Source organism: Lygodium microphyllum, chromosome 6 (genome assembly GCF_053477565.2).
Source record: "Lygodium microphyllum isolate KBCC chromosome 6, Lygodium_microphyllum_v1.1.10, whole genome shotgun sequence".
In the NCBI taxonomy this organism is placed as follows: Eukaryota; Viridiplantae; Streptophyta; class Polypodiopsida; order Schizaeales; family Lygodiaceae; genus Lygodium; species Lygodium microphyllum.
The window spans coordinates 53572365-53644453 of record NC_141140.1 but is presented as its reverse complement, the minus strand read 5'-3'; the positions used below and the strand labels follow the sequence as shown (position 1 = coordinate 53644453).

At 40.7% G+C, this 72089-nt stretch overlaps 1 protein-coding gene across 1 annotated transcript; it reads right to left on the bottom strand.

The window, feature by feature from the left end:
* Positions 1 to 20892: 20892 nt before the first annotated feature.
* On the bottom strand, positions 20893 to 47954 carry LOC148034562 (excitatory amino acid transporter). The gene is made up of 3 exons (XM_087679509.1): positions 47788 to 47954; positions 47017 to 47154; positions 20893 to 21148 (listed from the first exon to the last, which is right to left on the bottom strand). The coding sequence occupies exons 1-3, from the start codon at positions 47873 to 47875 to the stop codon at positions 21123 to 21125; spliced, it is 252 nt and encodes an 83-aa protein (XP_087535635.1). The 5' UTR covers positions 47876 to 47954; the 3' UTR covers positions 20893 to 21122.
* Positions 47955 to 72089: the final 24135 nt, after the last annotated feature.

Below are 72089 nucleotides of genomic sequence, written 5' to 3'. Positions count from 1 at the left end.
GATAGGAACATCAACTATCAACTGAATCAAAAACTCTAAAAGCCCTTGTAAGAACCAATATACTATATTGAACTAGGGGGCACCTTATGTCCACTACCCACAAAGACTATATAATCTATCGATTCATGGGTATTATTATGTAGCTAATAGACTAAGAGGAGCAACACAATCTATGAGTGAGAAAGGCAGAGGATGTTGAGAATGAAAGGATAGATTTAAAAATTTACTTTTCTGTGTTTCATTCATAACCATAGTTCTGAGTATGTTGGCATGCTAAGCCAATGATACCATAACTAATATAAGCAATAAAGAGTTATAGTTATACTAGGACTCTATGATCTAAAGGAGGAAAAGTGAGTATAGGGATGCATTCCCTTGTCTAGGGAGGTGGAATTAGATTCTAGACTGCTCCTTGGGAGCCATAAAATTAGCACCTCATCCTTATACAATGGCCCCCTAATTAGTGGTCATAATGTATGTGGAATTCTCTCTCTCTCTCTCTCTCTCTCTCTCTCTCTCTCTCTCTCTCTCTCTCTCTCTCTCTCTCTCTCTCTCTCTCTCTCTCTCTCTCTCTCTCTCTCTCTCTCTCTCTCTCTCTCTCTCTCTCTCTCTCTCTCTCTCTCTCTCTCTCTCTCTCTCTCTCTCTCTCTCCCCCTCATATTCATCTATGGCTCCATTTCACATTAGACTTGGTTAGTCTCTTTTCACTTTGAAGGACTATTTCCTCTCTAAAATATGTTACAGTTTTGAAGTAATATGGTTGTGAATTTAGCAACTTCACCAATGCTTTGCATCATGTCTCACTGAGTATTTCTTTTTTCCTATCAAGAAAAAAATAGAGGATTCATAAGAGTGATTGAAATCTCCATGAACACTCAATGTTGTAAACATTTATCACCTTGTATGAGCACCGTTACACTGAGATGTCACTGAGAACATTTTTATGTTCATAGGAGATCTCAATTTAAGAAGATCCTTATGGCTTTCTCACACCCAAATATAGTTGTATTTAATAATAATAATCTAAATTTTTTTATAAATTGCATACATTATATTTTTTAAGCTTACTAGATTTCTGATTTTCTCTATAGATTGCATAGATTTTATCTTTACGCTTATAGATTCCATACAATTTATCATATAAGTTATTAGGTTTCGATTTTTCTTTATCATTTTTAGATATGTAAGACACTTTATGGAGGAGAAGTTATAAACTCTATCAAATCAATTGAAGATTATCAAATCATATATAGGAGCAACAAAATGTGATATTACAACATACTCAAAAAAAGTATATAAATTTGTTTTCTTCAAATAAAATTTTCTTCTCATTAAGAACATTGAACAGGTAAAACATGAAAGACATAAATTATCAAACAGATATATGTGTATATGTACCACTTTTTCTACTTTTATGTAGAAGTCTCTTTATCCCATGAGACCTCAGAAAATCACTAAACTCATTCGAGAGGTACTCTCCCTCTCCATCTGACCTCAAGCACTTTACTTTCAAGCATATATCTCTTTCAACTGCAGCCTTGAAGGTTCTAAAGTGCTCAAATGCTTCACTCTTTTCCTTCATAAAATATACCCACAGCTTTCTAGAACAATCATCAATGAATGTAACAAAGTATGAACTGCCTCCAAGAGATATATTTTGTGTATGTCCCCAAATATTTGTATGCACAACATCAAGGATATTTCTGCTTACATCTCTGTCATGTGAAAAGGGTTGTCTTGCCTGCTTATCAAACTGACATGCTTCGCATACCTTATGAAATTCTGCAATTCTAAATGTAGGCAAACCTGTAACCAACCCTTTGGACTGCATTAATTTCAGCCTTTGTACATTTGCATGTCCAATGCGTTTGTGCCAAATTTCAATATCTGCAACAACACATTTTCCTTTAGCATACATAGCAACATTCATAGTAGGAATTCCAGCATCCAGAGTAAACATACGTCCAACTGTACTTCCCTTTGCAACCAACTTGCACTTGTCATTGAAGTCTTCTACAAAGCAACCCTTTGCATTAAATCTAACTTGCAGCCCTTGCTCTACCATTTGACCAACTGACACCAAGTTCTTTGTAATAGATGGCACATGTAATACATCTGAAAGACTCTTTGTCTTACCATCATGCAAGGACAATGAAACTTTTTCAATATGTGAAATTGGGTGGCATGAATCATCACCCGTCTGCACATAACCTATATTTTGCAAGTCCTGCATCTCTTCAAACCATTCTGCATGGCTAGTCATATGATTGGATGCACCTAAATCAACATACCAAACATTATCATGTGTTCTCTTTCATGTAACAGCATTCAGCATATGCTGCATAACAAACAAACGTTCATTTTTGTCTTCATTCTGTCGTGAAGACGATGCATAGTTTCCTTGCTGCAACTTACTACTGCGAATATCATCTTTCTTAGCATAACATTGGGCTGCAATATGACCTGTGTTGCCACAGTAGTGACACACAATACCAGAGTTGTTAGAACCTTTGTTCTGCCATCCACCTCTTTCTCTAAAGCTCCCCTTGCCTCTAAAGTTACCACGACCTTCTGAAACCTACATATCGCCAAATTGTTGATTCAATCTGTTTTGCTGGTTGTCACTACCACGTCCTGTACCATGGCCTCTTGAAGAGGATCTGCCACGTCCCCTTCCTGAACTGGAGTAGAAAGCTTGAACCTGTTCACCATTTTTTTCAGATGTCTCACTCTGCATGTTGATCTCTTCAGTGATCATAAGGAAGACCAACTCATCGAAATCTAGAAATGGCTTTCCGACATATACGGAAGTTACAAAAGACTTCCAAGCCTTTTCATTGTTAAGCCCACCCAAGATAGATGACACCAAATCATCATCATCGGGCAAGCATCAATCGTTGCCAAGGCATCTGCAATGCTCCTTACCTTCAGTGCATACTCATTGATAGACATCTTCCCTTTTTTCAATGTATTCAACTCTTACTTGAGTTAAATCTTTCATGCCTTTGTATTTACGGAAAACATACTTTCAAGTACGGTCCAAGCTGCATATGAATTCTCTGTGTTTCTAATATGTCCCAGCATATTATTGTCAATTACTGCAGACAACCAATACATGACCTTTTTGTCTTTTGCATTCCATTCCTTCCGTGCCTTTGTCTCTTCTGCAGTTGGAGGATCACTCACCTTCGGCTCCCTTTTTTCACATGAAACAAACTCGTAGAGGCCTTTTCCAATAAGGAAGTTCGTGACACTGAACTTCCATGAAGGGTAGTTGTTCTTGTTGAGCTTCTCAATGATGGGGTTTCCACTATTCTCTGCCATTATCACAAAACTAATACTAAACAGCAAGCAAATCTTCTACAACCCTCGACCTGTAGTGCATATTAATACACTAGACAGCCTTTTTCATTGTCTACTTAACAATAAATACAATCTGCAACCAGTTTGCAGATAAACCTTGTGTTTATTCGTTGGTAAACACCTTTGAACTTACAGATCTAAAATCGGTAACCTGTGCACCTGTATACGGCAGACACAGCTGAAATTGCAAGATACCTCGAACTGCTATCTGCAACCTTGCGAGTCTAAAACGGGGCCTGAAATGACCTCGGATGGCCAAAATAGCAGCGAGAAAGCCCTAAGGGGCCGAACTGTAGAATAGACAGTGCTCTTCGCACACACCAAATCTCACTGCAATCTGAGATTTTTGCTCTGCCTGCTTCCGGTGCCTCCACAGGCATTGTCCAAGAGAAGAAGTAGAGAATGGAAGAGCTTCTTATCCGTTGCTTGCTTGCTCGAATCCTTGGCTCCTCTCCTTCGCTTTAGCCTTCAAAACCAGCCTCAATCAGTGGTGCAGCTCTGATACCATGTCACGAATCACGTGGTAGGGGGACTTGCTCAAGATGCTACGCCGAACACACACAGAATGCATAAGGAGAAGCTCACTCAAGAGACAAGAAGAGAGATGGAAGCCAAAATGTTCTCTTGCTGGTTTCTTCTTCTTCTTCCACACACTTTACAATGTACACAAATTATAGATAAGATACAACATAAAGGAAAGTGGCCTACTAAGTCAAACAATGCATAACCGACTACACTAGTCGACTGGCGCTATAACTATGCCAGTTGTAAATAGGTGTAACAACCTGAATATAATAAGTAATGAGTCAGTGGCCATGTGAGAGTCATAATGACTACCAACGTGCTAAGTGTAGACGTGTGGACCCATCTAACCAGGCGGTCCATCATTAATGTCCGCATGTGTTGAGCTTGTCATCTCAACACTGATAACCTCATCATTAAGCTAAAAATGTCTGTCAAAAGGACAAGGAAGATATCTGAGACTACGTCACCCATGGGCGAAGTCTCTTTAAGAGAATCCCAACAGAGTGACCTAGAGAACAAGAAATCTCCACTGTGTTCATAAGCAGATCTAAAGTGAAGAGCTTTGCAAGGCCTTGGTGAGCAACTCAAACCTGCAAAGGGACGTACTAGCTAGGGTCTTCGAAGAAGCCATACGAGTGGATGACTTGCTCAAGGAGAGAAGCTCAAGACCCACAAACCAAGACAACACTACCTCTAGAACCTCAAAAAGAGCTATGACAGTTAGCAAAAGATCTAGCCAGAGCACCCAAGACAAGGAAAAGAATGTTGATCAAAGCTAGGAATTGGTGGACCTGAAGCTAGAGTTGGCTAGGCTTCAAGAGATGATAAGAAGGCCCGCACAACCTCATGTGCAATGCATGCATTGCGGAGGAAACCGCCTTCTGACCAAGTACATGGATCCTAGATCCAAACCTTATGTCCATTGCAGTAGGTTTGGCCATGATGCAATGCATTGCCAATTACCAAGGTGATTGCCATACAATCAGCCTTACTACCTAGGGAATAGACTTCCACATTTTGGAAGGGGAGCTCCACTAGCTCTCGCAGCATCCAATGATTCAAAGCCAGTTGTCCCTAGGATGGACATCAATCCCACAGGGATATCTAGACCACCTGGACCCATCATGACCCATCCACTAAAGCGATGCTCCAATATATTATGTAGTAGAGGAGCCAAACGAGGATAAGCATATGTGAACCCTTACGTCTCGTATGACGAAGAGGATAATCCCATCTTGGTGATGGCATTGGATAGAGGAAGAGTGCTGGTGATGGCATTGGATAGAGAAAGAGGTAGATGTCTAGGAGGATAGAACCAAGAACCCAACAATTGCAGTCACCCACAACATATTTCATCTCAATGTCCCAAACGGGAGCAAGGCAATAGAGACAAGGCCGATTTGAGATGTCTTGAGTGTGGAATCATACACTTATACGCTGAGTGCCCTAGACGAAAACCTTCCATTAGTTCAGCAATCATGCCATCCATGCCATTGGGGCTATTCGGAGTTGAGACACTTGATGGTGAAGCCATGTCAATTCCGATGAATGCCATGACCCAAGAACATGCAAAGCAGAGGTCGGTATTTCATTACCCGAACCTAGCAACCTCGACGCATCTTCAATAGGGAAGTCATAAAAGAAGGAGAAAGAGGGTTGAGATGAAGATTACGCTTAAAATAGATAGTGCCACTACGTTACAAGGGGAAGCAAGTTACGGACGTAGAAGCAAAGACATCTGCTCCTAAGACAATAGAAAGAGAAGTGGCAATATTGGATAATATCACGTTCCACGCACCAATTAGAAGTGGTTGATAAGGTCAAGGAGTGGGAAGAGAAGCCCAAGTGCACCTAAAGAATGCGAAACCCATTATCGAAGATGAGCTCGATCCATGAGCTCTCTAGCGTGAGCACACCAGTCTCACCTACTCAGTTAAGATCAAGAGATGGCGGATCCGCACCCCACATAGCACCGCATAGACAGAGCCTAGATGCCACAGGTAGGCAAACTTTCCAAGATCATTGGCAAAAGAGCATAGAGCCTAACGAAAAACAGGTAGTTGCCAACCTGCTCACAATGTTGATATCGGCCCATGTGACTCTACCTTTGGGAGAACTACTCAAGTAGAATCCAACCTTATGGCAACTGCTGAAGAAGTGGGTAGAAAGACCAAGTAAGCTTGGAGCCACCAACCTACCCTCTACAACCACGTAGATACCTAGCTTGACCCTAAACTCAATGCCTAAGTCCTTACACGTAAATGCTTTCTAGGAAGGCACGAAAATGCATGCAATCCTACTTGTCATAGCATTAGGGGACGCCATAAGAAAAGTGATCATGTACACATGAGCAGGAGTCAGTGCACTTAGCCATGGAGTCTTGTAGGGTTGGGGTAACCCACTTGTGGAGACCACAAGGTTTAATGTCACACTAGCCAATGGAATGAAAGGCCATTTAGAGTACTGAAAGGCTGGCCCTTGAAGATAGTGAGGGTCTAGTTCTCAGTGAACTTCATAGTCATAAAGGGAGTAGACTATGACATCCGGCAAGGCCGAACCTGGATGTGAAATGCATGAGTGATAGAAGATTGGGTAACGGTCTCGTATTCTTAGGCAATAGATCAGAGGAGGCTATTAGAGTCAAGATGGATACAAGGAAGACCACGCCGGTTGACCTATATGCCATATTGGCTATCTTAAAAGGAAACTCATAGGTTAGGAATTCTTACAAGCCACTAACAAAGCATATCCCTTGCCCCGAGGACGAGTGGGATTGAATGCATGTACTAGCCACCATCGATCTACCACTCTCATATGAAGAGAAGGATTATAAACAGGCTGCCATGACAGCCCCAATGAGTCCCATAAAGCCCCAACATCTCAGCCTGCCACCATGAAGGGTAAGACCCTGCCATTAATACCACTTTGCATGATGGCTAAGAGCTCTAGCAATTAACCAACACCAATGTACCCACCACAAAAGCATCCAATGTTAAACTTTCTTGTAAACATAAGAGTAGCCACCATCACCAAGATAGAGGACGAGGAGGAGGAAGCAATAGCACCTACATACTTGTGCATATCGATCAATGGTCACATGACATGTGCCTTTGATGCACTCATTGACGAGGGAGTTGACTGTAATAACCTCACACACAATCATTCGATCCTCATTGGTCAGCCCCAAATGTAGCCTACTAATGCTAAACTCAACCCGTTTGGGGGACAGTCTTATTCGCTGCTCGAAAAGTGCAAAGTAGTGGTCTCTATTGAGACTAAAAGCCTACCAATGATCTTTTACGTGATGCCTGATACCAAAGCCGCTAGTAAGAAATTGGTTCAAGGACACACATTTAAGAAACAAGCACACTACAATGTGAACTATGACTCATAGCGCATTCACCTTGCCATTGGCAATGTTTGGATAGTAATGGCTTTCAACAAGGGTAGCGTGGCTCCATCGAAGCCTGTAGTGCCACTGATAGACAAAACCTAGTGCAAGGTCTAAGAGCGGGGTCACAACTTATCCCAACCCACCCCAACCAATAGGATGAAACCACCAGCACACCCCCCTAAAACTGCTAAACAACAGCTCAAATGGGTGCCCAAACGATAATCGCAATTGCCTAGAAACCAAACCGCAGGAATCCATAACCACAGAACCTCATGCCCTAGGCCTAGGAGACGAATCTAGCACTATAGAAGCAGATGAACGATCAAGCCGCGATGGGTTCCCAAGGAACTATTGTGCACTCAAGGCTACTACGAAGGCAACAACTAGATTTGGTTGTCCAAGACTACAAGCGGCACACATGCCCCTCAATCTAGACCCTCGAACCCACCTCCACAAAATGATGAGCCAGCCAAGAATGAGACACCCACTGACCCAAAAAGCACCAAACCTATAGAACCTCGACAAGTCTATCGACCAAAACCACAACCAACTGCCCCTAGACCCCAGCTCCAACCTGACACTCCCAATGTCCCAACTACTCCAGCTCCAAACAATGAGCCAACCAAGAATGAGACACCCACTAACCCAAAAAGCACCAAACCCATAGAACCTCAACGAGTCTATCAACCAAAACCACAACCAGCTACCCCTAGACACTTAGTCGACATCCTCGACCCTGACATTAGGCTACATGCAAAGACAATCCACACTATATTCTCCAGTCAAAGGTACAATGCCTTGATAAGTAGGATTGGAGTGCCACTGCTCGAGACCCTCGTGGCTAAGTGCATAATACTATTGAATCTTCAACTAATGAAATCAATTGGAATGGCTATGTGCATAAGACTAGTGAATCTTCAGCAAAAGCACTAGCCATAGGAGCCAAGGCAACAAGTAGGAAGTCTCCAGCTTTGATGCCAGGAGGCATATTCCACGGTGGATTCCGTGAGATTTTTCGGTGGATTCCGTAAAACTATATGTATTTTTTGGGGCTCGTACACAAGGCGGATTTCTTGTGCGAGAAGTTAACAGCGACGCCTATCCTTTTCAGGCGTCATGTTAATTTAATGTGCAGCTGGGTAATTCCATAGTGGGTGATTCCGCAAAATACATATTTAAATTAATGGACATTTATGAGTTTAGAGTGCACTCATATTAAATGCAGGTTAGGATAAAGTTCCAACCTATTTAATTATTTTGTAGCTGAAGACTGTCAGGTATTCACTATTGTTTGTTTATTTTATTTATAAACAATTGTGCATCCTTGATGTGTAGAGCAGGTAGCAGTGGCTTTGAGTAGCACTGGGCGTTAGCGTAAGTCCAAGCATAAATTTCATAATTATGATTAGTTATCTTAAGTATAATATTATATATTATATATTTATATGATATTGTATTATTAAAATTATTACTCTATTTATAAGTTATAAGTTTAAACTTCTTTAGTAATAATTAGATCATTGTCCTTTTAGTACTATTAATTTATTTATTTTTAATATAGATTATTTTAGAATATGAGATTTAAAATATGCTTTTATTGAAATAAGCTTTCATTATGGAATACCTTGCTATTTTCTTAATGTGGTTAAGTTTAGAAGGCTTTTCTAGCTTTCTTTATAAAAGCAACAGGATCCTGCGCAAAACGAGAGAACAAGGTGAAAACTAAGTTTTTTCGTTTCTCCCTTATTCGAAATCGGAATTCAAAGCTTCAAGAGTCGTTTTGGGAGTTTTAGTATACTCCGGACATGATGGTGATGTCAGAATGTCAGGATTCAGAGCACATAATTTTCTGCATCAAATGTAGCATGTTACAGGATACCTCTTGACTCTTAAAACTCTATATTTCAATTGATATTTGTACTTTCTTTGTAATTATATGTAATATATGAATGTAAATATCTATGTAAAACTATAATATATAATTAAGAATAGCAAACCATGGCTTTTGCCATAGGGAAGGTTGGACCCAATCGTGCGTTTTTATCTTATCTTTCTCAATCTATTGAGTTATTCAAATTCTCTTATGTATTATAATGTTGTTTGTATTTAATAGTTGAGATGTTTGATTTGTTAGATTTTTTCACTAAGTTTTATTATGTGTGACATAAAGTTGTTATGATTGAGATTTGATTTGCTAGATTTGCAACGTGTTCTGCTTCGCACCAAGCTTCCACAGCTCGAAGACAGCAAGGAAAAAGCCAGTAGGCAAGGCCTCCAACATAGGGTTTGGATGTGTACTCACCGCCATTATCCAAGAGACTATTGGAGACTTAGAAAGACAAGAAGTGTTGGAAGAAACCCTTGAGTGCTCATCGGCACATAGTGCGCATGTGCTGTCATCCATAAAGATGAGCACCCGAGTCTTCTTCTCCACTGGAAACTTGTGGATGATGAGGCTGCGAGAGTGCAGAAGGAAGAAGCAAAGCAAGCTACAAAAAAGAAGGAAGCTCTACTCCAAGTCTAGCGGCAACAAGAGACTTTGAGCGAGAGAACTATTAGTTGGGAACAAGAGGGCTCAATCCTATTGAGACAAGTTGAATATCCCAAGGAAGAAGAAGAAAACCACAGAAGAAGGAGACGAGGAATTAGAAGCCGCAAAGAAGGATTCGGAAGAGCTAGAAGATAAACGGAAAAGGAAAAAGGAAGAAGAGGAGCGACTAAGAAAGGTGGAAGAGGAGTCCAGTAGGGCAGAAGAGAAACGAAAAAGGAAGGAAATAGAGGATGAGGAAAGGCTGAAAAGAGAAGATGATAGGCAAATGGCCCTAGCCTTGCGGTTGTTTTGGTAGAGCAAGTATCCCGCCCCAAAGAGTTCACAAGAAGCCCATGTGATGAACTAGGCTCTAATGCTGCAGCAAAGGAAAGAGCTCAAGGGCCCATTGTGCTGGGCAAGGGAAAGGCCCCCATATACCCACCACCACATTGCCACACTAGCCACCACTCAGGAGACCTCAAAAGTGGGAGAGTGAACCAAAGAAACATGGTGGCGTGGGTGCAATACCTGCTAAATTCAATGAAGCAACTTGGCCCAGTGCCAAGTGGCGGAGTCCTAGTGATAGGGACAAAGAGACCTGCTACTATGGATACAGAATCTAGAAAATATCTAAAGAAGCCCAAGGTCAAAGCATCAACAACGTAAATGCCATTAGCCATACCAGCAACAATCAACTACGACCAATATGTGTAGGAGCTCCTAGGCCAACTCAAAAAGATGAAGGAAGACAGAAAGGCCACCATGGCAAAGTTAGAGATTGAGAAGGGTGCATTCACTGCCTACCAACTAGAGAAAACAAAGTAGATAACCATCTATCAGAAGTAGATGAATGATCTAAAGAAGGAACTGGAAGCAAGGAAGAAACTAGAGGTGCAGAAGGAAGAAAAGAGTGCAAAGGAACTCCAAGTGGAGAAGGTAGAGGGAGAAATGGGGCTAGAAATGGACTTCTCAAGCCTCATACAAGGGAAAAAGGACATGGAAGAGAAATTTGAATAACTAAAGAACCTCGGAGTGGAGCTCATCGAGGAGCTAAAAAGGGTGAAGACACAAAGCCCATGCAAAGTTCCATAAGGAGAGACGATAAAAGGAATGACTACTGAAGGAAGTGCAAGAGACTAGGGCACAGAAAGATGAGGAGTCAACCAAAAACCTACTAGAGACGGAAAACCGACCCCTTGGGACCCTCCAAGAGCAAGAATGATTGAAGAAGAGTTGAATCATCACAAACAAGACAAGGAGAAGATGTTGGCAATCTAGAAAGAACAAGAAGAAGTGGTAGCAATGCTATCACAGGAGTTGAGCTAGAGTCAAGAAAAGATGGAGGAGAAGGCCGAAACCTAAGAAGAGAGGAATCTTGGAAGTGTCAAAGGCCTAGCCGAATGCCTTGTCCTACATAAAGTGGGAGAATCATGGCAAAAGCGAGGTCCGAAGCAGTGGAGGCATGGCTAGAAGTCCAACAGCACGCCTTCCTGAACATAGAGCTTCAAGTGACTCAGGTTGGAGATGAGGACTCCATGGAAGAGCTAAAGAGAAAGCTCAAGATCTGAAGGAGAGCCATAAGGTGTGGGCTCCAAGAGCACACCCCTAGAACCCACACTAGCCCAAGATCAATGCAATAAAGGCAATTTCTAATGCAAGAAGGGCTCTCAATGGAAGAGTTAGAGCATCTTGGAATCGAAGAGCAAGAGCACGAAGAGCAGCCAACCACAGTGGCCCAAGAAAAACCACTAAGGGAAGAAGGGCCCAATTTTGAGCAACTTGATGATACTAAGGCACAGCCCAGTGAACAAATCCCGCCCCCACCTCCATTAACAGAAGCACAATGCCAAGAAGAAGAATATCCTACCACCTCAAAATGAATGATCGAGGTCAAAAGGAAATGCACGGAGTTGGCTGAATTCACGCAGAGGAAGTTTAATGCGAGACCACAAGAAGTGCCCAACGTCCAAATGTTACAAATTGAGGAACAATTGCCTAAAAATTGGGCATTGGAATTGAACCATTGAGAAAGTGGGAGAACAAGTGTTGGCCATTTGAATTTGAATTCTTCTACCCTTCTACCCTAATTCATGTTTCCCCCGTAGTTGGTTAAAGGAGCCAAACAGGTCTCAAAGATGCTAGAGAAGTGATGACTAGATGAGAGGGTTAAAAATTCCATGCTATGGAGAAGAGAGCCTACAAAGTACTTGGAGGATAAGATCATGGAAGAGCCAAGAAAAGTCAAAGGCTATGAATCCCAGCCTAAATGGTACCGAAAGATTTGGGACAACAATTTTGAGGCGTGGATGGCTTTTCGCAATACGCCGCCATATGAAAGGGATGATCCCACCTACATGGCTTAGCTGAGGTAGCATGGTGTGGATTTTGACAGGGAAAAGCATGGCAAGCACGACTTCCCTTTAATATACAATATCAATGCCACCAGTCCTAAGAATGCCCCAACCCCACTTTCCTTACCACTTGTAATTAACTCTGCCTCTTGCAAATCCTACTAAAACAAAAACCTACAACCCAAGAAGAGCACCTACCACCTCTCTATTTTGATATCAATGCAGGGGTACATAGCTATGCAATGACTTGCCTAATGTTAAGGGCCGCTCTCTTGCCAGCTTTTTGCATAAGCCTTTTGGAAGACATGACGACAGCACGTTCTCAAAGTGTAATCACCCTTTTCTATCTATTACTCCTCTCAGTGTAAGAATTAACAAAAAGGGCTACATGCAAAGTCATGCATTCCTTAGCAAATCTTGAAATCTAACTACTAAGAGCACCAAGATTATGTCTAGCATGCTCCCTCCCAATGTATCTCAAAAAGAAGGAAAAAGAAAAAGAAAAAAAAAAGAGAAAACAAAGAAAAGACCCACATGAAGCAAAAGGAAAGGAACAAAGAGCTTTCCCATGTAATATCAGAGTGCCACAAACACTGCACCTAGAGGTTCTCAAGTTATGTGCGTCTAGTTGTCTCGATCGCCTGGCTCCATGTGCCTAACCCCCTAGCCCTCCCTGTCCCTCCCACTTTACACTTAGGGCATATCAAGGACATGACACACCTAGGGAGTTTGCGCTCACAATTAAACCTATTACCCTAAGTTACACCCACATCACCTTCCCTTGTACACTAATTGGATCCTCAAGTGTGGAACAATACCACAGGCTTCCTTGACCCAACTCCCAGCTTCACCGGTATGGACACTCCGCATTGCACAATGAGGTAGGCACATCCCCAGGTAGTGCACTCCCTTCCTCTTTTTAGGTACAATAGACAATCCGTGACCAACCATGGACTTTGGAGGCCCCCATTACCCACTCAATCTATTCTCGACCTCCACAATCTCACATCCATTTTGCGATATTTCTTCTCCATGACCACCCTCCACAAAGCCCCATCATCGATCCACATGGTAACCCCTCAACCACTCGAGCCCTCAACAAGTGCCAGCAAGTGCCATGGGACTGGCACTCAGCTACTAGGAGGGGGATAATCTTAACCCCAATGTAAAGAAAATTAAAAAGATGCATGGAAAAGCAAAAAAAGACAGCCCGACTAAAGAAATAGGAGAAAAAAATGCCAAAAGTGCAAGGACAATCTTCAAAGTTCAAGACAAGTGTAAAAGAGGAAAGACACATTTTAAATGCTAACCTAAATGTTTGTAAGAAAGTGCCAAGCTCTCTCCTATGGAATTTGTAAATGTAGACGGGCATGGGAGATTAAGGCTTGTATAAAAGGCAAAAAGTAAATGAAGAAGCTCATTCTTGTGTATGGCCAAAACTAGCTCTCTTCTTCTCTTCTTCTTCTTATTCTTGCTTGTGCTTGTGCTTGAGAGAGGGAGAGTGAGGGAGTGAGTGAGTGTGTGAGGGTGAGGGACCATAGTGGAGAAGCTCTCCATCTTCTCCTCTCTTTTTCTTCTTCTCTTCTATTCTTCTCTCTTGTCTCACACGTGGCAATGGAGCTTGGAGCTTAAGGATCGAGCTTGCTTGGGCTTGCACCTTGGATCGTGGAGCTACCGGAGTGCCTGAGGGAGGAGGCAACTCGATCAAGCATGGAGGTAAGCTCACTACACTTGTATATGTGAGAGTGCATATGGCTATATGAGAGGTAACCATTGCACTTGGCTTGAAATACTTGAAGCAATAAGTGGTCTGTGGATCTAGGCAATTGAGCGAAAGCTCTCACATCTGTAAATAAGTATGCTTTAAAAGTGAAAATCATTGCACATACATTAGCAACTATTGATGCAATGCCCGATGATGATAATTTGGTTTCATCTACTTTGGATGATCTTCATAGTGAGAAGGCCTCGAAATCTATATTACTTCTATGTATGTACAAAAGCCATTTCGAGACTTTGATGAGTTGATCTCTCTCATGGTTACTAAAGAGATCAACATATAGGGTGAATCATCTAAAAGAAGTGGTGATCAGGTCTAAGATTCTTACTCAAGTTCAAGAAAGGAATGTGATAGATCCTATTTAAGAGGTCATAGTATGGGTCATACTGGTGGTAACCAGCTAAACTAGTTAAACCAACAATTTGGTAACATGTAGATTTTGGGAGGCCATGGTAAATCTAGAGGTAGAGGGATCTTTAGAGAAAGATGTGGATGGTGTAATAGAGGTTCTAGCAATTTTGGTACTTTTTACCATTGCTATGGAAGAACATATTATATTGTAGCCCATTGTTTTGATAAAAAGAATAGCATTTACAATACCAAGTTATAAGAAGGAAATTATGCAGTCTTTAAGACGAAATGATGATAAAAATGAGTATATGTTTATCATCAACATATAATGAATATTGTTACAAGAAAAAGGACATGTGATGATGTATGGTATGTTGATTTAGATACATCTAATCATAAGACTAGCCATGCTAAATGATTTAGAGAGATATAAGATTTACAAAGTAGAGAGGTAAAGGTGTGACTATAGACATTGAAATATGGCACAAATGTATTGGACATGTAAATTTGTAAAGACTAAAATTAATGTAGCCCAAAGGGTTGGTTATAGGTTTTCCTATATTCAGAGTTACAAAATTATATAATGTTTGTGAAGCATGTCAATTTGGAAAGCAGGCAAGGCAACCATTTTTGCATGATAAATATGTACGTAAGAATATACTTGATGTTATGTATAGAGATATTTGGGAATCTATCTAGAATATATCTCTTTGTGTCAGTAAGTATTTTGTTACATTTATTTATGATTGTTCTAGAAAACTTTAGATATATTTCATGAAGAAAAAGTGTGAAGTGTTTGAGTACTTTAACACTTTCAAGGCTGTTGTTGAAACAAAAATAGACTTGAAAGTTAAGTGCTTGAGATCAAATGGAGAGGAAAAATACATCTCTAATGAGTTCATTAACTTTTTCAAGGTGTTGTGGGATAAAGTGATAGATTAGATGCAGATATATCCCACAATAACATGGGATTGCAAAAAGGAAAAATAGACATATTACAAAAGTTACACAAGCATTGATTGTGGCTGAAAAGAGTATGCCCAAGCATTTTTTGCCTAAGGCTCTTCATATTTTCGTTTACATTATGAATAGGTCTCCCACAACTACAATTCATAGTATAACTCCTGAAGAACATTTTACAGGTAAAAAACTTAATGTATCACACTTGAAAGTGGTTGGTTGTCTTACATATGTTCATGTGCTTGATGAGTTAAGAAGGAAGTTGGATCCAAAGACTGAAAAATATATTTTCATTGAATATTCTACTGAGCAAAAAGGATATTGTTGTTGTGACCCTATCAGTGGTGAGTTCTAGGGAGATGAGCATGGATGTTATTTTTTTATGAGATGAGCAATTGGTATGCATCTAGTGGAGATGCATTAGATGATATTGATAATCATGATGGTCATGTGCATACAAAAAAGTACAAATTTAGTAGACTAGAGACATCTTTTGATAGTAGATCTACAATTAGTCCTTGGCTTGGGAGACTGAGGAGTAGCCCCACATCTTCAAGCACATCTACTAGTGTTATAGGTAATTACAAAGGTAAGAAGAAAGTGTCAAATGGTAATAATGCATTTACCAATTATACAGTTTTTTATGGAGACTCTAATGGCTCAAAGAGCTTAGATGATGAGCTTGGTATTCCTTTAGTCAGGGCACTAGGTGTACAAAGAGCACATGGTAATGTAAAGGCTCCATTGAGTGATCGAGTAGTACCTACGTCTAGCAGGCTCAAATATCTTATTAGAAGATTTGGTTTTGAGGATTATGCAACTCACCATTATGCTTTTATGGTAAAGATAGATGAGGATATTGAGTCCACTTATTTTAAGAAGGCTATTGGTCATGCACATTGGGATGCAACAATTGATTAAGAGATGGTTGCACTAGAGGCCAGTATAACTTGGGATCTAGTATTCTTACCCAAGGGCAAAAAAGCTATTGGTTGTAAGTAGGTCTATAAAATCAAACATAATGCAGATAGTTTTATAAGGGGATATAAGTCTAGGCTGGCTACAAATGGCTATGCACAGACGTATGGCATACATTATGAAGAGACATTTAGTCCAGTTGTTGCTAGGATGGCAATTATTAGATGTGTGACTTCTTTGGCAACAACCAAAGATTGGAGCTTACAACAAATGGATATGAAAAATGCATTCTTACATAGTGATTTGCAAGAAGAGGTATACATGGAGCAGCCAACAAGTTATGATGATGTAGAGCATCCCACATATGGGTGTATGTTAAATAATGTACTCTATGGGTTGAAACAAGCACCTGGAGCATAAACTAATAAGATAGAAAAGTATCTTGTCAACATTGGCTTTTATATTTTTTATATAGATTAATTGCTTTATGTGAGATATGATGATATAAGTTTGATTGTCATAGTCATTTACGTGGATTGCTTGATTATTACAGATAATAGTAACAATCGATTGCTAATGTCAAGGGCCTTTTGAAGCAAAAGTTTGAGATAAAGGATTTAGGTGAGCTAAGGTAATTTCTTGGTATTAAGGTGATCATATGTGTTGATAATCTATGGTTGCCCCAAAGGCACTATAGCTTGGATATGTCATCCAAGTATGATATAATGGCATATAAGCCTCTCTCAGTATCATTGGAGCAAAGTATGAAGTTGAATGCTAACATTGGAAATGAGATAGACTATCACAAATCATGTGGTGGGGAGACTTGCTTGAGCTGATATGCCAACATATACCATACACATAAGAGAAACTCACTCAAGAACAAAAAAAGAGAAATGAAGACCAAAACATTTTCTTGTTGGTTTCTTCTTATTTTTACAGACAATACAATGTACTCAAAGTGTAGATAAGATACAACATAAAGAAAAGTGGCCTACTAAGTCAAATGTGCATTACTGACTATACTAATCGATTGGTGCTATAACTATATCACATGTAGGTAGGTGCAACAAACCAAATATAATAAGTGATAAGCCAATGGCCATGTGAACATCATAATGACCACTAACGTGCTAAGTATAGATGTGCATATATATCTAACCAAGCGGTCCATCAACAATGTATACACGTATTGAGCTTGTCATCTCAGCATTTCCCCTCAAGCTCAATTGTATCTCTGCAACTCCAAGTAAGCTTCGAAATTTTTGAAGCTTATCTACATTCAATGCCTTTGTGAAAATATTAGCTATCTGATTCTGTGTGCTGACATATATCAAGTCGATCTCTTGCAAGTACCTCTCTATTACAAAGTGATAATGCACCTCGATGTGTTTTTTCCTAACATGGAATATTGGATTCCTAGCTAATTATATGTTAATCATGCAAATCACCCAATGACTTTTGCAACCATACCACCGCACATGTTGCCTTATGTACTTAGCCTCTATACTCGATAAAGCAACTATAGGTTTCTTTTTACTGCTTCATGTAACTCTTGTGCTACCAAGGAAAAACATGAATCTGCTTGGTAGAACCGTCAAACATACTACCAATCCAATTTGCATCTATGTATCCAAACACATGTATATCCTTACCTATCTCATAAAAAAATCAATAATGCAAAGTGAACTTCACATACATCACAATACATCTAACTATATCCAAATGAGACTTTCTAAGCATCTGCATAAACTAAATGACAAGGTCAACATCATAACTCAAGTCCTGGCCTTGTGATAGTCATTTAAATCAAACTTCCTACTATCCTTCTAAACATATTAGGGTCTTCTATCTCATTACCAATATTAGCACTCTACTTCACATTTTACTCCAATGGAGCTGAAAGAGGTTCATATATTGTCATACCATACTTGGACAACATATCAAAGCTATACTACTTTTGGGATAGCCATATACCATCATCACATCTGATCCACCAAATACCAAGAAAGTATATAGCTCACCCAAAGCCTTCATCTTAAACTTCTTGAAATGGTCCTTAACTTTAGAGATTCCATTATCACTGCCACCTATAATAATCGAGTCATCCATATAGATGACTATGATAATAAATGTACATCTCTCTTTCTCACAAAAAGTGAGTGATCAACATGATAAACATAAAAGTCAATGTTGAAAAGATACTCTCTGATCTTGTCACAATATTCTTTGGGTGCTTGCTTTAGTCCATAAAGCACCTTCTTGAACTTGCACACATAGGTGAAATTCTCTATATCTTCATAACATGTTGGCTACCCCATATACACCTCTTCTTGCAATTTACTATATAAGAAGTCATTCTTTATATTCATTTTTTGTAAACTCCAACCTTTAGCTACTGCCAAAGCAATGATACATCTAATAGCAACTAGATTGAATGTCTCTTCATAATCTATGCCAACCTTTATATCCATTTTTTGCAAACTCCAATATTTAGCTACTGCCAGAGCAATAATACATCTAATAGCAACTAGATTGAATGTCTCTTCATAATCTATGCTATATGTTTAAGCATAACCTTTTGCAACCAACCTAGCCTTATACATTCTATTATAATCTTCATTATGCTTAATTTTATAAATTCATCTATACCCAATAGCTTTCTTGCCCTTGAACAATGGTATTAAATTCCTAGTCTTATTGGCCTCTAATGCAGTCATCTCCTCATCCACCATTGTTGCATCCCAATGAGCATGACCAACAACATCCTCAAAACAAGTGAGCTTAACATCCTCAACCACCTTTATCATACAAGCATAATGATGAGTTACACGACCTTCAAAAACAAATCTTTTAATAAGGTATCTAACCCTACTAGACCTATGCACCATTGTATCACTCAATGGAGCCTTTGCACTGCCATGTGCTCTCTATACACGTAATGATCTAACTAAAAAAATACCAAGCTCATTATCTAAACTCTTTGAACCACCAAAATATTTATCAAATCCTAAATAATTGACAAATGTATCATTACTATCTAACACTTTTTTCTTTCATTTATCTTTATGTATAATATTTATAGATGCATGTGAAGATGTGGAGCTTCTCCTTAGTCTCCCAAACCAAGAGCTAACTGTAGATGTACAAAATAATGTTTTAATCCACTAAGACTCCATGATTCTTATTTTTTTTTCTACATAACTATCATAATTATCATCTAATGTATCACTACTAGATACATACCTATTGCTCATCTCATAAAGAATAATATTTTTACTCACTTTGAACTCACATATGATAACAAGGCTATAGCAACGATGCTTTTTCTGCTCTAAAGAGTATCCAATGAAAATACATTTTTTAGTCATTAAATCAAGCTTCTTCTCATTTGACACATGAAAATATACAACACAACCAAATACCAAACACTTTCAAGAGTAACATATTGAGCTTCTTACTTGTAAAGTATTCTTCTAGGATCATTCCATGAACTATAGTTGTGGGTGTATTATTCATAATATAGACAGTAGTATGAATAACTTTAGACAAAAAATATCTTAGCAATTTTTTTTAGCCATCAATACCCATGAAACTTCTACAATATGCCTATTTTTCATTTCTACAACCCTATTTTGATGTGGAGTATACTTGCAAGTAAATTGTCTCTTTATCTCATAATACCTCAAAAAGTCATGGACTCACAAGATGAAAGCAAGGTGGAATCTCTCTAATCTACATGCAACTTTAAAGACTTTGGCAAAGGAAACGAAGCAATGTTTGGAAGCCTACTCCAAGGGTGAAATTAAATAGCATGCTTTGGAAGGTTGTTGCCAACAAATTACTTATAAAGGACCGCATCTACAAGAGGCAACAGCATCTTTTACTTGTTCGTGTTGTGCAAATGTTGTGTAAGGTCAAGCATGAAGAGGTTAAGCATTTATTTTGAAACTCCAAGAAGTCAAAGTCTTGTGAAGAAAAGTCTTTTGAGCTACCAAAGAGAATGGGTCTCCATGCTAGTTCACACGGAAATAAGCTTTATACAAGGATAGAGCTACTTTGGATGATGAGACTAGGAGAATATGGAATGTTGTAAGGGCTGCAGTTATTCACAGGATATGGGTGCATGGAAACTCCATCCATTTTGAGAGACAAGCTAGGGTAAGGGTTGTGGTGATGTATTCTCCGAGGTCTACAGGGAGTTCACTGCCTCCTTGAGTAGCATGGATAAGCATTGTCTTATCTATAACACTATGAGGTGCCTTCTAAAGCGGCTAACCCTTTACATGGGATCTTTTAAGGAGGATGTACACATAATACTTGCCTCTTCGATACATTCGGTGCATTATGAACTATTTTCCTTCTCGATAGAAGGCATTCCATGAGAACATTTTTACCTTCATTTAATCTCGTAGGACCAATAGTCCCCCCCACCCAAACCCCTTTGTGGCTTCTTTATTTTTCTTTACATCCTGCCCTCGCAAGGCAACCCCCAAATTAATGCATGCTCAACTAAACGCTCAGAGTCCCAGCACGATTATTAAACATTCGTAAGTAGCTATGATGTCCCATTGATGGACTTTACAAATCAAAGAGGACAAATGGCTAGACGCCCTTGATACACATTCTATTAGCATACTGACTCTGCTGATAAGAACCCCATGATATAATTAGAGTTTCCTCCTGTCCAAAACCGCATATCATCTACTATAAAGTTAGCTCAACTCAATTCAGTACTTCTTTATTAGAAAATCAACTAAGAATGTCTGTATGTGATTGACTTTGGCAGTACTAAATTTCAAACTTCCATGCCTGGACTACCAGGCATGTACTCACTACAAGTCCAGGGCACAGAGAGAGTATTCTGAGAACTGATTTACTCTGAAACTGAGTATCACTAATTTCTGGGACGTTATTGGACTTTGAGCATAAAAATCAGATGTTGCCAAGCTACTCTGGGAGAGCTCTGACAGTCCCTGCAGACAACCCAACCCCCTCAATTTTTTGGATACAAGAGAAAAATAAGAAAACATTGATAATCAGAAAAACAAAAGTCTTGGTCCAACATCTAAATTGTATAAAATCAAACTCCAACTGGTAAGAAATGAGAGACATATCAGGGGCTACCAGAAAATAAAGCTCCAGTCTGCTCAAATATATGTAATAAGGTAATCATCCTTCTAAAACAACAGTTACATGTTGTATCTTCGACCAGTATTCATTCTGGCACTAGATATTATTGTGAGCTGCATCATCTAATATGTTATCCATCTCTTACATATTTAGAGTTGACGTTCATCATGGATAATGGACCATGAAGCATGCAAAAATTGGTGTTATGTTCATTTGTATTGGATTAAATCATGAATCATGATCAGTAAGTGTTTGCTACGTTACATAAGTCATATTCTATGTGTACAAAAAATCACAGTTTGACATATCAAATGAAACAGACTTCTAACATTTCACAAGCTCATATGAAACCTATATGCTTCTAACATTTCACTAAAACAACAGTTACATGTTGTATCTTCGACCAGTATTCATTCTGGTACTAGATATTATTGTGAGCTGCATCATCTAATATGTTATCCATCTCTTACATATTTAGAGTTGACGTTCATCATGGATAATGGACCATGAAGCATGCAAAAATTGGTGTTATGTTCATTTGTATTGGATTAAATCATGAATCATGATCAGTATGTGTTTGCTATGTTACATAAGTCATATTCTATGTGTACAAAAAATCACAGTTTTTGACATATCAAATGAAACAGACTTCTAACATTTTCACAAGCTCATATGAAACCTACATGCTTCTAACATTTCACGAACCTCATAGGATACCTATGACACATTTCTCCCTTTTCAGAAAACCCTGGCAACTAGAATAACCCAACTAACAATCTATCCTAGTGCAGGTGTGACATCAATTAGTGTCCAGGACTCAACTAGTATCTGACACCCAAAGTGGACAGGCCAAAAAAGTGAACAGTGACAATGGCTGTGATCAAAGTTGGACCAAACATACAGAGCTTCTAATGTCTCGCACTGACTCGAACATAGTCATCACAAACAGTACCATGAACAATAGCAAACAATTCATCAATGATTGCTTACTTGGGAAGTATGGTGACGCACACCAATGTTCAAAGTATCTATTGAGCTTGAAGAAGAAACATGCTATGGTTTTTTTAAGGAGTACACATACTTCAAGAACACCAATATCCTCTGGTTTTTCAAAGAAAGAGGTTCAAAATTTATGAAAGATGAAAACACCCAAAAGTATCCATAAAGGGTCTAAAGGACCATGTGACACCATCACGAACCATTGTCCAACACCCCCTCAAGTCATCTTTGAAGATGACAAATGCATTGTCAGAGATAGAGAGCTTGATCATGCTCTTCGTTTGTCAAGTACTTTGTACAAAATCTGAGCATCAACCATCTAACACATCTGAAGAATCATGAGACTGCCAAAACTCGTGTGTCCATACCAAGCATGCCATAGCTCTGCATTCTGTATAGTGGAAGTAAGTGCACTGACTATCAAAGCATGATGAGATCTCTTCCATAGGTATCCAACAATGAAAATTCAGCACGTATGCATATGTTGCACAACCTCCAAGCTTTGTTGTGCAAGGCCAAGAGCACAAGGTTTGCAAGCTGAATAAAGCCTTGTATGGCTTGAAATTAGGCTCAAGTGCTTGGTACTCCAAGATAGATGCAGTTGTGACAGTGCGCAACGGAAGAAGAAACACAAACACAGAGGGAGAGAGAGAGAGAGCAGAAAATTAAGGAAGAAAATCTGCACTAACTGAAATGAATGCTGAATACACTGAAATGGACTGATTAGTCCCTGCACGCAGCCCGAAGCGTCAATGAGGGCACCAGATCCGACGGCAGCACCGAAGATAGAGGAAGATGACGGAGTCGGAGTGTGCACCTGCCAAAGGAGGGAAGATGATAATACAACTGACTGCCAAGTGGGAAATGGCTATAAATAGCCAAAAAACCCAAAAACTGGCCGACCTGAAATTTGAGGCCATAAGTATGTCCGTCCAGCATTTAATGCTGATCCGACCAGCATTTAATGCTGGTAAAAATGCCAGGAATGCTCAGAAAAATCCCGGAAAGGGTGGACAATGTCTGGTAGGTGAGGCAGGCTGAAGAATGCAGAAACTGCCCCGGGAAATGCACATAAAATCCCGACTGGAGGAGAAAATGCACTGAAATGCATAAACTGAGTGCTCTAGAATGAGCTACCTCCTCCATCAAAACAAGTGATAGACAAGTCAGAGCTCCTAAAGTCCTCGTCTGACTCAGACTGAGGCTCACAAGCAGGAGATGACAAGGCATGACAAACATGACTGCTAACACCCCCTCTCAGATCTTGGATGTGGCGGAAGGCCAAGGGAGAAATGGATCCTGGGGTGGCAAGAAGAATGCCAAGGTCGATGAAGTCCGTCGATGAAGATTGGGCCTTTAGGCTTCTCCGAGTCGGAGTTAGAACCAGAAGAACTCTCCTGTCTTTTAGCCTCTGACTTCCCTTTCTTTTGTGTCCCCCTTCTCGAACCTGCAACAAAAGCTTTGATGGAGGTGGATCCACTGGCTACCTCTTTGGCGCGCTCGTCATGCTCCAAAACAAGCGGGGCAAGCTCCTCCCATAGAAGCTTCTCACGGGTCCTCGATGTAAGAAGGCTAGTGTAGAAGACATCAAAACGGGGAGATGGCAGCTGAGTCAAAAGAATCATGGTCATATCCTTGGAAGAGATCATCCTGTCAAGGGACGCCAGCTCATCCCTCATGTCCTCCAACCTGTTGATATGATCCTTCATGGAAGAAGAATCATCAACAACGAGCATCCGTAACTTCTTCTCGAGAGTAATCTGATTGGCAAAAGTCTTCTGAAGATCGAGCTCGTGAGTTGAGCCGATCCCATAAGGCCGCACGATCCATCGATGATCCAACGGTGGGATCCTCTACTGGACGGAAATAGGGTGGGTAACAAACTCCCAAAGATCGAAGGTATCAAGGATACACTCCACCTTACACGACCAAAGCGAGTAGTTGGAACCATCAAGCCGGTCTTCTCTGGGCAAAGAAGGGAGTACGGGCACCTGTATAGAGGGTGCCATAGAAGGCATATGAAGGCCAGCAGAACGAGCCTTCTGTGAAACATGGAGAGAACGGGGAATAGAGGGATCTCGGTCAAATGGGCTAGGTGACCTCCGGTCGTCACGTGAACTAGCACGAAAGTCTCTCGGTCTCTCAGAGGAAGGAATAGAGACCTCATCCTCTGAATCAGCAAAGAACTGGTGATAAGACATCTTCGTATATATCTACAATCACCAAACAATCTTCAACCAACAGACAGTCAAGATGGAGCCACCTATGTCAGAAAAGACCCAAAAGATGCTGTCGCCTGCAAGAGGAGAGAGAAAATGCTGCCGCCTGGAGAAAAAAACTGTCGCCTATCCTCCAGATGATGACGCCTTCTCCTCTGCTGATGTTGACCACCTCCTATTGGCTGCGTTTGATGCAAACGCAGGCTGCAAACACCTAGAAAACTGTCGCCTACTCCTCTTGATGCTGCAAAACAACAAAACGCAGGTATAGAAGGCTGCGTTTCAGCTTGGACAGCACCGCCAAGGGCTGGAAAGGAGGGAAGAAAGGCTACACTTGATGGTGTCCTCCTCTACAATGGAAGCTCTCCTCTGTGCTCTCAATTAGGCGATGATACCATGTGAGAGTGCGCAACGGAAGAAGAAACACGAACACAGAGGGAGAGAGAGAGAGAGAGAGAGAGAGAGAGAGCAGAAAATGAAGGAAGAAAATCTGCACTAACTGAAATGAATGCTGAATACACTGAAATGGACTGATCAATCCCTGCACGCAGCCCGAAGCGTCAGTGAGGGCACTAGATCAGACGGCAGCACCGAAGACGGAGGAAGATGACGGAGTCAAAGTGTGCACCTGCCAAAGAAGGAGGGAAGATGATAATACAACTGACTGCCAAGTAGTGAAGGCTACCTTGTATTCAGCTTCACAAGACAATGTGGCAACAATGGATTGTTTCTTGCTAAGCCAAGAAATGCAAGAACAGCTAAGAAAGAAACAATTTCCACTTGTAGAGTGACGAGAATCAAAATCTCCAACCCAATCGGAATCATTGTAAGCATGTAACTGCAACAGCCTCCCCTTTGCATAAAGCAATCCAAGGATCCTAGTGCCCTGCAAGTAACAGAAAACATGCTTCACAGCTTACCAATGTGAAATGTGTGGGTTGTGCATATATCTGCTCAAGGCTGAAACGGCAAACTGAATATCTGGCCTTGTTACATAAATAAATTAGGCATCCAACTGTTGGAGCATATGTATGAATATCAAACATATCACTATCATCATGCAAAGACAACTTAAGTCCAATCTCCATTGGTGTGCTTACTAGTTTGCAATCCTGGAGGCCAAACCTCTCAAGGAGTTTACCAATATATCTGGACTGTGACAATCCACTGCCTCTAGTATCATGAAGAAACTGAATGCCTAAATAATAATGCAAAGGCCCCCAATTTGACATATCAAAGGTTTGTTGCAAATTTTTCTTAAATGCTGAAATTTGACGACCATGTGTCCCTATGAGCAGAAGATCATCCACACAAAGACAAATGACAAGTAAGGATTCCCCTTCTTTGCATACATAAAGAGTAGACTCTAATGGGCTGTTAATGAACCCTTGGCTGAGTAAGAAGGCATCAATTGGTATACCAAGCTTGTCGAGCTTGCTTCTGTTAGCCTGCCTGCTTTAGCCATGTCAGTCTATCATCTCCAGATTGTGATTTCCTATCAAAGTTTGACAAAGACATGGGAGCTCCTATCAAAGTCAATTTAGTGTGCATTTCTCCCATTTTATGCACATTTCTTGTGCATTTCCCTAGTCTATTAAGAGGTTTCCACCTCTAGTCAATGTCAAACTGCTCCACGATTGCTGGTTATTTTTGTCATTATTTTTCCCTTTTTTTTACAATAGTCAGAGTGCATTAAATGCAATCATTTTTGGGCATTTATTGCAATCGGCTAGATGTGGAGGGTGTTGGCTATTTATAGCCACCTCATTGATCACTCTCTCACTACTTCTTCTACAGGTTATCTTCAACACACTCCTCTCCGCCACTCTCCGTCATTGGTGCTGCCCTCATCATCTCAGCCTGATCTGGTGCCTCACTAACGCTCTGGGCTGCGTGCAAGGACTAATTAGTCCTCATCATTGTATTCAGCATTCCTCTTTAGTCATTGCAATATTTCTTCCTTCATCTCTCTCTCTCTCTCTCTCTCTCTCTCTCTCTCTCTCTCTCTCTGTGTGTGCTCATGTTTCTTCTTCCATTGCGCACTCTCACATGGTATTGAGCCTAACCAAGAGCATGGAGGTGAGATCCTTTACAAAGGAGAATCCCAAACCATCAAAGACAGTTTTTAACCCTTGTGTTTGCTGCAATGGCAGCATTCAGTAGAGAAGGCATCAACTTTTTGGTGCCAAATTTTGCATTTTGCTGCAAACGTCACCGTACAAGAGGAGGCGACATCATTCAAGAGGTGGCGATATCATTTGGTGAGGTGGTGGCAACTTTTCCTCTCTCTTCCTCATGCGACAATCTTTGGGTGCAATCGGCACATTCCATTCCTTGTCTTGTGTTGCAGCTTTCAGGGTGATTGTAGATTTGGAAGATATCTTATTAGATTCAAGGCTTTGATGACTCGAACGAGGAGCTTATCTCACATCACTCATTTGAGCAGAGACGTGGCAAAGACATGATTATCGGGAGTTTCGTGATCATCAATGATGGGAGGAGTCTCCTCGAACCCATCCTTCTACTCATCTATCACAACAACCCCCATTTGAAGTGAAGATGCCTTCCTTGATACCCTCTATTAAAGTGCCTATCCTCCCTTCTATACCCAAAGAAGACAAATTGGATGGTTCCAACTATTCTTTGTGGTCCTACAAGGTGGAGTGTATACTCAATACCTTTGATCTTTGGGAGCTCATTTCTTCACCTATTCCCCATCCCAAGGAGGATCCAACTGATGGGCTTTCTATGGACCGTATTGCCTTATGGGATCAGCTCAATTCTCGAGCCAGATTTTCTCTCTTTATGAGTCTATAGGACTTTGTTCTTGTGCATGTTTGCAGGTTGAAGACTACAACGGAAGTGATGAGCGAACTTGCGTCTTTGTATTGGCACAAGATGTTTGCCCACAAGATCTCCCTTGAGAAGAAGCTACAAATGCTCAGTCTTGATGACTCTCTTTAGGCACGAAGATTGAGGCAGACAAACCTTACGCGCAGTGAGAGAGACAGAGAGTGCGAGTGAGTAGAGTAGAGAGTAAACACGTTTTTCGGTACAATGACGAGTGTTCCACTTTAGGTTTTTAGATAGATATATGTATGAAAGTACAATGTGCTAAGGGTATGTTCACACCCGTGCACATATAAAAGGCACGATGGCCCTTTATTCCCAACAACCTCCCACATAAAGGCAATATGCCTTAAGAGGAGAAAAGAATCAGCTAAGTCTAAGTATATACAAAGTTGAAATAAATATATCTATCCAACTCCCATCATCTGTCGGCAATGAGCAAACCGCTTTACTGGAAGACCCTTCGTGAGAATGTTTGTAGGGTTATCATCTATATACACTTTGACAAGCTCCGTGCTCTTGTTGCCAAGTACATCTCTAATGAAGTGGTACTTCACCTATATGTGCTTTGTCTTTGTATGAAAGACAGGATTCTGTGCTAGCATGATAGCACTCTAACTATCACAATGGATAACAGGTAACTCTGTGATGCCAAGCTCTCCCACCAGACGTGAAAGCCATAAAGCCTCCTTGCATGCCTCAGTGGCAGCTACATACTCTGCCTGTGTAGTAGACAATGCAACACACTTTTGTAGCCTGGAGATCCAAGAGACTCCTTCTCCTGTGAAAGTAAACACATACCCAGAAGTAGACTTCCTGGAATCTGCATGACCAATATAGTCTGCATCTGTAAAGCCAACAACAGATGCCTTCTACTTTCCAAAGCAGATGCACAACTCCTTTGTGCCTTTGAGGTATCTCATAATACCTTTCACTGCATTCCAATGCTTCTTGCCAGGGGTTGCCATGTATCTACTAACCACTCCCACTGCAAAAGCAATGTCAGGACGTGTAGCAACCATAGCATACATCAAACTGCCAACAACTAAAACATATGGTATCTTGGCCATTTCAGCCTTCTCATCATCAAATATAGGGTTATCCTCTACATTGAGTTTCACATATGGAGGCAATGGAACCCCAATTGTTTTCCCCCCCTCCATATTGAAACGCTGCAAAACTTTGGAGATATACTCCTACTGAGATAGATAGAGTAAGCCTTTCGATCTATCTCTGAGTATTCGCATACCAAGAATGTGATTTGCATCACCAAGATCCTTCATGTCAAAGCTACCATGAAGACTTTGCTTCAGTGAATCCAAGGCATGAGTATCCCTGCCAGCAATCAGCATGTCATCTACATACAAAACCAAGATAATTAGGCTGTCATCTACTGCCTTCTTGGTGTACAAGCAGTGATCCACTTGACTTCTATGAAAGCCTTGGGACTGCATGAATGTATCAAACTTATGATACCATTCTCTTGGTACTTGTTTCAGCCCATACAAACTCCTTTTGAGTTTACATACCATTTTTTCTTTCCCTTGTTCAACGAACCCTTCAAGCTGCTTCATATATATGTCTTCATGCAGATCACCATGTAAAAACACAGTCTTTACATCCATCTGTATGAGCTCCATATCCTCAACTGCAACCAAACCCAAATGGTTCTCAATGTAGTCATCTTGACTATAGGAGAGAAAATCTCATCAAAGTCAATTCCATGCTCCTGCTTGTACCCCTTTACAACCAATCTTGCTTTGTACTTGGGTGAGGAACCAGAAGCGACCTTCATCTTGTAAACCCATTTGCATGGAAGGGTTTTCTGCCCTTTAGGCAACTGCACCAAGTCCCAAGTGCCATTTTTTTCAAGAGATTCCATCTCTGATAGCATGGCTTTATACCATTTCTTGTTGTCATGTCTGTCCATTGCTTCCTTGAAGCAAGATGGTTCACCACACTCTGTTAACATGACATACTCAACCACATTAATTGCACCAGGAACAAATCTGTCAGGTTGTCTAGTAGCTCTAGACGATCTCCTAACCCGATGGTCATTGTTTGCTGGCTGTTCCTGTAAATTTCCATTTTCAGCATGCTGTCCTGGCATTTCAGCCTGCAAATCAGCATTAACAGCTTGTTGTGTTGGCTGTTCCTGCACATGTAATGGCTCATTTTCATGGGCAATAGCTGGCTGATCATTTCCTGCATTTACAGGTTTATTTACGGCAGGTATTTGCTGTTGTACAGCGGGCACATTTTGCTATCCAAAAGGTATTTCTTCCCGGAATACAACCCTACGGATCTCCTCAGTCTTTTCGGGCTGTTTGTGCATGCGATCTTCCTGGAAGATAACATCATTGCTGCGTACTATTTTCCTTTTCTCGGGATCCCACAATTTATACCCCATTTCACCCTCGTCACCATATCCTAGGAAAATGCATTTACAGGACTTTGGCTCAAGTTTGCTGCGTTTTTCTTTACGAATGTGCACAAAAACCTCGCAGCCAAACACTTTTAGATGAGCATATGAAGGTGGCTTGCCCGACCACGCTTCTTGGGGAACTCCCCCCTCCCCCCCCCCCCAAAGACCTGTTTGGTGACCGATTAATCAAGTGAACGGCTGTCATAACAGCCTCTACCCAAAAACCATGGGATAATGCAACATGAGACAGCATCGTACAGACCTTATCCTATATGGTCCGATTCATACGCTTTGCAACTTCATTTTGGGGTGGATTATGAGGGGCAGTGAGCTCCCTCTTTATCTCTTTGCTGTCACAAAATGCCTGAAAAGCTTTGGACACATATTTCCCACCATTGTCAGAGCAAAGACACTTAAGTATCTTATCTGTCTGATTTTCAGCCAGTGCCAAGAATTTTTTAAACTTGTCAAGCACTTCATCCTTGCTACGAATAGGGTAAACCCATACTTTCCATGTAGCATCATCGACAAGGTGACCAAATATTTCTTTCCCCTAAAGATAATCCTGGCATTTGACATACATCCGAATGTACTAACTCTAGAGGAGAAGATTTCAAAGAAAGAGACTTTTTGTGAGACATTTGTGCATATTTGCCATAAATGCAATGATCACAATGCTCAAAATCAGTATAACGAAGACAAGGCAAGTAACCCAAACAAGAAAGCACTTTCATTCCTGTTTGACTCATGTGTCCCAACCGGCCATGCCACAAAGAAACACTTGCCTGCTCGGTCACGGCAACAACATGGTCATGCACACTAGATACATGAAGTAGATACAACGTATCACTCTTGCAACCTCTGGCAATAACCCTAGATCCCTTACAGATCTTCCATTTTCCATCACCAAAGGTGGTATGAAAACCATCATCATCTAGCTGCCCTGTGCTAATCAAGCTCTTCTTGAGCTGAGATACATGCCGTACATGCTGAAGTGTAAAGACAGAGCCATGCTGAAACTGTAACTACACACTGCCAACACCTGCAATCTCACATGCATAGTTGTCCCCAAGATGGACAACACCATGTCGACCCCCTGTTTAGGCGGAAAACCACTCACGATGAGGGGTGACATGAAAGGAAGCCCCTGAATCAAGAATCCAAGTATGCATGTCATCATTTGTATCTGCAAGTAGAGCATGTGTACCAAAATGTGAAGAGACAAAGAGTACATCACTCCCACTGTCACTGTCATGAGTGACTACCTTTCTCTTTCTTCCATTTGTAGCAGTCACGTTTAAAGTGACCCTTCTTGCTACAATGATGGCATTCAACATCTTTGCCACGTGATTTACTGCATCCCTTGCCATCATATTTGCCCTTTTGCTGTGATCTGCCCCTAATATGCAAAGCACTGGAAGACTTACTGGATGCATTGTTCTGCCGATTCATCTCTTCCATAAGTAGAGCACTCTCTACATCAGCATACAAAAGAATCACATTAGAATTGCTCATAGCAGTCCTGAATGTATCCCAACTCTCTGGTAGAGTGCAAAGCAAGAAAGTAGCCTTAAATTCCTCATCAATCATGAACTTCAAGGCAACCAGCTGGCTGAAAATGGAGTTAAACTCACTCGAATAGACATTGTTGTACCTTCTTTCATACGCAAATCCATAAGCTTTTTCAGCCAATACACTTTACTTGCAGCACTCTTCTGTGCATACAATTCTTCCAGTCTAGTCCATATAGCATATATAGAATCCAAACCTTCAATGTTGAAGAGCAAGGCATCAGAAATCGATAGCTCTATGGTTGAGCGTGCAAGCTCATTCAAATCCCAATCGTCCTGATCCATGTCCGCAGGCTTTGCTCCTTTAGTTTTGATCAACTTTGCCTACTTCTTTTGTAACACGATATTGTAGCATTGTTTTTGCCACACTGCAAAATTATGTGCGCCTCCAAGCTTCTTTATATGCATCAAATTACTGCTGTCATTGCTGCCAGCCATGGTTTTCAGCCCAAATGTGACCAAAAAATCAATAAATGCAGGCCCAAACTGTCACCCAAGTGACCAAGGTACAAACAAGTACCAATCAGCAATAAATGACCACGCAGAAGTACAGATTTCAGATCTGTAATTCAGTTTTCAGAAGCACCAAACCAAGTGCTACAGCATTATCCAACTGATTACAGCTGTTCCAAAGGGCATGCGCATCAAATTACATGAGAAATCCCAAAATTTCAGCTGCAATTGCTGTTGTACATGTACCCACGGGCATAAAATTCGACAGGAATGGTCAAAAGCCCCAAAATTTAGTGCTCAAAGTGTCAAACACACATCTGCATTTCCTTTGTCATGCATAGGACTGTCCAGTTTTGCCAAAATAAAGCAATTTCAGCAAAACCCCCAAATTTTACCAAGTGTTGACGTCCAAATTGCGTGGAATTCAACCTGCATGTACATAAAATGACCAAGTGCTGCACAAATTTTGCCCAAATCGCAAAAGCCCCAAATTGCACGGGGTCCAATGTGCCTCAATGTCGAGAAATTGGATCAATTTCAGCCCAATTTGTGCATGTACATGAAAAGCCCCAAATGTCGGGGACAAAATGTCACAAATTCCTGCAATTTCTGAGACAAATATCACTGTTGCATCTTGCTCGCACCAAATCTGGACAAATCCCCAAATTTTCCAAGTCCTACGTGCACTAATTTCAGTGAAATTGAAAGAATTTCACTAAAATGTGAAAAGCCCCAAAATTCCCGAGCAAATGTGCACCGACTTTGCAATATCTGAGTCAGATTGTCCAATTCTTTGTTGATATCCCCAGATTCGAGAAAAGCCCCAAATTTCTGAGACAGTTTTGCACAGATCTGAGATATTGTGCTTGCGCGCACGAAACCCCGTCAGTGGGTATAAGCAATTTTCAAAAAAGAAATGAAAATTTTTTGAGAAGTTCTGACGGGTCCGTTGACCCACCAAGCATCGCCTGACAGTCACGCCCGCCGGCTGGTCGAGCTCGTCAACGCCCGCTGCAGTCGTCGTGCCTGTCGTGCAGTCGCCCACTGACGTGCAGCTGTCACCTGACGGTCAGCACTGCCACGTTACCATGCCTGCTCCCTGTTCTGGTCGCTGCCCGCTGGCCCCCTCCGTGAGCCCCGCTGCTACCTCTCTGACGCTTGCTACTGCTCATCAACTGTTGCGTGGACTGGCGACTGCTGCAAGGCTTGACGACTATCGCTCACGTCAAATGCTGCCTATCGTGACATGTCTGTTGACTCTTGTCGACTGCCTCTTGCCAGCTCTGTTACCAATTTATAGGGGTAAGGTTAGGCACGGAGATCAAGGCAGACAGACCTTACGCGTAGTGAGAGAGACAGAGAGTGCGAGTGAGCAGAGTAGAGAGTGAACACGTTTTTCGGTACAATGACGAGTGTACCACTTTAGGTTTTTAGATAGATATATGTATGAAAATACAATGTGCTAAGGGTGTGTTCACACCTGTGAACATTTAAAAGGCACGATGGCCCTTTATTCCCAACACTTTCGACTTAGCTGCCCTCTCCCCAGTTTGATGTCTTCTGCACCAGTGTTATCACCTCGAGGACCTGCGAGAGACTTTTATGGGAGGAGCTTTCACCGCTTGTCTTGGAGCATGACGAGCAACTCAAAGAGGTGGCCTCCAGTGGTTTTGGCTCCACCAAGGCATTTATAGCAAGTACAGGAGGAGGGAAGAAGCAACAGCAAAAGGAGAATGCCAAGGAGAAAAAGAAAGAGGACAAGAAGGATTCAAAGGAGAAGAAACCCAAGTGCCCACATTGTGGAAAGGGCACTCATCCCGAGGAGAAGTGTTGACAGAAATACCCCCATTTGAAGCCAAAGGAGAAGGATTCGAAGGATTTGAAGGCGACCCCCCGCTATGATAGAGTTTGTCGTTGTGCATATGCTTGTTGAGAAGGATTCGGCTCTTACTTCTTGCCAAGAGAAGCCTTGGCTCGTGGATAGTGGCGCTTCTTCTCATATGACCTACCAACAAGATTGGCTTCAAGATTTGTGATCCAAAAGGGGCACCGTCACCATTGGTGACAACTCTATGGTTCAAGTTCAAGGAGTGGGGACCGTTCCTTTATTACCATACAAACAGTCTTCTTCCGCCAAAGTTCTTTATGTTTCAGAGCTGGGCTTCCACCTCTTATCTGTTTCTGGTCTTATCCAACTAGGTATGTGTGTGGTCTTCACCGGAGATGCAATGACTATGGAGGACAAGTCTATGGGAGCGGCTCTTTGGACCGGTACACAGGAAGATAGACTTTACATGCTCACAACTTTAGCCACAAGGTCTTTCCACAAGCTTGGGTTGCTTTGGCATGCTTGTTATGGTCATTTGAATATGGATGTGATACTACGGGCTTCTAGGAGGAAGACGGTGGAGGGCCTTCTTGATTTCCCTCCTATTCACACCCTTTGCCCTAGCTACTTGTGGGGCAAGCAACATCAACAACCACATCCCCAAGTTGCCACACGGCAAGTTTCTTCTCCGCTTGAGGGGGCACGGCCTCCCTTGGGAAGGCCAAGTATTTAATGTTGATTGTTTATGACTTCAATCGTTATGTGTGGCCTTATTTTTTGGAGTACAAGAGCGATGCATACTCCCGCTTCTACGAGTGGAAGGTTTTTGTGGAAACACAAACAACTTCCAAGGTCCTATCAAAGTGAAGCAATGCGGAAGTGTATGACCAAGACAGAGAGTAAACCGAGAGAGAGAGAGAGAGAGAGAGAGAGAGAGTGAGTGAAACACAGAAAATCTGCAATGAAGAATGCTATATAAGGAAGCAAATATGTGCACGTGCACAAAGTGTATGTCTGCATATGTCTCCACCTCGTAGATCTCACACTTTGTGGACCCTGAGGGCAGTCTCCACAATCAACAATCTGGAAATCTAAGATCAAAAACTGTAGAAGTGTGTGCTGAAGACAAGCAATAAATAGCCTAGCAAAAAATAGGAAAAATATATTGTTGACTGCATTTAACGCAACCAACTGTACTGTCCCACTCCAAGAAACTGTCCGACTGGACCAACTGATGTGGGGATCAGCTCTATGCTGCCACGTTGTACTCTTGCCTGCTAATGTGGCACACTTGTGGACTATACAGCTACATGCGACTGTAGAAAATTGCTCACAAATAAAACTGCCTGTCCAAGGAATGCCAATCTCTAACACCCCCTCTCAGATCATGGAAGGGCAAAAGGCTAAGGGATCTAGAGTGCTGTCGAAGTAAAGCTTGAGGAAGTCCCTTCATAAACAAGTCTGCAAGATTGTCCTCTGTCTTGCAGTAGACCAAGGCAATAGTCTCATCTAGAATCTTCTCTCGAATGAAATGGTACTGGATCTCAATGTGCTTCATCTGAGCATGGAACATAGGGTTCCAAGCCAAGACAATACAACTCTCATTGTCGCACTGAAGAACAATAGGACCAATTTGCGAGCAGCCAAGCTCCTCCAATAGCCTGCGAAGCCACACTGTCTCACATGTGGTAGAAGATGCCACCCGATACTCGGCCTTAGTCAAAGATAGGGCAACCATGGGTTGCTTCTTGCTGCTCCATGAAATAGCACTGGCACCCAAGGTAAAGCAATAACCTTTCGTAGACCTTTGATGATCCACATCGCAAGCCCAATCTAAATCACTCCATCCCATAAGTACCAAGTTTGCATCACCTATACCTACTAGATAATAGATTCCAAGATCAAGGGTCCCCTGAAGGAACCTCAAAATTCTTTGAGCAACCTACCAATGCACCATCTTGGGTTCACTCATGAACCCGGCTAGACACACCTACAACATAACATAAGCCAACACAAGTATTGAGAAGCCAGATCAAGGAGCCAACCGACTCCCTGTAACGTAATAGACTTGCATCCCTCCATCTCACACATAGTCAAGAGCTCATGCACATATAACTGCTAGGAAATGAAGATCCCCCTTGGAGTCTGATAGATCTCATGACCTAAAAAGAAATGAAGAAGGCCCATGTCCATCTCAATCTTCTTATGAAGTCTGGAGCCTCGAGGCTGCTCAACATAGATCTCCTCCTCCAACTCCCCATTCAAGAAGACAGACTTCACATCCAGCTAATAGACCAGCCATCTCCTCTGGCTAGCCAAGGCAAGAACTGCACGAATAGTAGCCATCCAAGTTGTAGGGGCAAAAGTATCATGGAAATCAATGCCTGGAAACTATGCAAAACCTTTAGCAACACGGCAAGCCTTGTGCTTGTATAACGTGCCATCATTGCGGTACCTGGTCATAAAGACCCATTTGACTCCAATGATCTTCTTATGAGAAGACTTCGACACAAGGTACCAAGTGTCATTCCTCTCAATCGACTCCAACTCCTACTCCATCGCTCTCTGCCAATGATCATGCTCTAAAGCCTCCTTCACAGAGATGGGCTCCCGATCCTACATGGCACAAGTCATCAAACAATGACTAGTGTACATAAGCTCAGTGTGGTGTGCCTAGTTTCTCCCAAAGCGCAGCGGGCCATCTTATGGCTACCACTTCTCAAGGACCCCCTCAATCCCTATGTCATGAAGAGTGTCACGTGCCCAACGAGGAGAAGGTCGGATCTCTCCTTGTCGCTCTCCATCTACTAAAGTCTCTAGAGGGTCCACTAACTACTTGGGCTCAATTGGGGAGTCCGATGGCTGAGAACTAAGCTCCTCATTCAAAGAAGAATCCTCAAGAGGCACAAGCTCTAAAGGGACAATTATTGGCGCCCACCAGCTATCACTAGGATCTCCTAGAATGGGGTGTTCCTCACTTTCCTCTGAGGTTAGAACTTCCACGAACCAAACATAACGGCTCGTGTAGACATCCCGCTTAACGAGATCATTCAATCGGTAACCTTGAGACTATGAGCTATAGCCCACAAACACCTATCTTTTGAAAGCCGCTTCAAATTTGCCGCGCTAGGTTTACGAGAAGTGAATATAGGCATCACACCCAAAAACCCTGAAATAAAAAGCATATTGCTTAGACTCAAAATATGCCTCATAAGGGGTCATACCAACAACAATAGAAGTAGGGGATCAATTAAGAATGTGGACAACAAAAGCCACAGCCTTAGCCCATAGACACTAATATGTATGTCGATGCTCCATCATGGTACAGGCCATCTTGATCACACTACAATTCTTCCGCTCCAATATGCCATTCTCTTAAGGAGAGTTTGTGTTGGCAAACTCCTAGTGGAGACCGCAATCTGCACAAAAACGAGTAAGCTCATTAGAAACAAATTTTCTGCCCTTCTCTGATCATAAGGTCTTCAATTTTTGGCCCAATCGGTTCTCCTCAGAGAGCAACTAATGCGTAAAGTTGGAGAAAGCCTCTAACTTCAACTTCAAGAAATAGGACCATGTCGTCCTGCTATAATCATCCACAATTACCATGAAATACAAGCTGTTGGGAATAAAGGCTCACCGTGCCTTTTACCGTGTTCGGGTGTGAACGCACCCTTACACTTTGTACTTTATATATATTCAAAACCTAAAATGTGGTACATTTATTACCAATTGTGTCGTGCTTACTCTCTCACTCTAGTGCTCTCAACTCTCTGCACCTTCACTCTCAGCTCAACTCACGCACAAACACCACAACCACACATTGGTATCAGAGCGGGTGATGGGCGTAAGGTAACTGGCATAAGATGGCACGCCTGAGGTGAAGAGTGATAGTCAAGGTGTGCAACAAACAAGTTTAGGCCAATCAAGGCATGGAACAAACAAGTCGCAAGCAAGCTCGATAGGCATGTGCGATAGACAAGTCGAAGACGGGCTCAACACGCAAGTGCGACGACAAGTTACAAGCGCCGCAAGGTCAGTGTGACACGACAGGTTGCAAGCGCAGTGCCGCAAGGTCAAAGACCAGATGGTCAGCAGGCAGCAAACGTATTGCGTGTCACCAGGCGTCAAAACCGACAGGCCCTAGTCAATGCCAAGACAAGCTCGTCCCTTTTTTTTTCTCTTCAAAATATTTCCTTAATTTTCTGTCGTTCCTTTGCCGGGCATTAACACGCACAAGCACAACATGAAATTTTGACCCAAAAATTTGGGGCTTTTCTCAGATTTGGTGATTTCAATGCAAAAGTGGACAATCTGACTCAGAAATTGCGAAATTAGTACACAATTGCAAATGAAATTTTGGGGTTTGTCACATTTCAGTGAAATTTGTGCACACCGGACCCAAAAAATTTGGGGCTTTTGCAGAATTTCATCAATTTGTGTAAGAATTGCTTGGTATATGCACTTGGGCACTTGAATGGATGCAATTTTGAACAAATTTTCCTCAAAAAATTTGGGGCTTTTGACCCACATTGTCAAATTTGTGCTCAGGAATGCCTTTGGAGCAGAAATTGCAGTGAAATTTTGGGGATTTCACATGTAACTCTTGACTTGGCCTCTAATTTTGTCAAAATTTGCTTGAGGAGTGCAGCAAACATTTTTTACTTCTGAAAATTCATTTGTAGATCTGAAAATTTATGCAATCTTGGGATTTTCATTGCTAGCTAGTACTCTTGTGCACTGTGGTCACTTGTGTCATATTTGGGCTTGCCTTTGGTGACTAGTTAATCAACTTGGGACTGCAAATTACGGCTGGAAACAGTGACAGCAGTAATCTTTTGCACATTAAGAAGCTTGAGGGTGCCCATAATTTTGCAATCCGGCGGAAACAATGCTACAATGTCTTGGTGCAGAAGAAGCATGTAAAGCCCATCAAAACAAAGGGAATCAAACCAGCAAACATGGAACAAGACGAGTGGGATGGCTTGGACGAGCTTGCTCGCTCTACCATTGAGCTCTTAGTGTCAAACAACTTGCTCTTCAACATTGAGAAGCTGAATTCAGCATGCTCAGAAAAGTGCAGCCAGCAAGGTTTATTGGCTGAAAAAACTAATGGACTTTCGCATGAAAGAGGGTACAGCCATGTCTGTACATTTGAATGAGTTTAACTCAATTTTCAGTCAGCTGATTGCTTTGGATTTTCATATTGATGAAGAGTTCAAAGCTATCTTCTTGCTATGCACTCTACCTGAAAGTTGGGATACTTTCAAGACAGCTTTGAGTAATTCGAATGCTTAGTTCTTATACTCTGATGTGGAGAGTTCTTTGTGCTTATGGAAGAACTCAATAGGCAGAATAACTCAGCAAACAAGTCGTCTTCAAATGCATTACACACTAGAGGTAGATTTTAGCATAAGAGTAGTTCTGAAAACAGAGCACGCAGCAAATCGCGTGGAAAGAATGTGGAGTGCCATCATTGTGGCAAAAAGGGGTACTACAAAAGGGATTGCTTTCAACTAAAGAAAAAGAAGGGCAAAAACAAAAACAATGAAGCCAACAAGGCTGAAAACAAGGACAACCAGCCTGTCAAAAAGAGCAATGTGAAAATAGAAGAGGTTAATGTAGTCACTCATGATAATGACAATGATGGTGATGTACTTCTTGCTTCTTTGATTGCAGATTTTGAGGATGATATGCACACTTAGATACTTGATTCAACTTTCATGTCACACCACATCATGGGTAGTTCTCCGACTACAATGGTGGTGTACGTGGTGTTGTCCACTTGCCAAAGCTCGGACTATGTTTGAGAAGTAAGAAGAAGAGAAGTCAAGGCAAAAGAAGACTGCAACTTGTAGACTACATTCTCCTCATAACCCAAAGCAAGTACTTGTCTCGATCCACGATCAAGAATCCCAAAGGAATCCACATTAAACTCGACCAAGAGGCCGAGGACACAAATCTTGCACACCAAAAGTAGATGGTATCCCAAGGCCGACACACAAAGCACCTCGATTGTATGGGCACCGCCTTGCCCATCTGGAATAAGATGCATGTTACCCCATCCCTGAATAGGGATAGAAGAACTATCACCAATGAGAATCTGGCCATGCGAAGGCTGCAAATGAATAATACTTGTTGAAGAAGAAGTCATGTGCCATGAGGCACCACTGTCAACAATCCATTCCCGAGTATATGGGGCCGTCAACGCAACATCAGAGACCTTCTAGGTCAATGCCTTAACCACCTCCAAGTGGAGAAAAGCAACTGATGAGGGAGCAACCACTACTCCAAAATCCTTGGAAGATTTCTCCTTCTTCTTTTTCTTCTTCTCCTTATCGAGGCAATTCTTCTTCCAATGACCTGTCTTGCCACAAATGTGACAAGTAGACTTCTTTTCCTTGTTCTTCTTTGATTTTTCCTCCTCCTTTTTGTCCTTTCTCTTTTTCTGAGAGGATTGATCTACCAAGGCCTCAGGCTTAGAAGCATTGATCAACTGCTTCTCTTGGTCCAACACCATAGGAACCAACTTCTCCCAACAAAGAGTCTCCGATTGCCCTAAGGCAATCAAGGCAGAATAAAAGCCACTGAAACGGGACGGTAACTGTGAAAGAAGAGTTATCGTCATGTCTTAAGAAGTAATCAACTTCCCTCCGTTTTATAACCTGCATCTGAAGCTCCCTCAGCTTGTTAATATGCTCTTGCATAGAAGATGACTTGTTTGACACTCATGGTCCTCATCTGTACTTCCAAAGAAACTTGTTTCATGACAATCATGCGATTATATATCTCATCAAGCTCCAACCATATATCATAAGCCACCGTCAAATGCTCTATATGAGAGATCACAACTCTACTACATGAGAGAAATAAAAATGAGTAGATGCAAGCATTTAGTTTGTCTCAATGTGCCTGAGCCTTTGCCCAACTCCAACTTATCACTTGAAGAGAATCTAAACTCGTCTCGCAAAGAAGGACGATGGATAGCCTCCGTAACAAGCTCCGCCAAATCATAGAACTCCAAGATGGCAAGCACCATAACCTGCCAAATACAATAGTTCTTGCCATTGAGCTTTTGATCTAATGGAAGAGCTAGTAACATGGGCACCTTCCAATCAATGATTGCCTCAAACTCTGTCTCAACCTCAGAAGACATCTTCTCCTACAATGCTTGCACAAAACAAAAAGCAACCCCCTTTGACTATGTGTATGTAGCCAGCTAGGGCTCTTTACCACTCACGTCTTGCTCCTTCATCCGCCAGAGGTGATGAAAAGGTAAAATCTGCACTTGAAGGCCCAAAGCGCAGCCTTCTTCCTTCTCAAACAATAAAAACCAACAGCAGCTTCAACAACTTCGCTCCTTTCTCACACGCCCACACTTGCCTCAACCTTGTTCTAATGCGCAACCCCAAGGGCAGTCTCCACGATCAGCAATCTATAAACTAGAGATTAGAAACTGCAAAAGTGTGTGCTGATGACATGCAATAAATAGCCTGCTAAAAAATAGGAAAAATATGTTGTCAACTGTACTGTCCGACTGCAAGAAACTGTCCAACTGAACCAGTTGATGTGGCAATCAGCTCTGCGCTGCCACACGGCACTCCTGCCTATTGATGTGCCACACCTACAGACTGTACAGCTACGTGCGATTGCAAAAAACTGCTCACAAATGGAGCTAACTATCCAGGGAATGCCAATCTCTAACAAGTCTGAGGCATATGAGCGAATCATAGCGGCAAGTTTACTTCTAACCTCTTTTCTAAGTTTTGCAGGGATCACAGGATTCGGGTGGAGTACTCCCATCCGAACACACCAACTGAGAATGGTGTGGTACATGCTTTTCCATCCCTCTTTTGATATAAATTAATGGTGATTTTAGAACTTCTTTTTCATTTATTACTTCATAAGTTATTCGTTCATGTTAATTGTCCTTCTTGAATGTTAAATTCAATTAACATAATTAGCTGAGTTATGTTTAATATCGTCATTGACCATGGCATTAACTTGACTTGATTAGTTCAGTTATTGTTAATGTTTATGTTTTAGTTCATTTTTATGTTTATTATACATGTCAAAGAGAGGACTGAGAGGTAAGAGAAAGAAGAGCAAAAGAGAGAGAAAAGAGGAGAGAGAAAGAAAGAATGACGAGGAGAGAGAAATACTAGAAAGATAGAAAAAAGAGAGAGGAGCCTCGAAACCTGAGTACAAGCAGATGAAATGAAAGACAGTAATTGTATTATGATAAAAATATCAAAAATTACAGGTCTCACACCTTTTATACCTATGTCAGTATAACAAGATATTATTAATAACTCTCTCTCACTAACCTATAATCCCAGCTTCTTACAATCCATCCTTGCCCAAAGGTTTTTGCCTACAAAAACAAAGTTAGAATGGCAAAGAGGAATGGATAAAACAGAGTACTACTCTGGTTTCAGCTATACAAAAGATTTAATAGGAATCAACTAGTGAAGAGTTGATTGTTGAAAAGAAGACATAAAGGAAAGCCCCTAACATATAAACAATCTAGATGTCTTCAAAAGGAATTGGAGCCTTCAAATCTCCAATAGAATACATTATGAATCTTAGAGAAGAGGGAAGTTCCGATCAATATGCCAAGTCTCCAATACGCTTCAAGACCGTGTAGGGCCCATAAAACATGTGAGCAAGTTTGTTGCTAGAGCTATCTTTTAAAGTAGAATATCGAGACTTGGGTACCTTTAAAAGAACTAACTCTCCCTCCTGGAACCCCAAAGGTTGCCTCTTCTCATCAGTATACACCTTCATCTGATCTTGAGCTTTTCTAATATTCATCTTGCATTGTTAAAGAAGGACCTGCATTCTTTGCAATTCCTCCTTTCCATGAGGGTTAATCTTCTCACTGAAAATAGTTGTGAATAAGGGTATCTTGTAGCCATACATAGTCTCAAAGGGTGAAACTCCAATGCTAGCATAAGAGGAGTTATTATATGCAAACTCAGTCAAATGTAACCATGAATCCCACACATGCTGTACATAATGATAGAAATGGCACATGTAAGTCTCCAACCATCTCTGTCTGAGTCTTTGTGTTTCAATCTTGGTCATACATGCTGTGTTTCCTCAATACAAACCCTAGCATATCTTCACAAGCATGAATATAACACACGACCAATCATAACTCCTCACAATATTTACCTAAATTATGTGACAATCACCCCCTTGCTATAGCCTTGATCCTCGAGCTAGTTTCAGAAAGTGGACGTTGCCCAATATCATTTGATATCACAATTTACCCTCATCGACATCTTCATATTAGTTATTTTCCTCCATGTGTGAGTGAAGCCAACCTTCCTTCTTAGAGAGGGTGATAATGACCTGATTAATTGACAATTATAGCAAGCATAAAATTCACATAAACTGAAAATGTAAATCATACCACTTAATCTTGGACAATGGACAGCTTGTTGGTCCTAAAACTGGCACCCCTTGTGATATTACTTTATCTTAAATTGCAATCTGGATGGAGTACAATGAGATTCCTTGAATCTCCCTTGTTCTCTAATTGTCTCTTGCTATCATAAATAATCAGTAAGCCTTCAAATCAATTTGCCCCTTGGTTTGCTTAGGGATTCGCTTTCAATTATACTCCTTGGATGAGAAATTCAGCCCCAAATGTTTGCTAGTTGAATGGCCACTTGAAACTCCTAAAATTGCTCCAATTTTAGTGACTAAAATTCAAGTCTCTAGGCCTTCATTTTCTAAGCACGCTTCTCAAGGTGACCATTAAACCCTAATTTCCCTTGTAAGTTAGGGTTTACAACAAAGATTAGTCAAAACCTCTACCATCAATGGCTAATTTTATAACAAATTGTGGAGAAAGAATGAGAATAGGTTGAGGATCAAAGGATGCTAAAGAGAGAGAAAATTCAGACTTCCATTTCAACTATTGCCTTGTCTAGACAGCCATGAAAGCTGTCTCCATTGATGGAACACCCTAAATATGATATTGCTTGGCAGAAATAACCCTCAAACTGTTGCCACCTATTGTTGTAGTCTCTTTTTGGCATGTCACCAACTCTCGGAGGGTCTCTTGCTGGCTGAAAATGACATGCCGACTATTGCAATAGCAATGTCAGACCTCTCTCTCTCTCTCTCTCTCTCTCTCTCTCTCTCTCTCTCTCTCTCTCTCTCTCTCTCTCTCGGCTATAAAATGTTACATCTGAAAAGTCAGGAAATTTCCCAAGTCCCAAAATAGTTATCATCTAATGCTATGACTAACTAAATGGAAAATAAACAATAAACAATACATAGCTGATGAGTACAAAATGATATCTAAGCTCGATACATTGTGGAACTACTTAGGAGGCACTCTCATCCCAAGAGATCTCTCCTTCTCTCTCTGGCCTCAAAAACGTTTTTCCCACTTGCATGGGGCAAGTTTGCCAAGTGACAACCTTCCAAAATAATTTTCAACATTAACGAGCAGTATTAAATTGATTTAATAATTATTTACAACTCAAAAATTTCACCTAACCAACCAACAATTAAATTGGCTAGGCCAATTTATCACCTAAGTAATCATGAGCACTCATTATCATGGAATTGGCATTAGCTAATTCCCTAGTGTCACCGCTGACACTAATGACTAATTAAATATTCTAGGCTATGTTTTAACACCAAGTACCACTTAGTACCTATCAGACATAACTTATTATAACTTTTGCCTTTATTTAAACTTACACTTCATATGTGAAAGTCACATTTGCACACTTGATTATCTTGTAATCAAAAGCTAAACAAAGCATTAAAATTTCATATCCTCATGACAATGAACACACCTTGTGTATGTAAGTGTATACATTAAAGGTACAAACATCTTTTGGAGCACCTAGCGTTAAATAAGGGCCAAAGATTTGGGGAACCCTAGGCCTATATGATGAGGCTCTTGTTCTTGTACTTTCATATCGCTTATCATTATCAATTTATTAGCATTACAAGAGTTCTCTCTCTCTCTCTCTCTCTCTCTCTCTCTCTCTCTCTCTCTCTCTCTCTCTCATGCACCCCCCATGGAGTTCCATTTGCCTTAGATGTTGTCTACCTTTCGTAAGCTCCAACACCCAACAGCGGTATCTTAGCAAGTTTCACTCAACCTCATTGCATGTGTGCCTTAACACATTGAGTGCACCATGCACGCTAGGCACAACTTGTATCAAAGTCTAAAGATGACTTTGATTTCTTGGCCTTCTTCAAGAGTGGGAAGGCTGTTTTGCGCTTGAGGTGGGGGAGACAAGCTAGAAATCAGTCGGGGACTGCTGACACCTAAGGAAGAGGTCTTTGCTGCTGGTGACTGCAGTTCAAGGGTCAATCTCAGCTGGAGAACACCATTTCTCAGTTGCTGGCGACTGCATTTTGCAACACTTGGAGATCAAGCAACAACTATAGGAGAGTTTGCAACAATTGGCCACAGCACTTTGAGCCCCAGATTGGATTCACCTGCTGGTTGTTAGGCATTCACAGCAAGGCAGCATTGAATCTCAGCCAATTTTGGCAATGAAACTGTGAATTTTCTCTCTTCAGCTTCCTCTCTCGTCTCTTATCCAATTCACAGCTTTCTCTCTATCCTCCACCTGTTTGGGGATCTGTGGGTCTGCTGTGCAGCAGCGAAAGACGGATAGTATCAAATGTGGGAGGTGCCAAATGATGCCACGACGAAGGGCTGGACTGCTAATGCAGGTGTGAAAACAGAGCCTCACAAGGGCTGGAAGATGATCAAGAGGGCCCGGAACAATGATGTGCTGAAAACACAGACTGCCAACTAGCTGATTAGGGTATGCTGGGTTACAACATCCTTAGGCTAGTCTAGTACTCACTCTTACTCTTAGGGGCCCATGGACTACTCTATCTTTTAGGCTACTTACCTTAAGGATTTTCATTTGTCTTCCATTTTCCATTATTATGTTACTCATTTATTTTTTATATTATTTTCCATTAGCTATGCATTACATGTCTTTGCTTAGTATCAAAGCATCTCAAGATGAAGCACTTCTATATAGGTTCTAGTCTTTTTCTAGTACTTACATGCTAGGCTTTATATTTCAATTAAGGACTAACACTGTATTTCAATTAGTTGTTCCTTTGTGGTCTTATCTTCCTTTGAGCCTTGTTCTTCTAAGTTCTACCACATGGAGGCTTCATCTCCCAATGCCTTGTCTTGCAGATTTCAGCCATCAGCTCATTTATTTTTAATGTCAGCTACTGTCGTGTTTATCCTCATCATGGAAAGATGCGATATCAGGCATAATCAGTCGCCCTGCTGCTGCACAACACTTGGATGACACACATTGCTACGATACTCTTCTACAATCTGCATTTTTTATGTATGCCCAGTTCTCCATTATCCCCCAGCTCTAACTGGGGGTTTCAGCACTCTGGATCTGTCTCCGATGGATGGCACACTCCTACACCTCCCTCAGTCCGCTCCAACCACAGCCATTGGCAGTTGGACAGCTCTGCCTTTGAGCATTGTGTAGACATATTCATTCAGCATTCATTCACTTTCATCAAATTCTCTTCTACATTATTTTGTGTGTTTGTCCAAGTTATTGCATTTTAGTCATTTTCATACATGTAGTGTCAAATGGTATCAAGCCAAGAGCCTTGCGAAAAGCTTCGAACTTCTTTCTAGAGAGCTCTTTCGTAAACACATCTCAGTGCAAACCCTAGCCTATCTCCTCAGTTGAACCATTCAAAGGTTATACTATTGTCATGGCCTAAAATGATGCTATATTTCTTGCTGAATAGATCCATTACAATTCTTTCTTCCACATTAGAACTCTATCTAATGCCCTCTGTGAAGCTGTAATTATATATAGGCAAAACTAGGCCATAAGTCTAAAGGATCCCTACAGTGTTAGGACACTAGCCAAGTGTCAAAAATACTGGAAGAGAAAAGTCAAAAGACTGGAATACTATGATGTCCAACCAAGTATGAAATGATTACAAACTTCCAGCCTCTATAACTAGCCCTTCAGCCTTGTACATTGTTATCCCTGGTAGATGTCACATTCTCCACCAATAGTCAGTTGTATCCAGCAGCCCACTAGGGCCATTACTACAGATTACAGTACACTCCAGCTGAGGTTTACGTTATGATAATACTTCCTTGTCTTTTGAAGCTGCATGATCTAGGCTGTATGAATTGCATCAACTAGTAGGTTCAGCAACTCAGAGACCGCTGGTCCTCACATGATTAAAGCGCCATGGTTTCAGAACAAATGGCAAGATTCAAGATAACACCCAAGAATATTGCAATTGTTATGATATTACCATTTGTGACTAAAAACGAGAAAATGAAGTTTAATGGAAGCACTATTTTTAAAAAATTTACCCCGGAATCTCCTCCTGTTGGTGTCCATTGCTGTCTCCTGCTTCTTTTCAATGTCAGCCTTCAACTTGTCTTCCCATTCAGCAAGAGCATTTCCTAAATATGCGCCGATTCCCATCAACAAAACATGCTCCCATGGATCTGGAGCCATATAAGGACTAGAGCACTCAGGTCCAAAAGACATAGAAAGCATTACATTTAAATCTCGCTAATACTTGTGTCTCGAAGAAATCCAAACAAACGACAAATTTACAGACTCTTGCCATGATAGGTAAAAAAACATAAATAATCTTATTGTGTAATCCTGCAGAATGCAGTGACTTGCCGATGTTCGATACAAAAGCTCTGATATGTCTCTGAGATGAATACAGACGATTACTCTGTGTCGATTATGTCATGGATAATTGCCGTTACTCCGTATTGATTGTCACGTTCTTTTGAAGAGATAACCACGTTGGTTTTCATGTATCATACATTTCCATGTCTAGAGGTAGGAATACCCCTACACTCTTTCCGATAATACAAAACCGTGGCACTTTCATTAGGGCCAAAAAATATGGCATATTGCCATCGTCATTGATACTGAATCGCTTGTTCCAGCAGCCTCTTAGACAGTAAAATTGAGGCCACATTCCTCGACTCCATTAGATGAATATAGCTGGCTTCCTTGAAACGCGATTAGACAATATCTCCTCGTAACGAAAGTAAAAGAGCGACGCCGCAGCGAAAATACACAGGGACACAGAGAAGGAAAGGAGGAAGGGGAGGGCGTACGTCTCATCAGAGGTTGCTTGCGAAAGCCATTGGCCAGGAGCTGCGTTGCCAGGCCGAACGAAGCTCCAAATATCATCGCGATACCCATGGATCTCTGTGCTGTCTCACACACACACACACACACTCTCTCTCTCTCTCTCTCTCTCTCTCTCTCTCTTTCTCCTTGCCCCCAAAGGCTTTAAACTTTTTCTTCAAAGACTCTAGATTGACATCTACAGCCAGGTTTAGGTAGCGGTATTATTATGTGTGATTTTGGTCCAATTGAATGTTTTCATCCACTTTAGTTGTTAAAACTACTTATGTTGTGAAGCATATTAATAATATCACATTGAAGCTAGTTTAAGCCATGTCTAGGCAAAATGAATGTGTGTCTTCTAAACTACATATGAGAATTGAATGTGTTTTTTATTATATATGATATTAATCATTTTGAACCAAAATGAATACGTGTCTTTTAAACTATGCATCAGATGAACAACACTAACAACGTTTTGAAGCTAATTAGATATAGCTAGAAACTTGTCGTACAGCTTGAGATGTTGTGTTCATCAAGAGTATCTTGCAAAACATAAAACTAAAAACCAGAAAGTTGATTGGATAGAGTTTGAGATGCGGTAACTTTCACATTTCATTAATTTTTTGGTCAGTAATTAATTTATTACTTTGTAAAAGTATAACAATAACACAAAAATATACATTAACATCTTACACAAGTAGCAAGTCGAAGAGTTGGTACAAGTCTCTTTATTTTTTCATAGTTATGAAGGAAGGTGTCGTTCCCTTGTCTTTTGAGAAGATCTGTGCTTCCCTTAGTATTCAATATGGTAAAAATGAAAAATAGATAATTTTAACCTTACAAAAGTTTGTGCGTATAAAGTGTATAAAGATTGCAAACTCATTTGATAACGTGAAACCTACAATAATGAGATACTACCAAATGAGCAAACTACATTGATTCTAAAGTATCGACCCAACTATTCCTAGCCCTATGCATATGCTATCCCTAATACAACTATAACTAACCCGAAGTACCTAAGTAAATTAAATAAACTAAGACTAATTAATAAGCTAAAACTAACAACTAATTAATAAGCTAACTAATTGAACTAATTAAATAAGCTAATTATTTAAACTAATTAAATTATTAAACTAATAGCTAATTAATAAGCTAACTACTTGAACTAATTAGTGAGCTAAAACTGACAAGTAATGAATAAGTTAATTAGTGGAACTAACTAAATAACTAACTAATAAGCTAACTAATCAAACTAGCTATATAAATAATTAGTAAGCCAATAATTTGAACCAATTAAATAAGTTCTAATTAAAGAACTTAGTAAATTCCTAAGGTAACAGCTAACAAATAAGCATGGTCAGTTGAGATCTTAGCAAGGTCAACAGACCTATCCTCAATGACCTCTTTGATAAAGTGATAACACATCTTAATGTGTTTCATCTTCGAAAGACCGAATTATTGGCTAACTAGATAGCACTCATCATACAATCCAAATGCAGAGTAGGGAAAACATAAGTAATACCAAGGTCTACCACCAAATGGCCTGACAAGAGAACCTCCTTGCAATCAACTTGTACACTAGGTGTTCCTTGCCTTTTTCTTCAAAGCTCTTAGGTTGTTGTATATAGATCTCATCATGCAAGTCCCCATGGAAAAAAGCCATCTTTACGTCCATCAAATCTAGCCGAGCAGCCAATCCTAGTACCAAGCGTAGGGTCATCATTTTGACCGCATGAGAAAAGACTTCATCAAAGTCAATACCATGTTCTTGCTTGAAACCTTTACCTACCAATCTAGCCTTATAAGCGAGGCTTGGGACGCCTAGGGATACTTTTCAACTTGTATACCTACAGGGAGTGAATTCGGAGTGGAAGCATACAAGCATAAGCAAGAGCTATGGTGGAAGGAGCAAGAGCAAGAGAGAGACACGCACACACACAAGATGTGGGAACTTCAGTAGAAGTCACAATGTGTGATCAACCTTTCCTTTATTCAAATGTCACTAAAAGAATAAAGAATGAAGTGATAGCGATGGACACCTGCCACCTGTAGTGTATAGGTATGCGGATACTATTAGTGTAGTAATACACGAGTGACTAGGCACATGTGCTTTTACCCCCAGTAACCTTCCACTTAAAGGCGAATGTGTCTCCCCAATGAGGAGAGAATAAGAAAAAAGTGACAAATGATAAATGTACATAAGTACAATAAGATAAGGAAAGACATCATCTCATCCAACTCCCATCAACTTCTTAAGGAAGACAAAGCATTTCATTGAGAGACTTTTTGTAAGCAAATCTGTAGGATTTTGATTAGTTGAGATCTTGACAAGGTCAATTGGCTTGTCCTCAATGACCTCTCTAATAAAAAGGTAATGCAGCTCAATGTGTTTTGTCTTTGCATGGAAGACCAAATTCTTGGCTAGTTAGATACCACTCATAGAATCCAAATGCAATGAGGGGACCATATTAGTAATACCAAGGTCTAATACTACCATACGGCCTAACCACAGAGCCTTCTTGCTAGCATCAGTGGCTACAACGTACTCGGCCTCAATAGTAGAGAGGGTGGTGCACTTCTACACCCTCCTGAACATCTAAGAAACAACACTTCAACATGTCAAGATTGTGGGAGAGAAGGAAGGAGTCTCACTTGTAGCTTTCTTGCTTGCACAATGGGGGAATACACACAAAGGTGGAGGCTGAAAACAGTTTTCCTCTTCTTAGTTGTGTAAGCCAAAAAGAACTCAAGTACATAGAAATAGACGAACCCTATATATGGGTCTCAAACCAAACTCAACTAACTAAGGTGGCATACTAACTGAGCCACGAACTAGAGTAGATAAGGATAGCTATCATCTAGCTATTATTCATGGGCGGTGTACCAACTGCATCTGCAACTGACAAGTCGGTGACATAAATGCACAACGGTCACCCTGGCATATCACGAGTGGAGCTCGATATCTCAACACTCCCCCTCAAGCTCGATCCCAATTCCTGCACACCAAGCAGGTCTTTGAACTTGCGTAGCTTCTCTCCGCCCAATGCCTTCGTAAATATGTCAGCTACCTGATCCTCTGTGCTGACATAAACTAGATTAATAAGACCTAGTAAAACCCTCTCCCACACATAGTGATAATGCACCTCAATGTGCTTTTTTCTAGCATGATAGACTGGGTTATTTGCCAAGTGTATACTACTCATGTTGTCACAATAAATGACAACTGGCCCATCTGTAGGCTGATGCATATCATAAAGCAGCTTATGCAACCAAGCTACCTCACATGCAGCCATTGCTGCGCCCCTGAACTCGGCCTCTGTGCTCGACAAGGCAACTGTACGTTGTTTCTTGCTGCTCCAAGTGACTGCAGCACTCCCAAAAGAAAACACATATCCACTAGTAGATCGTCTATCAGAAATACTACCAGCCCAATCAGCATCAGTGTATCCATGCAACTGTATCTGAACCCCAGTCTCATAAAGTAGTCCATACTGCAATGTGGACTTCACATACCTGAGTATGCGTCTAGCCGCATCCAAATGCGGTTTCCTTGGAGCCTGCATAAACTGACTTACCAATCCAATAGCATAGCTCAAATCTGGCCTGGTAATAGTCATATAAATCAAACTTCCTACTATGCGTCTGTACATAGTAGGGTCTTCCAGAAGCTCACCTGCATCTGCGCCGCTCAACTTCACATTCTACTCCAAAGGAACTGAAATAGGCTTACAGCCTGTCATCCCATATTTGGACAGCATGTCCAATCCATACTGCCTCTGCAAGAGCCGTATCCCACTTGATGATCTAATCACCTCAATGCCCAAGAAATAACACAGCTCTCCCAAATCCTTCATCTCAAACTTGTGCTTCAATAGCATTTTCACATGAAGGATATCTTCACCACTATCACCTGTGATAATCAAATTTCTTTGTTTTTCTCACATAAAGTGAGAAATCTGCCTTGGAAATCTGAAAGCCAATAGTGACAAGATACGGTCCTATCTTGTCAGACCATGCTTTAGGTGCTTGCTTCAAGCCATACAAGGCTTTCTTCAACCTGCAAACAAACTCAGGATGAATAGCATGCACATAACCTGGTGGCTGCTCCATATATACCTCTTCTTGCAAATCACCATGCAAGAAGGCATTCTTTACATCCATCTGATGTAAAGACCATTCCTTTGATGTAGCCATAGCAATGACTGCTCTTACGGTTACCATCCTTGCAATCGGACTGAATGTTTCTTCATAATCAATGCCATATGTTTGTGCATACCCCTTGACTACTAATCTTGCCTTGTATCTGTTCACAGAACCATCTACATTGTGCTTCACCTTATAAACCCACTTACAGCCAATTGCATTCTTACCTTTAGGCAAAGGTACCAATTCCCATGTAGCATTTGCTTCCAAGGCATCCATTTCTTCATCCATGGCTTTCTCCCATTTTTCTTTTCCCATGGCTTGCTCAAAAGAAGTGGGTTCTGGTTCATGTATCACTTTAACCACATATGCATAGTGAATGGCTGTAAATCCATCATATTTCAGCCTATCCACAGGATACCTAGCTCTGGTAGACCTGCGCAAAGTAGGTTCACTCCCAGGTGCTCTCAAAACATCCCTGGTCTTCCTTACTCCAGGTGTAATAATAGAAGGAATACCCAACTCATCATCAATGCTCTGTTCTGAGCCACTGGATTCACCATCCACATAAGAGTAACCTGCATTCACATCAAACATGGGCTGATCTACCTTCTCTTTTCCTTTTCGTGATACCTGAATACCACTATCTGCATTGCTTTGAGAAGATTCTCCTGATCTCAATCTGTCTGTCCATGGCGAAGAATGTGAACCACTGCTTGAGGACGCTCCAGGTCCAGTAATATTTTTGTGACTGCTGCTGTGAATTCTGTGCAGCATTACCATTTTGTGCATCTACATCATCAATCACATTTACTGGTTTATACAAGCTATTTATCTCATCAAAAACAACATCTCTGCTCACTGTAAACTTACGAGTAGAAGGGTTATAGCATCTATACCCTTTCTGCTTGCAGAGAGTAACCAATAAAAATGCACTTCTCAGCTTTTGGATCCAACTTGGATCTCAACTCATCTGGCACATGAACATAGGCAATGCAACCAAAAATCTTCAAATGAGAAATATATGGTTTCCTACCAGTATACCTCTCCTCTGGAGTCATCCCATGTATTGCTGCAGTGGGAGTCCTGTTCATTATGTAGACTGCTGTAGCAACTGCTTCAGCCCAGTAAAAATCTGGCAAGTCTTTTTCATTGAGCATGGCACGAGATACCTCTCCAATATGCCTATTTTTCCTTTCTGCAATTCCATTTTGTTGTGGGATATGACTGCATGAATATTGCTGCTTTATGCCATGCTCCTGCAGGAACCTTGCAAACTCATTTGAGAGGTACTCTCCCCCTCTATCTGACCTTAGGCATTTTATTTGCAGGCCTGTTTCTTTTTCAACCATAGCTTTAGGAGTTTTGAAATGCCCAAAAACTTCACTTTTCTTTTTCATAAAATACACCCAAACTTTTCTGCTATAGTCATCAATAAAAGTAACAAAATAATGACAGCCTCCAAGAGATGCAGCTTTAGTAGTCCACACATTAGAGTGGATTAATTCCAATGGCTTCTTACTCTCTTGAACATGTCTAGGAAATGATTTCCTTGCTTGTTTTCCAAACTGACAGGCTTCACATACCTTATGCATTTCTGCAACCTTGAATTTAGGCAATCTTGCAACAATATTTTGGGCTTGCATTGATTTAAGTCGCTGTACATTAACATGACCAATGCGTTTATGCCAGATATCAATATCAAAAACTACACCGGTCCCATGTGCAAACATTGCTGCACTCAATTCAGGCATGTCTGCATCCAACGTAAACATTCTGCTCTTCTTCTTTCCTTTTGCTATCAAGCGACCTTTATTTTTCATATCCGCAACAAAGCATCCATGAGGATTAAATCTGACCTGCAAGCCCTGCTCAACCATTTGACCAACAGAAACCAGATTCTTGGTGATATTCAGGACATGAAATACATCGAACATGTATTTCTTTTTCCCATCCTGCATACACAAAGGAAATTTTCCAATCTGCACAATAGGATGTGCAGTATCATCACCAGTCTCCACAAATCCTGGTTTTTCCATTTTCCTTGCATCCTCCATCCATTTTGCATGACCTGTCATGTGGTTTGATGCACCTAAGTCAACATACCATACATCGTTGCTTTCTTCTGCACTTGTCACAGAATTGTTCATATGCTGCACCATAAACAAATGCTCATTTCTGTCATCACCCTGTCTACTAGAAGATACATAATTCCCTTGTTGCAATTTTCCATTCATGATGTCATTCTGCTTTTTATAGTAGTCTTTAGCCATATGACCCATTTTACCACAGTAGTAGCATTCAACATTACTGTTTGCATTTTGGCCTCATTGCCATCCACCACGACCTCTTTGGCTCCCCCTGCCTCTAGAGTTACCACGTCCTCCTCCATAGGACTGGTTTTCTTGAGTTTACTGCATATTCTGATTTCTATCATGGCTCTAGATCGGCCTCCTCTACCTCTGCCTCTACCTCTTCCAGCATTTGAGTAGAAGACAGCTTCTTTTGAAGTTCCTCCTGAAGAGGATGCACCACCATTTCTTTGCTCCTCAGAAATTAGAAGAGCAATCAACTCCTCAAAATCAGGAAATCTTTCACGGACAGAAATGGTTTCCTAGACCATTCAAGGTCACAGAAACTAAATCATCATCTTCCACTGGCGACCCAATGGAAGCAAGTGCATCTGCAATCTTCTTCACCTTCATGTGGTAGTCATTGATGCTCATACTTTCTCTTTGCACATTGTGCAACTCTTGCTTGAGCTGCATTTTCCTGGCTTGCGTATTTGTGCTATACATTTTTGACAAAGTATCCCATGCCTCCTTTGGCGTACTTGCATCTTGAATATGCACAATCATAGAGTCTGAAATGCTAATAGACAGCCAGTACATAACTTTCATGGCTCTCTCATGCCATGCTTTAAATGCCTGCATTTGCTGTTGATTGGGAATATTAGGAAGAACTGGTTCTTCTTCATTTCCTGCAACAAATTCCCAATATCCTTTTCCCATAAGGAAATTTGTCATTCTAAACTTCCATGCTTGGAAGTTGTTCTTGTCAAGCTTTTCAGTGACAATCTATGAAAGAGAATCAGACGCCATTACAGAACACTGGAAAAAATTCTGTCACTGCAAAGAACACAGCTTTAGCCTCACAAGGGCAAATCTGCAAAACTGACAAAAGTGGTATTTGACCACACAGTCACTTCCTAGTGACGATTTTGCATCAACAGGCAACAAGGATGATTTTGTAACTCCCAATGTCTCTGCGCACAGGCATACGATGCAATTTCTACAATAACTTTTCACCGACCTGTAGAACATTGGTCGCACAACATAAAACTGGGCCTTTTTCTGAGTGCGTGCAGAAAACTTCCGCCTCCAAAACGGGCCCCGAAATGGCCTCAAATCAAAAAAACAGAGCAACCAAGGGCTAAAGCCCTTACCCGCAGCATATACTGCCTTCCTGCTACACCGCGAAGGGCGTCTCAATCTGAGACAATGCACTCTTGCACTTTCCGGCTGTGCTACCTGCAGAGACTTGCTCCCAGAACAGAAAAATGAAAGCAACACTGGTCCTCTTACCAGAACACCATGAACTTGGCTTGCTTTCTTGAGCTCCTTACCATGAACAAGGCTCTGATACCATGTTAAGATTGTGGGAGAGAAGGAAGGAGTCTCACTTGTAGATTTCTTGCTTGCACAATGGGGGAATACACACAAATAGATGTGGGCTTCCTACTGTCTACATGTCCTACATAATCAAAGTTAGTGTATCCCATGATTCATATATCTTGGCCACCATAATATATGCACATAGTTTATGTGCCCTTCAAGTACCTCTTGATACTGTTGACAACATCCCAATATTTTCTACCAAGTATAGCCATATAGCATGCCATAACTCCCACTACAAATGTTATATCAAGACGAGTGACTATTATGGCATACATCAAACAGCCCATGGCAGATGCATAAGGGATCTTAACCTTCTGCTCATCAAACCGCAGACAATCGATCTAACTAACCTTCACATGAGAAGGTGGAGGACCTCCAATAGGCTTACCATCCTGTATATGAAACCGCTCAATGACTTTCTTGATATACTCCCTCTGTTAATAGATAAAGGAGCCCCTTAAAGCAATTGCAGGTGATGCACATCCCAAGAATATGCGATGCTTGTCCCATGTCCATCATCTCAAAGCTCTTCTTGAGCTGGGTTTTCAAAGCATCTAGCTCATCATGAGCTCTCCCAGCACAATAAGCATGTCGTCCACATAGAGTACCAAAATCATAAGATTTCTATCACAAGCCTTATTCACATATAAACACGGATGTGAGAAAGTACTTTGCACCACCTAGCGACTGACAAGGCATGGGACCACATACATCCAAATGAATAAGAGCCAAAGGCTTACCCATGCGCTTCATGCTAGACTTCTTATGTGTATTACATGTTTGCCTACCATATAAACAATGATTATTGGACTTAAAACACTTATAGTCTAGGGGTGGAAGATACTGCAAATTGGTAAGCATTTTTATTCCTTTCAAAGACATGTGCCCAAGGCGATGATGCCAAAGAGATACATATATGGAACTGCAGCCAGAGCCAAAACATGGTCAACTAACCTACATACAAGCAAAGGATAGAGGGTACTAGACTTAGCACCACATGCTATAATAAGATTCCCACAGGAAATCTTCCATGAGAAATCACCAAAAGAGACAACATAATCTACATCATCCAAGGTACCAACAAAGATAAGGCTCTTCATGAGAGTTGGTACATGGCATACATCATGAATAGTGAACATGTTGCTTGAACCAAAATTCAACTAGACACCACTAATACCACCTATCTCCAATGCCAATTCATTACCTAAACGGATAGATCTAGTTATACTGCAATAGGAGTGAAACCACTCTATGAGGGGTCACACAAAAGGAAGCCCCCAAATCTATCAACTAACATTAAGTATATCCTAACAAAGCATCATTCAGTTGTGAAGCATCCAAAGAAGAAGCTGCCAAGATAAGATCCTCACATACATCAAGCTGCATCACATTAATCTCCTCAATCTCGACACTAGACTTGCCAGGCACAATGCTGCGATCATCATTCTTGTCCTGCACTTTGCCCTTTCCCTTTTTCTTATGCTTGTCTTTATGCATTTTAAAGGCATCATAGGCGAATATGTCCTACTTTCCCACAATTATGACAAGTAAGACCAAATTTACGACTATAAGACTTACTATACGAGACTGTCCATGTGTCCTAGACTGAGACTTGTTAGGGTCTCTACCACGGCCATTTCCATCTTGCCAGCCTCTCATAGTTAATGCATATGACATATGGGAAGCATCCACATTCTTTCTATTCACCTCTTCTGTCCAAGAGGGCACTCTCAATTTCTTGCAATTTTAGCTCATATTTAGCGTAGAGAGCCATACAAAAAGTTTTCACGACTCAGGTAGAGTATCAAGTAGAAATAAAGGATACAAAGTATCCTTGAATTCAATCTCCTATAAAGCTAAGCATCCACATTCTTTCTATTCACCTCTTATGTCAAGAGGGCACTCTCAATATTCTACAATTTCATCCCATACTTAGCATAGAGAGCCATATAGAAAGTTTCCAACAACACTCAGGTAGAGTACCAAGCAGAAATAAAGGATGCAAAGTATCCTTGAGCTCAATCTTTTGCAAAGCTAAATGGATGATGATGAAGTAAAACTCATTCAAGTGTGTAGACATAAAAGTCCCTTCCTTCATGCGAAGGTTGATTAACTGTTTTAGCTAATATATTTGAGATGCTTAGAGAAGAAGAGTCCAATGAATAGTTTTTATAGCTATATCAAGCAAGAGCCATGTTATAGTAATGCAACTCCTATTGGCAAAGGGTTATATCTAGCATTGGTTAGCTCAAAGCAAGAGGGGGATCTAATTCTTAGTTGTGTAGTTTGCCTTTAAGGGGAACCTTGAGCATGTGCTTCCTTGGAGATCTAGCTTCTAGCTGGAGGGGGTTCTCTTATATGAATGTTCTATCTAGGTTTCACTCATGTGGATTTCCTACTTGGCTTGATAGCAAGATTCCTATGTAAGAGTATACCCCTTCAATAGTTGTGGCCAACATGATTACTTTGAAGTGAAAATCTTGCTTGCATATTGTGGGATAGTAGAAATGATCCTCGTAATTGTTTGTATTTAATTGATTTTAATGGGATCAAAGCCTTTGTTGAAGTTGCATTTTCTCCCTTGCTTATTTGATGCTATACTTGTAGAGAAGGAGGGTATTACACAAAGGATTTCACTAAGAAGTATCCTAATGTTGGCATTGAACTAGAAAAGATCAAGTTGCAAAGCAAGCCAAAGGATTAGAATAGACCACAAGCTTAAGCCAAATACGTAATGCAAGAAAGAGTCTTAGGTTCCTTTTTGGAGGATAATAAGAGGAAGGGTTTGCAAGAAATAAAGGGTAGGCCCCTTCAAGTATCATCACAAGTAAATGTGAATAATGATAAAGAAAATGTTGAAATGAAAAACAAATCCATAAAAAAGAGAAAAACAATGAGAAAAATGCTAATTAAAAACTTGGCAAGGATTGCACTAGTCCGATAGGATTGGCATGTAACACTAGATGGGATGGAGGAGGATATGATTCACTAAGATTTATACATGCATGGCTAAAGTGTCAAAGAGGATAACTTGTATCTCTTGAAATGTTAGAGGATTGGGATTTGAAGGAAAGGATGTAAGTTTTGGCTTGATTAAGATAAGAAAACCTAATGTAGTGGCATTGTAGGAAATCAAATCAGATGGAAAGATGAAAAAATATTGTGAGTCCTAGATTCATAGTTTTTGAAGAGCATAGTCTTAGAGGGAAAGTTGGAGTTGTGTTAGTGATACAAATGATTTGAGGCCATCCAATAGCAGTGGTTCAATGATAGCAATCAAGATAAAGGTAAATGGTAAAATGTTGATTTGATTAATTGATGTGCCTAGCACCTCTACCACATATAATGATGTGTAATTAGTTTGAAAATACAAAGTAGGAAGAGAGAATTCATTGTTGTAAGAGATTGGAATACATTATTGACTAGTAAAGACAAATCGCATAGGCAAGGTAATATGATTTGAGAGAAAAGACATAATTGGCTACACATGGAATGTTAACTCCAAGATCTAGCTTTAAACAAGATTGATGTGATATGTCCTCAATTAGTTGGCATAACAATCATAAGGATGATACATGGAGAGTTGGATATCGTTGTGTTAGTTATTAGTCTACTAGTATGAATGTAGAATAGTTAAAGAGATGAAGGTGGTGTGAATATACTTTAGGAAAAGTCAATAAAGAGATAACTAACAACTATTGTCTCTTGAGAGTGAGTGTGTGTATAAGATAGAGAATGAAGAATGAAGAAGAAGATTAATACTATCGATTCTCAACCTTGTGTATCTAATCTGTATCCATTCCTCTTTCAATATTTCACTTTGTATCAAAGAAGGAGCTTATTGGAGAGTGAGGAGTCAAGGTCAACCTTGAGATCAAAGTGTATCAAGCCCACATGCACGCATCACCTTCATACATGGTTGCCATAGCCCTTTACAAACACAAAAACTCATGAAAGTTGTATTAACCTCCCATCCACTCAAGAGAATAGCCTATTTTAAAATATTGTTAGTATATTTAGGTAGACCTTCGTGAGAGTCCATTCACATAAATTGCCAATCCTTTGACCCATTGGTCTATGTACCCTTGTGATCATCCCACGGCCTCTTATGCCCTAATGTAGGCTATGTCTTGACCCCTTAACCTAGTCAACACCTTAATTGACCAACCTGTTACCTGCTATTAGTTTATACTTGAGCTATCCCACTTAGGATCCTTCTCTTGACATTACCATGAATGGACACACCAAGATCTATCTAACAAAATTGATGTGGTGCTAAAATGGGCCATTCTCTTGAGTGGTTGGGAGATTAACAAAGCTTTCCTAACTTTTTGTGTTCTTTGGAGGCTATGCTAGCTGTGCATGAAGGTGATCCATGCATACATGCATGACATCAAAAAGGGGTACAAATCAAGCATTATTCTATCTAATTCAAGTCAAATAGGTGCTATCAAATTGAATGAGCTATTGAGGTCAATTTGCAAGCAATATTTTGGACAATAATGGATTGCAAATCTAGATATATTGATTAGATGTGCATGACTAGAGATTGGTTGATAGAGGATTAGTGTTTTTTGTTGAAATTTTCAATCAATTTCAAAGATTTCCTAACCTTTTGTGTTCATTGGGGTCTATGGTGGCCATGCATGAAGGTAATGCACGCATACATGCATGACCTTAAAAGATGTCCAAGATTGAAAGATGTTGGGGGTTAAAGGTACCTTTGCCTAGCTACCCATGTATTAGTTACACTGATAGTACCCATACACACGTACATTGTAGGTGGCAGCGCTTATCACTGTCACTTCATTCTTTATACTTTTAGTGACATTTGAATAAGGGAAGGCCGGTCACACATTGTGATAGTTGGAGTTTCCACATCCTCTCTCTCTCTCTCTCTCTCTCTCTCTCTCTCTCTCTCTCTCTCTCTCTCTCTCTCTTGCTCCTTCCACTATAGCTCTCGATTCCACTCTAGGCTCACTCCCTTCAATTGGTATTAGAGCCATTGCATCATCATTGAGGAGCTCAACCCGACATTGCTCATGAAACTGGGTTTGGAACTACGGGTTATAGTAAATGAGATTTATTATTTCTTGCTCATGAAGCATTATTAATTAGTACTTAAAGAAGAGAAAAAATTGTATGTAATAATGCAATTCTATTTGCTTTACATAGACAATGCGTGGTTACGACTTATCTGGATAATGCAATTGAATATTAACCTCAGCATAACCAGCAGTAGGCCTAGCCAGCCAAGTGTGATTTGTGCTTGCACAGGGAGCTGCCCTACATTTGGCATTATCACTGGTATCTTTGCCTCCTGTGGCTCTTTGACACTTACTCCAATCATTGAGAACCATCAACATTGGTCATTAACATTGAGCATTGGTTTTGAGTCATTAAGCTCCAACTATTGAATGTGCAAGCAAGGCAACATGCTATAAATTAGTTTAGGACAACACCTATCTCATTGTTTAGAGGTCACTTATGCTTCCAAAAATGTCTATTTGATGCCGGATCACTTGGGGATGCTATGTCAATGTTATGAGATGTCTTTTAGATTTCATTACTAGAATAAATAGGCAGCAAGCATTTTTTGATAGTAAAAGTCTATGCTTATTGTCATTTGATGCTATTTGAGATATCTATTGGGTACACTGATGTATGCCATTGATGCCGCATACTTGCTTATGCTCCCCTGACATGCTTTTGAGCTAACACATTGAAGCTTGGTCTTCTTGACATTGTCTATCATTTTACTGAGCATTCATTTGAGACAATTTATGCCTATTATCATTGGATGATACTTGGACCATCCATTAGATGTATTGATGTTTGATATGGATGCTACATGTTTGGCTATGCTTTTGATCTTCACTACTTGACATAGGCTATCTGGTCCTAGAGTCTTGTAGACTACTTGGGTTCGATGCTTTCGGATGCCTGTCACTTGGATCTTAGATGTATGGATGCCATTCCCATTATGTTTTTGAGCTTTATTTGCTTGTTCGGCATTCAAATTTTGCTTCAATGAGAGCTATTTAGCATTATGTATTGAGTGACTTACCTGACATTGGATGTTCTATTGCACATTGGATTGTAGTTCAGCTTGAGCTCCTTATAGTGAGATCATGGGATCCACAAAGCATAAGGGAGCAATCGTGGCCACTCTTTTACCTTCTCTCCACATGCTTTTGCCAATGCCTTCACAATAGGTGGATGACCTCTTTCACTTTTTTCATTTCCTTCAGGGTTATAGGTTGAATTTAAAGCAAGCTTTATCCCCAACCGTGCAAAGAAATCATGAGCTTCATCTGCATCCAATTCACCCCTATTTGCTGTAATTTTTCCCACACAGCCATACTGACAAAAGATCTCTTTTAAGAGAAAAGTACACAGAGCATTTGTTGTCTTAGTATGTGAAGCTTTCCCTTCCACTTGATTAGTCAAGTCTTCACGAGCAAGCACAAGATACCTCATTTGCCAAAGACCTGTAGGCATTGTGACCAAATCCACCACCCACTTAAAATGAAGAGACAATGGATATGTGGGTTGCAATCCATCCTGATGTCTCACAGATGAATACATTTGACATGTCGTACATGTTTCCACAAAGTGAGCAACATCCTTATACATACCCTGCCACCAATATCTTTCTTTGATCTTTGTAAAAGTACCCCAAACACCTTTATGACCAGGCCACAAGCTTTCATGAAATTCTTGCATTACTTTTACTTGTGAACCTCTGTCACCCAAAACTTGCAATGGCATACCCTATTTCTTTTTAGCATGTTTCGATAAATATCCATCTTTTAAGAAAAACCCATACACTTTCCTCTTGATTTTCTTAAACTCCTCATCTGACCATTCATCTCTCTTTGTTAATGTACTAAGGTATTGACCAATTCTCAGGCACTCTCCTGCATATTTTTCTTCCAGAAACACTTCTACACAAGATACAAAACATCTAAAGTGTCTCCTCTTTGTTGTCCAAGCTTTTGTTTAATGTTGTAGCAACACCTTGCATTGCTAAATTCACTCTTGCAACATCATTTTCAGCCATAAGAAAGTCATCTTCTTCCTCCTCATCCATCATCCCATCTTCGTTCTCATAACGTGCTTGAGATAACATGTCTGCCACTGGGTTATCTCTTCCTGCAATATGCTAAAATTCAAGGTTCAAAGATTTGATGTATGCAATCCACCGGAGCATCACAATGTCCGGAGTAGAACAACTAGTAATCATACCCAATACCGGCAAACAATCGGTCTCAATGACTACATGAGCACCCATAAAATACTCCTTATCACATTTAAGGGCTGTCATAATTCTCCATAATTCTCTTTTAACCTGTGGATATCTTCTCTGTCGTTCAGTCAATACTTTAGCACTAAAGCGAATTGCATATCTTTGCCCTTCCTCATCATCTTGCCCAATTGCCCATCCAATCTCGATTAGGCTTGTATCAACAGTAATAATGAAAGGCTTTCCATATGAATAGTCAGCCTTTCTCAATGTAAGAGCAGATTTTTAAGGGTTGCTTCAATTTTTTCATTGCTTTCTGATGCTTCCTTTCCCAATGAAATTTTTAACCTTTCCTTTGAAGTTGATAAAGAGCATCGGCTACATGTGCAAAGTGAGGAATCCATATCAAATAGAACATACATGCACCCAAGAATCTATGCACCTTTGATACATTCGTGCATACATCTTGCATTCTATCAATCCCATCTATTTTTGCTGGTGATGGCCTTCGTCCATAAGGCCCACACATATGCCCAACAATCAAAACCTCTTCAACTCCAAAGACAGACTTTTGTCCAGAAAGAGTTAAATGCACCTCTTCTAGACGTGTCAAAATCCTCTCACAATCCACAATATGGTCTGCAACAAACTATCTGCATCCATGTGCATCCATCTCTTCATTCTTTTCATCCATTGCACACCCTTTGATTGGAACATCATCCAAGAGGGGCATAGTCAATTGTGGTATAAAATCCCTGAGTACCCTATTCATAGCATTTGTCATGTGTGCCACTGAGTTTGTTGCTCCCTGTGGGAGAGTACACATCCATACGTATCCCAATTTCTAGGATGATTAACACAAACAGTAAGAAATTGGACTGCTTTTCTCCCATCCTTGCTTCTGACTATTGCATAAGCAGAACCATCATCAAGCACCTTTGTTTCCACGCACACCTGTAATATAGGGCTGTCCCAAAATCATTGCATATGAGGAATTATCTTGCACAAAGAAGTGTTGCTCTTCCTGTACATCACCAATCGTCACTTTTACATTAGGACATGTAGCATAGAGGTCCCCTAAAGAATTATTTGCAGCCCTCATTCGCCAACCATGATCAGTGTCTACAGGCCATGCTCCATTTTCATACAATCCATGCTCAATGACATTTATCTCAGACCCATGGTCAAGTAAAGCAACACAAGGAGCGCTCCCCTATTTTCACTACCGTTTCAGTGGTAGCTCTAGCCCAATGATTTCTTGTGTAGTGACTTCGAGGAATAAATCCTAGAGTCTCTTCTCCATATTGTTGCATTTGCCTTACTCCATCATGCATATTGCTACAAGACAATGCATTTTCAACCACTTTGTTCTCTTTTCCACATGCTTTCCACTGATTAGTAGCATGCTGCATAGACAATCATGTACTTACTTCATGCTCATATTCAGCCCGAATACCCAACAAACCAGTTTTCTCTTCAAATTGCAGCAATGCACTAGTGGTATCACCAAGAAATAGACGCTTCCTTTTAATTATGTCAATGATCTCATCATGAAATTCTTGCTTGGCAATGCCAAGCACCTCTCCAAAGGTAAATTCCACCCGATTGTTTAAGATCCGTTCTTCAAGAACCTTCTTAAGATCTGTGGTTGTCTCAATGTCAAATTACAACTTATATCCTGGCTGCTTGCCCTTCTTTTTGCCCTCTTGTTTCTTATCCTGTTTTGCTCCTGACTCACCTCTTCCATAACATGCTCGGGAGGTGGCTGATTTGCAGCTTTAGGCTGATCCACACTTCTTCTTGTCATTCTTTTATATGTCCCTGTAATATCTTCATCTCTTTTTTGTTTTTCTTCCACAAGTACATTTGTATTTTGTACCTTTGCTAAATATGCATACACTAAATATGCATCTACTGGTGATTCCCAACCAGTTATGCCACGAATGTCTTGCCCTGCATGAGACATTTCACTATCAATGACCTTTCTCTTTTCAACTGCATGTAAAGCATGTGTCCATATTTCAGCCTTTGGACCAACCATCACTTGGCCATGCATTCTATCCAATTGTAGACCAAAAGTAGAAGCATGTACCGCCGCATAAGCATTTCGGACAGCCAAGTCTTCCAACAACTTCTGTATACCTTCCTTTCCAAAATTCAAAGCAAGAGGCAATCCCGTTTCTTGTGCATGGACCTTGCCATCTTTCCAAAATATGAGCTGTTGTGCCAAGGCCTCCTGATAGGTATCACAATCCTTTCTCTCGTGCTGCAAACTGTCACACCACATACATCTTTTTCCAGGCTTAGGGGCTGCTACCCGTTCCCTTTCCTCTTGTCCTTTTTCATCCAATTTTGCAACCTTTAATTGAAGATTCTGCATGCCTTTGACCAATTCATCTAAGAAATCTTTCCTAACAGAGGGAATAATAGCAGGTACAGCCATAGGGTTAGCCACAGAAGTAGGTGGCTTACTGGATACATCAGATATATCAACTGTCTTGCCCGTGATAGGGGGCAAGCTAGCGACATACATTCTTTCTCTTCTTCTATGCTTCTTCACAAGTAGTGCAGTAACAGCTTCCTTGACATGTCTCCACTCTGTTTTCAAACCTATCTCTGTAGTCTGATCCTCCAGCAAATCATCAAGCTTCTCTTGAAGCTCAGGATCCACTGGGGATCAGAAGTAGAAGGAAGTAGAGATAGGAGATGGAAGAGAAGATAGAGAATACACAAGTGGTAAACACTACAATGACAAAGCACAATGAATTGAATCAATATGTATTGAAAGAACCTGGAATCTTCGCACTACTCAGAAGTAATCTCCAGGCATTAGATCTCCTGGAGCTTCTTCGTAGAATAATACATGCATCAAAATTACAGTTCCTTCTCTGCTGCTCGGAACCCAAATCTGATGGCTCTATTGGCTCCGAAAGGGGGGTAAAACCTCAGGTCACTTGCTCACGGATCTCCCAGATCACTCCTTCTTCTTCTTTCAGTTCAATCTGCAGTTTTCAGCCTGTTTACAGTGATCGCGACGCGCATGATTTCGTCAATCTGTCCCTCTTAAGAAAATCCCATAATTGGCTGAAAAAGCAACTAGCTTTTTGCATGCCATCCTAATGTAGAATCTTTTTCTAACTTTTTCAAAATTTTACAATAAATAATATCAAAAATAGGCTAAAATTATCCAAAAATCTAGTATTTTCAGATAATCCATGCAACTCACACTAGTACTAATGGCTCAGATCACATTGACTCTCTAGATCAATAAAGAAGTCGGATGATGATGCATTCCATACTTTTTCACACTGTGTCCTCATAACATCACGATACCATAGTAGTAATGGAAGCATAAAACCAAGGTGCCAAAGCATCCAATGTGGCTCAAAATGGAACCTCAAATGTCATCATAGACATGTCCAAGCCCATACATCAGTGCCAAGTATGTACATTAGCATTTGTCAAACCTGATAAGCATGTAAGTCTTCAATGCATAAAGCTTTCAAGAGAAATACTTGTTGCCCACTATATATACAGCAATGAACCTTGCTTTAAATTGAGCAAAGAAAGCTCAAACCTATCCAAGAAGCATCTCAAGACATATACCAAGTATTCTAGCATCAATGCATAGGTGTATGAGCATCAATGAAGCTCAAACAATAAAGTAATGGCTGCCCTTGTTTGTATTACAACAAATTGTCCTGAATGTACAAACGATGGTCGAGATATACACTTGTAAGGGAGGCTCTAATGGGTCTCAAAAATTTTTGAGAGATGTGCTAAACCTTTGTTAGATGTTGTAGGAGCTATAGGAGGTGTTGATGTCTATTGGAGTGGGAGGGAAAAGAGCTAGAAATCAAGTGCAATTCACACTAATGATGCTATTGGCCCTATTACTCACAATGATTGATATTGAGCACTTACTGAGGCTCAAGAAAGGGTCTTGAAGTTGTGGAATAAGCCTCAAGTGGAGAGAGAAACCATGGAAGAAATGAGAGCAAGAGTCATACCTTGGGAAGAAGAGGGCTGAACTGCCATGGAATATTCAAGCTGAAGCTTTTCTCGGGCTAAAGTAAACTGAAGGGGGAAGAGCTCCTCAATGCTAATGTGATGGCTTTGATACCAATTGGAGTGATACATTGGGAAGAAGAGGGTTGAACTGCCATGGAATATTCAAGCTAAGCTTTTCTCGGGCTAAAGTAAACTAAAGGAGGAAGAGCTCCTCAATGCTAATGTGATGGCTTTGATACCAATTGAAGTGAGCCGCCCTGAAGTGGAAGCACAGAGCGGAAGCAAGAGTTATGGTGAAAAGAGCAAGAGTGAGAGAGAGACACACACAAAAATGTGAGAACTCCAACAGCCACAATGTGTGATCAGCCTTCCCTTTACTCAAATGCCACTAAAAGAATAAAGAATGAAGTGATAGTGATGGGCACCCACCACCCACCACCTACAATGTACAAGTGTGTGAGTAACTAATACATGATGCGGGTACTATCAGTGTAACTAATACATGTGCAACTAGGCATGAGCGCCTTTACTCCCAATAGTAACTACCAGAGATATCTTGCACAATGCGAGGTATGTATGAACAACTAGCAATCAACAACATGTGACCAATACCCAAAGCTATCAACCTCAAAGTGTCTTAGTGGAATACATCCAACTAGCAATCAACAAACATGTGACCAATACCCAAAGCTATCAACCTCAAAGTGTCTGAGTGGAATACATCCAATAGCATAATAATCATGCATGTAGTACATCTCACATGTCATAGAAGAGACATGCCAGAGGCACAACTAACCAAGCAATAGTAATAGAATCTCACTTCATAGCCATGTTAGGTGTATGCATCACTGACAATGATCTGACAGAGGGTAGATGCCGGGCCCAAAGACAAATGTCACATTAGCCCACTAAGCATCCATTGCATACATATAGCATGAACAGAGCATCATAGTGCTGTTACAGGATATATGCCTGTAGAATTGATGTATGGTCAAAAACCTATCATGTCAATAGAAGAGCTGACAGTCACATGGAGTGTGTTACCTTGGGAGGAGGAGTTGAATTGAGAGGAGTTGTTGGCCTTACGCATTAGACAGTTGGAAAGAAAGTTAGAAGACAAAGAGGCAGCAATTGCAAAATTAAGGGCAGCAAGGATACAGGAAACAAGAAACAGTTTGACAAAAGACATAGATTGAGACCAAGAACCATACAAGATGGGGATTGGGTATTGGTTTATGATAGCAGTTTAGACAACCAGAATAGTGTCATGCGTAAAGTTTCCAAAAGATGGTTTGGACCCTATGTGGTAAGACATGTGTTTGATAATGCTACTTATGCATTAAATGAGTTGGATGGGACAGCCATCAAACTTTCAGTAGCAGTGAAAAGAATCAAATTATTCAAAAGGTGGGAATCTACTACCTATGAGTTGCCAGAATTGGAAGAAAATAGTGGTCATGATACAAGGGCTAGCCAGGAAGATATGGAAGATGAAGAAGTAAAGGATATGGTTGTAGAGGATGAGGAGGACTTAGAATTCGGTGACAACTAGGATTTTATCGCATATCAGAGGATGTGCAGGTTTAGAGGGGGTGGATGTTGTGATGTTATGAGGACACAGTGTGAAAAAGTATGGAGTGCATCATCATCCAACTTCTTTATTGATCTAGAGAGTCAATGTGATCTGAGCCATTAGTACTAGTGTGAGTTGCATGGATTATCCAAAAATACTAGATTTTTGGATAATTTTAGCCTATTTTTGATATTATTTGTTGTAAAAATCTGAAAAAGTTAGAAAAAGCTTCTAGATTAGGATGGCATGTAAAAAGCTAATTGCTTTTTCAGCCAATTATGGGATTTTCTTAAGAGGGACAGATTGATGAAATCGTGTGCGTTGTGATCGTTATAAACAGGCTGAAAACTACAGATTGAACTGAAAGAAGAAGGAGTGATCTGGGAGATCCGTGAGCAGGTGTCCTGGTGTTTTACCCCCCTTTTGGAGCCAATGGAGCCATCAGATTTGGGTTCCGAGCAGCAGAGAAGGAGCTATAATTTTGATGCACGTATTGTTCTACGAAGAAGCTCCAGGAGATCTAATGCCTAGAGATTGCTTCTAAGCAGTGCAAAGATTCCAGGTTCTTTCAATACATATTGATTCAATTCATTGTGCTTTGTCTTTGTAGTGTTTACCACTTGTGTATTCTCTATCTTCTCTTCCATCTCCTATCTCTACTTCCTTCTACTTCTGATCCTCGGTGGATTTGACCTTTCGACAAAAACCCCTTTGACAACGGCTTGAAGAGTACGTATTGGGTTTTATGCTATAGGATACATGCTACTTGGATCTTGGATGTATGGATGCCTTTCACATGATGTTTTGAGCTTTGTTGGCTTGTCTAACATTCAACTTTTGTTCTAGTGGGAGCCACTACTTGACACTTGGATGTTACATTGAGCATTTGGTTATGTAATTGAGCTTGAGGGTCTTATAGTGAGACTGTGGGACTTGGTGACACATACATGCTCTCATCATAGCTTATGTACATAGTTGATACTTAGTGGGCTGATCTAACATTGCTTTTGGACCTGCATCTATCTCTGTCATGTTGTTGTCAACAGTGACATAAGTGTCTTGGTTGGCTATATATTGAGCTTCTATTATACTGCTCATTAGTTATGCCTTTGGTAGGTCTCTTATGTCACCCATGAGGCCTACTCTATGGATGATGGTTATGCCTATGGGATGTATCTCAGTCTGACACATTGATCCTTTGACAATTCTCGGTGGCAATCACATATTCACTCACTGCTAGTTGTAGCTATTCCCTAGTAGTTGCAGTTTATTTTGTATCAGTGTGATAGCCCCTCTTTGGCATTGATTTCTTATTGATGTACTTCATTTTTAGCATGTTGTGATTGTAGATTACTGCATTGTTTATGTGAGCAGTTACCTCCATTTGATACTCTTTTGCATTGACTTTGTGGATAGTTCACTACTTGGTCAGTACCCCTTGTTTTTAGCTTGATTTAGTAGTGGTTTTGGGGCCGATTTGTAAGTTATTATAGCAACTTGCTTTGCCCTTTTTGTGCAGTTGCTTGGTCCCATTATGGATAGTGATTCTCATGATAGTGCTATCTTTAATATTGATAAGTTGAATGGCACCAACTACAGTTATTGGAAGGCCCAAATATGGCAAGTTTTAGTATAGAAAATGCAGATTAAGCCTTTGAAACATGCGGATGTCAAGCCCCAACATATTGATGCAGATGATTGGGTTAAACTAGATGAGCCATGTAAGTCCATCCCTTGCTAAGTAGGTTTTCTATAATGTTGTATTTGATAAGCAATCCACATGGGACTTATGGATAAGATTCGCAATGTCTATGACAAGTAGAGCCTCGTTTCGTAGATGTATGTTGAAGCAGCTCATGGATCCTCGCATGAAGGAGGCCACTTCCATGTCAATCCACTTGAATGAGTTTCATTCCATTCTCAGCCATTTGTCTTCACAAGGGATTGAATTCAAGAGCAATTTGCTTCCCTTGTTCCTCTTGGTTATACTATGTGAATCATGGGATACATTTACTGCTATGTGTGTCAACATGCCTATTGAAGGGCTAAAGTTGAAAGATGTTGATGGTGCACTCTTGAATGAAGAGGTTAACATAAAGAATATTGATGCTCACCGCACCTCTTATACTTTGGCAATTAGAGGCAATAATGGTAGGAGTGGTAATGATCATCATGGGAGAGACTCTTAGTAGTATCATTCTCAGTTGTCACATGGATAGTCTTGCAGTAAGTCCCATGGCTGTAAGTCCTCATTGACTTGTCATTACTGTAGGAAAGTAAGACATATTTGGCCACAATACCATAAAGTGTGCGAGGACAAGCACAAGAAAAAGGGTAAGGATAAAGTACATGACATAAATGATGATTGCAGCATTGTCCCTACCAAATCTAGTGTTAATACTGAAGAGATTAATGTCATGTAGAGTGATTTTGATGATGATTTTATTCGTGCAATTTCTTCTCTTGATGCTTCATAGTTGATTGATGCCTTATCAGGAAACACTTACCATTAATTGATAGATTCAAGGGCTTCCTTTCATGTGACCCCTTATAGAGAGTGATTCCACTCCTATCGCACTTTGACTGGATCTATCTATTTGGGTAATGACTTGGCATTAGAGATTGTTGGTATTGGTAATGTCGAGCTGCAGTTTGGTTTGGGTGGCATGTTGACTTTTCATGATTTATGCCATGTATTGACTCTCACGAAGATGCAATTATGTTGTCTTCTTTGGTAATTCCACGGAAGATTACCTATGGGAATCTTGTGATTGCACACGGTGCTAAGTCCAATATTCTATACCCCTTTCTTGTATTTGGGTCAATTAACCATGTTTTGATAGTGGATGCAATTCCACATGCATCTCTTTGGAATCATTGCCTTGGGCACATGTCCTTGAAAGGAATGAAAATGCTTACCTATTTGCAGTATGTTTCACCCCTTGACTATAAGTGTTTTGAGTCTTGTAATCATTGTTTATATGGCAGGTAGACACATAATACGTATAAAAAGTCTGGTATGACATGCATGGGTGAGCCTTTAGCTCATGATCATTTAGACGTATGTGATTCCATGCCTTTGAAGTCATTAGGAGGGATGAAGTATTTTGTTACATTCAGTTGATGACTATACACATAAGGTTTGGGCATACCCCATTAAGCATAGAAATAAAAAATCTTGGCTATATTTCAGCATCGACTTGCTTTTATTAAGAACCAGTCTAGGTATAGGTTGAAATGCCTAATATAAGATAATAGGGGTGAGTATATCTCTAAAGCCTTTGAATAGTTTTAAAAACGAGAGGCGTATTAAGTGTTAATTGATTGCCTTGTATACCCCACCCCTGAATGGTATGGTTAAGCATATGAATAGGACAATTTAAGAGCAAGTCCATAGTAGGCTTAGCTAGGCAAGCTTACCACAATATTTTTGGGTTGAGCCAGTTACTATTGCCATACACTTGATTAATTGGTCTCGATGTACTACTCTTGACTATCAAGTTGCAGAGGAGATACAGTTTGAAAAACCTTCCTTATATGCTCATTTGCATGTCTTTGGTTTGTGAGGCTTTTTGCCATGTTCCCAAGGACAAGTGCAATAAGTTGGATCTCAAGTCTGTGAGATGTATCTTTCTT

Bases quoted from the DNA above. Each gene is read 5' to 3' on its own strand.
- LOC148034562 (XM_087679509.1), bottom strand. From the start codon at position 47,875: ATGGGTATCGCGATGATATTTGGAGCTTCGTTCGGCCTGGCAACGCAG. The intron at 47,155-47,787 runs GTACGCCCTCCC...ATATGGCTCCAG, and splicing joins CAAGCAACCTCTGATGAGAC to ATCCATGGGAGCATGTTTTG. The intron at 21,149-47,016 runs GTAAATTTTTTA...GGTTGTCTGCAG, and splicing joins CAACAGGAGGAGATTCCGGG to GGACTGTCAGAGCTCTCCCA.